A 60,948-nucleotide genomic window follows, 5' to 3' on the forward strand; every position below is an offset into this window, starting at 1 on the left:
GCAGACTTTGTGCGCGCTGTGGCGGTTTACGTGACACTAACGTGAAACCAGACTTCTCCCCAATGGAAAGCATATTTACCCAATCGTTGAATCGTTCCCCATCCCCTAGTGCACTACAGTGTATGTGCCATTCACTGTAGAAATAGTAAATGTGTGAATAAGTGACCGATTTTAGTGTCTATTTATAATGTAGAGAGCGGGACGCTTCAGATTCCAGAGAGCATTTGATTGGACAGAAAATATGATGAGAATCTGAAGTGCAGAGTGATATCATCATCCATATTGGCGGAAATGAGAGACTATAAAATTTTAATGCTTATATCTTCTAAATGTGAATTTAGTCATTGTTAACTAAAAAAAACTTTCATGGGGACTTTAAAGAACCAAGAAGACTCACAGGGACATAAATATAGGTTAGTTAAATATGACTTCGATAATCACCAAATGACAAAACTGAAACAAAAAAATACACTACAGCATAAATAAAACCAATACACAGTGATCTGCAAGTAATTGTGCTTTGCTGGGAAGATCTATTACTGAATTGCTATCCACAGATTCCACGCACTCTCCTCAAAAGTGTGCACGTTCGTCAGAAACGCAGAAAACGTCTCAGGTTACGACCGTAACCTATGTTCCCTGAGAACAGGGAACGAGACAATACTTCATCATGACGCTATGGGGAACGCCTCAGGCGTGACAGGTGTCTGAAATCAAGTATCAACTCACAGCAATCATACTGACCGGCGACAGCCCGTGCATCATCAGCTTGAATGATGAGTGCGCGACCTGGATGTATAAAAAGGGCGCCTTGAAACCGTGACAACAACCTATCGTCTGAAGGGACTGTTGCAGGCCCCGAGGCATGGCAGGGAGACGTATTGTCTCGTTCCCTGTTCTCAGAGAACATAGGTTACAGTCGTAACCTGAGATGTTCCCTTTAGAAGGGAACTCGACAATACGTCATCATGACACTATGGGGAATGAAATAGCCACTCCACCATGCTGAGGGGAGTGCATGCCCAAAGGCAGTGACAACTGTCAGAACCAGTAATTCAGAGAACACTGGAACCACTCACCCTTAGGTCACATCGGGCTGTCAGTGACAGCACTCCCTACCGGTCATAGCCCAAGCTAATGAACCAAGAAAACTGCCAGAACATAGTTAATGGGGGGGTATATCTGGGCCAGCTCAAAGGTTTAGGACCACAACTTCCAATAGAAGGGGTCACTTCTAGGGAGTGTGGCTAGGGGACCCAAGGGACTCCCAGCCAGTCACTATTCAGGGGAGCATGCCTCCTGAAATGCCACCAGGCTGGCCTGGTGATCTATACTAAGACACACAGTCTGGCCATTGCCTGTCTGTCCGAGACAGAGCCTCTGGAAGTTGCCTTGGATAAGGCATCCAAAAACCGAAGGCCTGCGAAGCTGGCAGAAAACCATTCAGTTCCGGATCACAGAGACGGGATCTCCCGGAGAGTGTGACTCAACCTCAAGAAACGACGGAAGTTGTCCACTCAATCCACGGGTCTACCCAGTGCTCACTCCGAACACTGGGGAAGAGAGGGTTCAAAACCAGGAAGGTCTACTGAGGCCTAAGACCTGATGACCCCCTCATGTGGGGAGCTCCAGTACGTGAGAGCTCATATCAGGAAGGCCGGTGAGGCCTGTAACCTGGCGACCACAGCATGTGGGAGCTCATACTCAGGAAGGCCTGTGAGGCCTGAAACCTGGCGACCACAGTAAGTGGGAGCTCGTATTCAGAAAGGTCGGAGAGGCCTGTAACCTGACAGCCACACAATGTGGGGCTACCTTCAGAAAGGTCTAATGAGGCCTGTAACCACAGAATGTGGGAGATAGCTTGAAAGGGAGGCGCCTGTCGTAATACATTGCAACAGAAGACGCATCTAGAGTGGGACCCAAGGTGAAGAACCAGAGTCTGAGCCACGCAAAAAAGGGAACGAAGCGGACAGCGCATAACCCTTACCATAAATATGGATTTTAGAAAGTACATGAAACGAAAGTGCGTGTGCTTAGCCATTCCGAATCCAGGAAGGCCTGGTGAGGCCTCTAACCTGGCGACCACAGCATGTGGGAGCTCATACTCAGGAAGGCCGGTGAGGCCTGTAACCTGGCAACCACAGCATGTGGGAGCTCATACTCAGGAAGGTCGGTGAGGCCTGAAACCTGGTGACCACAACCTGTGGGAGCTTACTTTCAGGAAGGCCTGGTAAGGCCTGTAACCTGACAACAACACCATGTGGGGGCTACTTTCAGAAAGGCCTAATGAAGCCTGTAGCCTGATAACCACCGAATGTGGGAGATAGCTCGAGAGGGAGGCGTCTGTCGTAATACATTGCGACAGCAAGACGCATCTAGAGTGGGACCCAGGGTGAAGAACCGGAGTCTGAGCCACGTAAAAAAGGGAACGAAGCGTACAGCGCATAACCCCTGCCATAAATATGGATTTTTAGAAAGTACACGAAACGAAAGTGCGTGTATTTAGCCATTCCAAATCCAGGAAGGCCTGGTGAGGCCTCTAACCTGGCGACCACAGCATGTGGGAGCTCATACTCAGGAAGGCCTGTGAGGCCTGTAACCTGGTGACCACAGTGTGCGGGAGCTCATACTCAGGAAGGCCTGGAGAGTCTTACCTGATTACCACAGAATGTGGAAGTTAGCTAGAGAAAGGCGTCTGTCGTAGCATACTTCGACGACAGGACGCATCTAGAGTGGGACCCGAGGTGAAAGATCGGGGTCTGAGCCACATAGGAAGGGACCGAAGCGTACAGCGCATGACCCTTACCATAAAAAATGGATTTTAGAAAGTACACAAGTATGTGGGAGCTCATAACCAGGAAGGCCGGCTGGGGCCTGTCACCTGGCGACCACAGTATGTGGGAGCTCATAACCAGGAAGGCCGGATGAGGCCTGTACCCTGATAACCACAGTATGTGGGAGCTCACATCCGGGAAGGCCGGGTGAGGCCTGTAACCTGACATGTGGAGGCTCATAACCAGGAAGGCCTGGTGAGGCCTGTAACCTGGCGACCACAGTGTGTGGGAGCTCAGCTCACTTTTACAATACATTACCTGCTTACCAAACATGTCCCAGGCTCTGTACAGGAGACGAGTTCTGAAAAAACATTTTCACTCAACATAAAACTTGCAGCGTGCGGAATGAAGCACGCCAGGACTCAGAAACTCAGTAGCCTCTTTTGTCTTTTTTTTTCTTTTTTTTTCTGTTTCACAAGCCTAGGGAAGGTCCTCCTATCAACCAAGCTGAAGCAGGCCATCAGAGAATTTCCTGAACTCATCATGGGCCCCGCCCCAGGCCTGATGTAGGAGGAGCCTGGGAGCGATGGTGGTTAGGAGACAAGATCCAGGGAGGTGGTGTCTAACGTTCGGTCTGAGAACGTTTCCTCTGGATCACCTCCCTGAGATACTCCCTCCCGCCCTGCTCCCTCTTTTAGGAGGAGGGGGTGCACGGGAAGCGACACTGGTCTTCTGGGTCTGTCTGTGATCCTCAGACCACGACGGACCAGGCCCTCCCGCCTGCCTGGGCTGGGCCGAGGACCTCCGCGGTATGCAGCTCTTAAACGCCGCAGAGCGCGCCCTCACCTCCCTGAACTTATCGACCACTGTCTCGACAGAAGGTCCGAAAAGCTCGGAAGGCGAAACCGGCGAATCGAGGAGAAAGGTATTTTCTTTCTCCCCGATGTCAGCCTGGTTGAGCCACAGATGCCTCTCCATGGCCACCATAGCACGACCGATGGAAACAGCGGACTGTTTGGTGGCCCAGAGAGCCAAATCCGTGGTGCGTCGCAGCTCTGCGACCGCGTCAGGGGGCAGGCCAGCCCCCTGATCGAGGTCCCGCAGCAGGTCGGCCTGGTAGGCCTGAAGGGCCGTGAGGATGTGCAGAACCGCACCTGCCTGACCTGCTGCCGTGTACGCTCTGCCATTCAAGCGTGATGTTGTCTTAAGCGGCTTGGATGGCAGGGTCGGAGCTCCCAGTGATGATGGCCGACCAGAGGCGAGATAGTTGGCCAACATCTCGTCCACTGGCGGCATCGACACGTACCCGTGCTCCGCGGCCCCCTCCACAGCAGCAAAACTAGCCCGCTGATGTAGATAAAGGCGCGCAGAGAACGGGTTCTTCCATGCCTTCTCGATCTCAGAGTGGAGATCGGGAAGGAATGGAAGACTCGTCCGAGCCAGTGGCTTACGGGTGGGGAGGAACCGATCGTCCAAAATACCACGAGCAGGTTCCTCCCGGACGCGCCTCCACAGCAGCTGCAATCTGTTGGTAGCACGCCCCATAACGTCCACCAACTCAGCGTACACTGGGCAGGAGGGCTGAGATGGTTCAGTCTCAACCAGACTGACATCATCAGCAGCCGACTCCTGCCCGGCCCGAAGAGAACCAGTTGCAGATCCATCTGAAAGAGAAAGAACATCCTCCTCTACATCGACCTGCAACTCACCCTCGTCAGCTGGCAGATCATCCGCGAGGTTAACGCCCCTCTCCAGCTGATCTGCCAGCTCCAGCTGATCTGCCAGCTCCATCTGAGAGCCCCACGATCTCAAGCGTTGCTGAGCCTCAGCCCGAGCGGGACCGAAACCGCGGGGTTCAGATGCCGCACCCACTTCCCTCGAGAAGTGGGACAGACGAGAGCGGAGCGTTCTCAAAGAAAAACGCTCACAGTTTGCGCGGGAAGCTTCTCCCAGGCAGAAAACGCACAGATCGTGTGAGTCCTCCGGTGTCAAATATCTGGGACACGGGTCGGCACACTTGCGGAAAGAATCCCTCTTCTTTGCACGTTTCAATGTTGATTGCTCTCAAAAGACACTCTCTGACAGACAAACAGTCCCTGAAGACGAAAAGATGTTGTCACGGTTTCAAGGCGCCCTTTTTATACATCCAGGTCGCGCACTCATCATTCAAGCTGATGATGCACGGGCTGTCGCCGGTCAGTATGACTGCTGTGAGTTGATACTTGATTTCAGACACCTGTCACGCCTGAGGCGTTCCCCATAGCGTCATGATGACGTATTGTCGAGTTCCCTTCGAAAGGGAACAAGTAACGAAAACATTGATTTGCAGTTATTTGAGATGCTTACTGTGTTCAACGAACTTTAAATGGCAGAAACAGCACTTTAACCTATAATCTATCGGGGTTGTGCCGAATTCTTATGTAAACGTTTTTTAACGTTGTGCAAGTTAGCGCGTTTTGTATAAACGGCGTGTCAGGTTTTCTCAAGACAAGTCTATGCAACGATGTGATAATAAGGGCAATGAGTCTGCACATCAAACAAAATTTCTACAAGGATCTGCTCCTCATGAGGTATGTGTTGCATACCCACTTATATTTATATTTGTTTATTTTTGATTTTGTTTTCATTTCCCCATGTTGCTGGACTGTACCGCCTGCTTTTCTGTTAACTTTTGCATTGCATTTGTCCCACTTTTTCATATGATGCACTATACATGTTTAATTTTTTTTTATTGCCCTCATATTAATAACTACAGCAGTTGTTTGTAAGAAATTTGTTTAATAAATTAACAGATTAATATGATTCTCAAATTCAAATCACTAACTCAGTGATCCAGTTTAGTGTAGGGGAAGATTATCAATGAATAACTACTTTTGGTCTGTTTCATAACATAAAGCTATTGTATGGCTTCAGAATAGCTATATAGCACATTAACCATATGGGCTATACTTTTAAGATATTTTTAGGGTGCATCTGCATTTTATAAGCCGTAGTTCTCCATTGCATTGAAAATAGTGGCCAGATTATTCTTCCATAGTGTTCCGTGAAAGAAAGAAATCCATTACTTGGTTTGTCGCTGAATAAGCAAGTGTACATATTATTTTACAATGTCAGACAGAGACCGTTTAGTCAATATTTGTCACTATTCTGTCAGAGTTACTGATGCTGTATAAACATGAAATTGACATTAGCAAATTAACTGTTTACAGGAAAAGTTATAAATGTGTTAACAGTTTCTGGCAGCCACAAATTGGGTTATGAAGGCCTACAGTTATTTTATTGCTCACAACACATAATTCACACGGATGCCTTTTGTATTCAGCTCGATTGGAACAAAATTCCTCCTGACTCTAACAAAACGATTGCAATATATCAGAATTGAGGATGCTGTTACGCTGTTCCACAATGCTCAATGAGACAACCAACCATGCAATGCTTTCCTCCTTTTCTTTCCATAAACTCCAAAACAACACACAGTTCCTTGTTTTAGCCCCATTTATATCAGTGAATTATGTATGAGGGTTTTGTGATTTCAGTTGTTAGCTCATGTGGTACATCTTTAGTATTTCACTCATTGGAGTGTGGAGGTGGACAGCAAGTGTACAAGGCGTTTTAGGGGTGTGAATGTGAGATAATTAATCTCTCTCACCACATGAATGTTTAGAATGCAGACCCAGTCGCTGGCGCTCATTTACATCTGAGAATATCATCTGCACGGCCTCTCGCCAGAGAAGTGGACACAGGATTTAAGCTAATGCACTGGCATTATGACCACTGTTGTGTAATGGGTTGATGCATCATTACAAGCAGAGCTGTCTGTGATCTCACCCGCAGTAATAGCTCTGTGAGAATGTATTTAACACTGAACCGCGAGCGCCGGTAAATGGTGTGGAATTGCTCCAATTTCTGTAAAGCACAATGGTTGAAAATATGAAAGTTACACAATCAGAGTATGTGCATCCTTGTCAAGTGAAGTATATTTGTGTTTGTATTTTGTATTTAACTCATATTTTGCGAGTTGCCCAATTCGTATGAATTACTAAACCTATACCCATCACTGGGGTTTAGACAAATCGCACAAATTCGCATGAGTGAGGTTGTACGAATTCGTACAAATTAGCCACCTTTTACTCACTCGTACGAATTGGTCGTGAGATATCGTTGGAATTACTTCCAGTACTCTGATCCCCTAACACACCTTACTTGCAACGTTTCACCCCCAGCTCTGCTCTTTGAGTTGAATACAGCCAGACCTTCAGTTTAGTGTCTAGTTTAGTGATTGTTGCAGAGCCAGTGACAGAAAACATTCCCAACCTCATTCATCAAGCAGTTTTTTTGCTCAGAGCATCTCAAAATCCTCTCTCCTTTCCTGTCATATAAATTTTCTAACTTACCACGGATGTTCCTGAGGGATTTTATGTTGCATTGACTACAAGAGAATGCAAATGGCATACACAGGCATGAATCTGGGACAAGATGGCCATGACCTGCAGAGGTCTCCTCTCTCTCTCTCTGAGCCGGGCGTCTGGGGATTCAGAATTCTCCACTGTTGGAGCTTAATTAGACCAACTCTGTTGCCTGGAGAAGTGTTCAGCGCTTGACCTTTCTTAAAGGTAAGCGACCGGTGCGTGTTCAACAGGCCACAGGAAAATGAGCAGCACCAAGGAGGTTTCTGACAAGCCCAACTAGGAGAGGAGGTGGAGATGGCGAAGGCATTCGAGTCTGCGCCCAGACAGTGTCTCGTCTAAAGATACCTTGAGAAAGACGTGTCGCTAAATGGGAGTTTTATCAGTACTCCTGCTGTTAATCATTAAAGAGAGACTGTGCCAGGTTTTGCATTCATAATAAATGGGTTTAAAAACAGGCAAAATTAAAACATACAGTAAGTATTATTTTAGAAGATAGCTATGTTTAAATGCATCCTTAAGAATATGACTGAAAGAAAAAGTCTTCATGTAAGCAACTCAGGGTACATTTACACGACAGCGATATGCTTAAAATAGAGACGTTTTTCATTTGAGTTTTCCGCGTACTGACGACACCATTGTCAAAACGATCTCCATCTACACGGATCCACGAAACCGATTAAAAACGCTGTATTCTGCTGCCACGCCATTAGATGGCGATGAAACACTATAGATTGAACACGTAACGTAATACTCGGTAATACACATGTGCATGACTTCATCGTCTTCAGAGATTCGCGTTTTTGTTGTTTACACAGAGACAGTTTTCAAAAACTTGCACTTTGAAACCCGTTTTCAAAAGTTTGCGTTTTCAGGCACCCAAAACGCTGTTTTGTCGTGTAAATGAACGGCTAAAACGCATAAAGAAGTTGGTAACATTTTATTTTGATGGTCCCTTTTGAACATTCTGTTGACCATATAAGTAACTTTGCAACTACATTTCAATTAACTCTCATCAGAGTATTAGTAGACTCTCTGCTTAATATCTGCTAACTCTTTATTGTGATGGTCCCCCAACAGACATTCTACTGACTTTAAGTAACTTTGCAACTACATATCAACTTATTCTAACCCAAACCCTACCAGTCTACAAATACTCTACTGACACTAATGATAGTTAGTAGACATGTAGGTGCAACTTATAGTCAACAGAATATGTTAAAGGGGCCATCAAAATAAAGTGAAACCAAAAAGTTTTACGTTTTTAGTGGGAAATGGTGTCGTGTAAACAGCCCCTCAATCAATGTTCCCTGCCCTTTATATATATATATATATATATATATATATATATATATATATATATAAATAATAGAAAGTGTTTTTCTATAGAAAGATATAATATAATAGAAAGTCTAATTTACTCTCCCCTCAAATACAGAAATTACAGAACTGAAAATATTTTTTAAGAATGTTGCATATGTGTTGTGAAATTAAGTTTTATAGTCCCCTTTTTTGGTGCAGGATAACAAAGCATGGCCTTCATTCATGAAACATGAGAACCAATTTCATTTTTTTTTTTTTTATCATGTATGCGTGGGCTTGTGCGTGTGGTTTTTCATTGTCTTTTCTCTGCATGGATGTGTCGAGACCTTGACTTCATCAAAGTTGCTAACTGTGTGTGCTGTGGCTCTAATAGCTCGCTCTTCATTAGTGTGGCACAAGAGATGTCAGATTGAGTATGTCAAGCATAAAGAATCAGAGGAGCCGCTTCCAGGTCTCCCAATTACACACCCTCATCAGCCACTGTTACCACTGCTTTTTAAACCAAACCACTTCTTTATGTCATACAATGCCTATTTTAGGAAAAGGGTGCAGTAGTGCTGATGACTGTTGCAAATTCAAAGCTGGAGCAGGAAAAGGTTTGCTCACATGATCGTCCTGTACATAATAAGTAATCCTTTGAAGGTGGGACATGCCTGTCATCCTATAAATCATCCATAGGCAAGTATTCCTCTCTGGCAAACGTAGCCAGGCACCGTTCTCATTATCCGGTGTGGGCTTGCCGCTTGGAGAAGAGCAGTGAGGTGAAATGCTTTGATAAAAATACTTCACAAATTCGCCGTCGCTATTAACGGCTCTCGCTCTCATGAGAATGTGATGAGGAGAGGGATGAGGAAAAACACACTGTGGTTTTAGCACCGATAAAATTGATTTAAAGCCGTATCAAAACACGACGAGCTTTTTACAAGTGTCATGTACTTTTACGGAGAGGGAACCATTTTCCAGCTCTGTGCTTTGCTCATCAGTTTCACAGCGCACGCAGCAGAGCAGAGGTGATTACTTTAGAGAATTAGATTTAATCACTTAAAATGCTGAGGGAACCTTTCTTGGGCCATTATACTGCTCTTAAAGTTTGCTTTGTTTATTCCCCATTGAACTTTATTTAATGAGTTTTAATGTTAGCCTGGAAGACTTCGTGTTTAAAATGTTTTATATATATATATATATATATATATATATATATATATATATATATATATATTATAAAAGCATTTACTTAAATATAATTTTTTACTTATAAATAAAGTAAAATAATATCTATTTTATTATTTAAAAGTACTTTCAAGAAAATGGAGGAAAAAGTTCACTTATTCAGCTCTGCACATTATAACACAATTATGTAGCCTATTCTTAATGAAAATGAAAAGAGGCATGCTAAATTTGGCACATTCAGAGAATGCAGTACACACTTTGGTGTCCCATGACCTTTTTGTAAGAATTAGAGAGACAAATCCCATGTTTTGTATGTTTTGAGAACTATTAGATCTATTAAATGAACTATTATCTAACAGAAAATTAACCTAGCATAAAAAGTAGCTAGTTTTAAACGGATCAAATGTCTCCCTGCCCTTTAAAATATGAATTTTTGACCTGTCACACCTCAAAGGATTTGACCAATTTTTTTTGACTGTACTACAGCATAATAATAATAATACCATAATATGTTTAGGAAACATGCTAGGTTCAAGTACTTGTTTCTCAGAAAAAAAAAAAACAATGTCTCAGAAAAAAACAATGTTACAGCCAGTTATTCTACATTGAAAAGATCGTTCCGTTTCGGAATGTCCATTTTTGCTTTGGAATGTGAGATCCCGCCCACTGCCAATTTACCTAGTAATATTTCGACACCCCGGGTTGCCATTTGGTGGAAAACGTCTAGGTTACGACTGTAACCTCTGTCCCCTGAGAACAGAGAATGAGACACTGCGTTGAAAAGCTATCCAATCACAGCAATCGAATTTGACAGGCGACAGCCTATGACGTCACTTCTAGTGCGACCCGGAAGTATAAAAGGGGCGCCTAGAGAACATGTCATCCACTTTCGTCTGATGGTACTGTTCAGCAGACATCCCCGAGACATGGCTAACGATGCAGTGTCTCGTTCCCTGTCCTCCAGACAAGGAAAAGCCTACCAAGGCCACTCAAGGGCTTGAAACCAACAGCTTTCATGGAAGGGGTTCCTTTAAGGGAATATGGCCAGGGGGTTTCGAAAGGAGTCCCGTCCAGTCACTTTCTGAGAGTCAGCGCCACAGGGAGGCTGACCTGATCAAATCTACTGACCTAGTCTTGCCAACAACTTGTCTGTTTTCCTAAACGGAATCTCTCACAAAACCAATAGTGAAACCGTATCATAGAGATGGGCATCCTGGAGAGTAGAACTCAGCAAAGAGCTTTATAACCCTTGCAAACGAGGGGATTAACTCTAGTCAATCCTACACAGTGCTTTGAAAGATTTTGGAGGCTGGGCACTCTAACAGGGGACCCTAAATAAGGGGAGCGCCTCCAGCTCTAGGGCTGATCTAGCAGGGAGGCCTCATGAGAGTCCTTCAACCTTCTAACTAGACTTAGGGTTAGCTAGGAAAATAATTATATATACTGTATATGACCAGGCTCTGGTCTGGAATCAGGGAGGCTCAAAGGGAGCCTACAACGTGATGATCTTAATTATTGCTAAAATCCACAACATAGTGGAGCCACCTTCAAGGATGCCTGTGAAGGCCTGCTTACTTGATAGCGATACTTGTTAGCAGAACTAGCCTCAGATATCATAGGTGTACTCACAGAAATACTGTGGGCCCGGTTTTTTCTACTTTACATTGCCAATGGACATTGTACTCAGCTAGAGCACTATCAACCCTTTAAACAAGGGGAGCAGAATCTTATGCTACCTGACTATCGAGGAGGCCTAAAGGCCCACAACTTCAATTATCAAAAGCGTCAGCCCATGGCCTGTCTCACAAAAGTGAGTACACCCCTCACATTTCAGCAAACATTTTAGTATATCTTCTCAAGGGACAACAATACTAAAGAAATGAAACTTGGATACACTGTAAAAAAAAACCCATCCCCAAGTCAAAATTTTCTAGTGACTGGTCACATCTAAATTTTTCAATTAGTCTGACGTATTATTTCTCATTGAGACAATGTTAACAGACTATTGCAACAAGAATTGCACTTGGGCCAATTAAAAAATTTAGATGTGACCAGTCACTAGAAAATTTTGACTTGGAGAGGCTAGAATTTTTTTACAGTGTAGATTTTAGAGTAGTCAATGTGCTGCATGTATAGCTACTGTCCTCTGAAAATAACTCAACATACAGCCTATTGTCAAAATAGCTGGCAGCAAAAGTGAGTACACCCTAAGTGAACATGTCAAATATTGTGTGTCAGTGCAAAGTGTCAATATTTTGTGTGAGCACTATTGTTATCTAGCACTGCCTTAATCCTCATGGGCATGGAGTTCACCAGAGCTGCACAGGTTGTTGCTGGGATCCTCTTCCATTCCTCCATAATGACATCATGGAGCTACTGGATGTTAGACACATGGTGCTTCTCCACCTTCCACTTGAGGACGCCCCACAGGTGATCAATAGGGTTCAGGTCTGGAGACATACTTGGCCACTCCATCACCTTCAGTTTCCTCAGCAAGGCAGTCGTCATCTTGGCGGTGTGTTTGGGGTTGTTATCATGCCGTTCGGCCCAGTTTCTGAAGGGAACAGTACATGTTGGAATCCATGTTTCCCTCAATGCAGCGCAGCTCCCCAGTACCAGCAGCACTCATGCAGCCCCAGACCATGATGCTACCACCACCATGATTGACTGTAGGCAAGACACAATTTTCTTGGTACTCTTCACCAGGGCGTTGCCATACATTGCCAAACAAGTTTATCTTAGTCTCATCAGGTCACAGGACATGGTTCCAGTAATTCATGCTCTTGGACAGGTTGCTTTCAGCAAACTGTTTGCGGGCTTTCTTGTGAGCCAGCTTCAGAAGAGGCTTCCTTCTGGGACGACGGCCATGCAAACTGACTTGTTGCAGTGTGTGGCGTATGGTCTGAGCACTGACCAAGCTTCTGCACCTGACGCACAGCATGAGGACTCAACTTCTTTGATTGACCCTTGCGAGGCCTGTTCCAAGTGGAACCCGTCTTGGAAAACCTCTGTGTGACCCTGGCCTATACTGTAACTCAGTTTCAGGGTGTTACCAATCTTCTTATAGCCTAGGCCATCTTTGTGAAGAGTAACAATTCTAATTCTCAAATCCTTAGAGAGTTCTTTGCCATGAGGTGCCATGTTGAACATCCAGTGGTCAGTATGAGAGAATTGTATTCAAATCACAAATTGTAACTGCTCTAATACAAGATACACAAATTTGTATGGCCCTGTCAAGCAGACAAAAACATGAAGGTGATGAACAGGACATACGTACATGACGTACAGCTATTATCACTTACTCACTTTTGTTGCCAGCTATTTTGACAATAATGCCTGTATGTTGAGTTATTTTCAGAGGACAGTAAACATATACTGCTATGCAAGCAGCACACTGACTGCTCTAAAACATATACAAGTTTCATTTCTATAGTATTATCCCTTGAGAAGATATACTCAAATGTTTGCTGAAATGTGAGGGGTGTACTCACTTTCATGAGATGACGTGTTTTAGGGGGGGTGAGTGTAATGGAGGCCAGCTAGTAGTTGCTGTGCGAGTAAACCTCACTCCTCTGATCTCAACAGCCCTCTAAGGGCTGCAGTCTTTAGCCTCTTTGTTAGAGTGCTTGACTCCCATGCCGGAGTCCGGAGACCCGGAACCCGGGTTCTCATATATATACAGTGAGGAAAATAAGTATTTGAACACCCTGCTATTTTGCAAGTTCTCCCACTTAGAAATCATGGACGGGTCTGAAATTGTCATTGTAGGTGCATGTCCACTGTGAGAGACATAATCAAAAAAAAAAAAAATCCAGAAATCACAATGTATGATTTTTTAACTATTTATTTGTATGATACAGCTGTAAATAAGTATTTGAACACCTGAGAAAATCAATGTTAATATTTGGTACAGTTGCAATTACAGAGGTCAAACGTTTCCTGTAGTTTTTCACCAGGTTTGCACACACTGCAGGAGGGATTTTGGCCCACTCCTCCACACAGATCTTCTCTAGATCAGTCAGGTTTCTGGGCTGTCGCTGAGAAACACAGAGTTTGAGCTCCCTCCAAAGATTCTCAATTGGGTTTAGGTCTGGAGACTGGCTAGGCCACGCCAGAACCTTGATATGCTTCTTACAGAGCCACTCCTTGGTTATCCTGGCTGTGTGCTTCGGGTCATTGTCATGTTGGAAGACCCAGCCTCGACCCATCTTCAATGCTCTAACTGAGGGAAGGAGGTTGTTCCCCAAAATCTCGCAATACATGGCCCCGGTCATCCTCTCCTTAATACAGTGCAGTCGCCCTGTCCCATGTGCAGAAAAACACCCCCAAAGCATGATGCTACCACCCCCATGCTTCACAGTAGGGATGGTGTTCTTGGGATGGTACTCATCATTCTTCTTCCTCCAAACACTTTTGGTGGAATTATGACCAAAAAGTTCTATTTTGGTCTTATCTGACCACATGACTTTCTCCCATGACTCCTCTGGATCATCCAAATGGTCATTGGCAAACTTAAGACGGGCCTTGACATGTGCTGGTTTAAGCAGGGGAACCTTCCGTGCCATGCATGATTTCAAACCATGACGTCTTAGTGTATTACTGTAACGAGGTATGTTGTTACGGGAAGAAGGAGGCAGGAACCGGCGAACATTTAAAGACTTTTAATGACAAAAATAAAACAAATACAAAAATGAAAGTAAAAGCCAGCAGTCGTCCGTGAGGGACACAGAATGATGTTCAACACAGAACATCAAATAAAACACAGGCCTGTTCCTCTCTCGCTCTTCACTGTCGTCGCTCCCCCTTTATGCTTCCGCTCCTCCGTGAGAGATGCGAGACCGGTGCGTCGCGCACGTGTCGCTCATTATCAATCACGCCACCGGCCTCGCGCCGTCCTCCCACGGCCCTCGACCTCGTCGTGCTCGCCACAATTACCAACAGTAACCTTGGAAACGGTGGTCCCAGCTCTTTTCAGGTCATTGACCAGCTCCTCCCGTGTAGTTCTGGGATTTTTCACCTTTCTTAGGATCATTGAGACCCCACGAGGTGAGATCTTGCATGGAGCCCCAGTCCGAGGGAGATTGACAGTCATGTTTAGCTTCTTCCATTTTCTAATGATTGCTCCAACAGTGGACCTTTTTTCACCAAGCTGCTTGGCAATTTCCCCGTAGCCCTTTCCAGCCTTATGGAGGTGTACAATTTTGTCTCTAGTGTCTTTGGACAGCTCTTTGGTCTTGGCCATGTTAGTAGTTGGATTCTTACTGATTGTATGGGGTGGACAGGTGTCTTTATGCAGCTAACGACCTCAAACAGGTGCATCTAAGATAATAAATGGAGTGGAGGTGGACATTTTAAAGGCAGACTAACAGGTCTTTGAGGGTTAGAATTCTAGCTGATAGACAGGTGTTCAAATACTTATTTGCAACTGTATCATACAAATAAATAGTTAAAAAATCATATATTGTGATTTCTGGATTTTTTTTTTTTTATTATGTCTCTCACAGTGGACATGCACCTACGATGACAATTTCAGACCCCTCCATGATTTCCAAGTGGGAGAACTTGCAAAATAGCAGGGTGTTCAAATACTTATTTTCCTCACTGTATATTTCTTATTATTGAAAACAGTTGTGTCCTGATAAATAAAAGTGTTTTTTTATTTATTTTAATTGCACTGACCCAAAACTTTTGAACGGTGGTGTATTTTCAGGTTGTTATGCACCTCGTTTCACTGACTATTATTGAAAAAGGAAAAAACAAACAAACCCAAAACTCATATTTTATTAATGAAAATTACCATTTGCATGGCTTATTAAAGGACCCAAATAAAGTGCTTACCTTTGCCACTTGAATCAGGTGTCATACATCCACAGTCTTGTGGCCTAAATAAATGTGACCAAGTTCAGTGCAGAAACAGCCTTTTTTTCTTTCTTTCTCTCTAACAAGAATTAACCAATACTGCATGAAGACAGACATTTCTGACATGCTGTTCATTAACTGAGACAGTGTTGTTACACTCATGGCCCTCTGATGGCCCTGCTCATTCTACATGCCAGTCTGAGCTCTAAATGCTGAAACCGCTGCAGGACACAAAACCGTCTCGGACTTGACAGCCGTGACAAGGGGTTGGCCTTATCAATTTGAGATGGAATGCTAATTGTGAGGCATTTCGCAGAAAACTTGTAGTGCTTTTGTGCAGACATTTTAAACAACCTACTTTGCTGTATAGAAGATTGCATCTCTTATGATTGATGCACAAACTCAGCTTCAGCAAACCCTGCTTTCCCTTGGTACTCTCACTTTTGAACAGTTCTCAGCAGGTATTTCCGCCCTTTGCCAATCCCATCTGTGGGATTTTGGGTACTTTTGACTTGGGAGATGTGTTTTTTTTTTTTTTTTTTTCATAGCATGACACAATGCTTTTCAAAATTATATGGCCAACCCGGGCAAGTTCTGTATAGTTGTATTGTAATATTGATGTATGTTGTGTGAGCATATGAAGGGCAACATTTTTTTACCATGGGCACTGTTTTGTTGAATTGTAATGAATTTCAGCAGATGGATGTTGACTCTTCAGCACCTCAAATGATGTTTCAAGTGTGGAGCAGTATGCTTCCTTTTGCTCATTAGCACGTCTATTTTTAATGTTGGTAATGGTGCAACATATTGTTGCTGTGCACATCCTAACCCTTAAGACTATATGAGTATATATCAGCTTAAGATGTTAAGTCCAAGTTTTTTAGAGGTTAAACTGATCAATTACAACTATTTGATGTTTAAGTTTGGTCTTTTTTGGAATAGCACACAATGGCTGACATGTCCTGAGAAATCACACCTGTTTCTTTGACAACCGTATGTTCATTAAATAGCCTTTTAGCCTTTGGAAAACAAGCCAATCAGAAATGTTTCAGACTTGTGGACATTTGTGCGTCCAAAACCACATATATAGTAGGTACTACATTTGGTTTAAAACTTGCTTTACAACCATTAATAAAGAAAGTTCTATATAGTATGAACGTGTGTAGTATGAATGCAATTCGGATGTATCATCCGTCATGTTGTCACTGTCATGTGACCAATTGTGTCGCTGGACTACCATTCACAAATTCTCTCCCGTGGCCTCATGGGATGGGTAACGTGACCATGGAACGCACACTTCAGTCATCCGGGTACTTTTCATGTACTGTTTTTTTTAATACTATGAATTCAGACATCCTATTCTCTCACATTCTGTTTTTTTGTGTACTATATAGTATGGATGTAGGCATATTTGAATGCAGGGCTTTGGTTGGCTGCAGTGTTCCCTCTAAGCTGCGCACCTGCATATATTTTTATATATAAAAAAAAATATATATATATATATTAAAGGGGTGGTATAATGCCCTTTTCACAAGATATAAAATAAGTCTTCGATGTCCCCAGAGTGTGTATGTGAAGTTTTAGCTCAAAATACCAGATATTTTCATATAGCATGTTAAAATTGTCAATGACCGTTTTGTGTCTGTTCCTTTAAATACAAATGAGCTGCTGCTCCCAGCACAGAGGGCGGAGCTTCAACAGCTTGTGTCCTTTTACCTCACACAGACATGCACTAAAAATTCCAAAAACTTTTAGCCTTTTATGTTCAAACCGGATTCAGACAATGATGGAGAGACTCAAGAAGAAGTGACAACATGTAGAATGCAATAGGAGGTTTCTGAATGGTTGGCTGATGAATTTATGTAGCTTATGTGTAGTTATCTTCTAGTCATTGATTAGCATATTCTGTCTTGATCATCTATAAATCGTGTTCCAGGGGTGGGGTTTATGTAAATTCTAGGGTTGGTGATGTCACTAACCCGGGAGGAATGTTGTGTAGTCCGATATGGTCGCACCAGCCGTTTGTTGTAGTCCTTAAAAAGCGATTTCTTTAAAATCAAATATCTCCCTTTGCTCTGAACTTTGAGCATTGTAACTTTGCAGATGATGTTTATGCTCAAACAGCAACATTACACACTAACTAAAGTTAAAATAGTGAAATCATAATCAACCACCCCTTTAATGGCAAATGTGAAGGCCCTTTTACACAAAAAGTGAAATGAAAATTCACACCTGCACAGTAAAGGGTGCAGCTCAGTAGGGATGGGTATCGAGAACCATTCCAAATTTCCCAGAACCGGTGATTCGATAAGAAACACTTATTTCGATTCCGCTTATCAGTGTGTGCATTTTAATGCGATTTTAAACCGGAAATATAAGACATTTTTCAAATTCGATTCTGCCAAACGATTCTGGTTCTGATTCCGGTTCCATTAAAATGATTAAACAATTAATAAAAAAAATAGTGGTAAGGAAAACTGCACAATACTAGGGTTGCGTATCATTTGAATCTGAATAATTCCGATTCTGCTTATCGATTCCTAATTTCGATTATTCTAAGTCTTATTGCAAAACATTTCGTTGTAGCTGAAAACCATGAACAAAAATCAACAGGCTAGGAACTTTTGCCTATGTTTTAAAAATACCATAACAAAAACAACTAGCCTAACTAATGCGCACACAGGAACCGATTAGCGGAATCGAAATGCATGTTTCTTATTGAATCACCGGTTCTGGGAAATTTGGAACCTGTTGTAAAATGGAATCGGTTCTCGACACCCATTCCTAGTTAAATGCCTTAAATAGGTTTTGTGTGTGTGTTTCAGGGGTTTAGATGACTATTAAATGTTTCCTGAAATTATTTAATAGATCGATCAAATAAAATAGAAATAGGACTTTAATGTTGAAACTGCATGATGTAAGCGGTTTTTGTGTGTACGCTGTACAGGCCTTTTATAAGGGATGTTTTTGCTCAGGTGGTTGAACTGTCCACCCAACAGAGACAATTAAGGGAACTTTAATTGGTTTGCTGATGTGCCATTATGGGCTGTGTTAGAAAAATGGCTGAAATTGCGCATCTTACCTTTAACATCCAGCACATCTAAATTAAAATCACAATTAAATTAATCTTATTTATCCTTGTATAAGGATAATAAAATATGGATTCTTCAGTGCTAGTTTGAGATGCATCAGCCACTGCATCTCTAGATATTACTATCTGCATCAGCCATTAAAAACTCCATATTGGTTGATCATTATGTGGGATGCTTTCATATGTCATTTAAAAGCACTAGACTAGAATAACATCCTAATGGACTTTCACACTCTCCAACCATCTCTGACAGGCAGACGAGGCATACCTGACTTTGTTGACATTACTTATTAAGGCCAGGGTACAAGATGCTTCTGAAAAGCTCAAAGTTCATGACATTTTCAGCACTGTCTGTTTATTTCTCGGTATTTACTTTGAAGGTTAAACTGGCCTCTACCAGTAATTGCGCTGTTTCCTCCTTCATGATCATAGCAAATCAATGGTAGACCTTTTCAGAGCTCACAGATGTGTTTTAAAGGACGAGCTAATGCTTGATTCATCTCTCTGAAAGATGGACTGAGGCCTTGCTTCATTCAAAATGCTGCAAATATACTGCATTTATAATAAAGGACATCACATAAAAGATGAAAGATAAACACCCATTAGATGAGTAAACCCACTATATTGTTTTCTCATTTATGGATTTTAACCAAAGCACTGTATAGCTGAAACCACTTTTTTTTTTTAAGTGAGGAGGAGCCATACCAGAACACTTTTGCACCGTTTTCTTTCTTCTGAAGTCTACTTATGTTTCTTGTACCAAAACCACTGTAATTTGAGGGGTTGTTTACACAACATGGTTTTCAACTAAAAACTGAAAATTTGTTATGCATTTTGGCCGTTCATATGCCAAATCCTAAGATCGGCAACTAATTATAATTCTGAGCTTGCATAATAAAGCGTTTAAAGTCATTTTCATTGATCCGGATTTCGCCTGTACACAAACCTTTTCAAAAACGTGAAGGGGAAACGTTTCTGTTTTTAAGTACAGTGTTGTTGTGTAAATTTATGCACCTTGAGTTGCTTCTGGTTTTAAGTTATACTGTTACGTATAGAATCAAAATGAAACACAAAAGCATGTTGAATTGCACTAACTGAAAAAACAAAAAAACCAAATCATTGCATTAACAGTTCTTGCATTTTAATGCATTGTATTTTCATTGCATTGTCACAAATTCAGTGGCTCAAATTCGGTTGGATGTTCAGCATTGCACGTCCAGGAATTTTTCTTTTTTCTTTTTCAATTTCAATTCAACATGCTTTTTTGTTTGAAAGACCTTTACTTTCATAGAAGTTTTACCGTTATCCACCGTGTATGAACTTGGACTTTTTTTTCTTACAGTACATATACTGTAATACTTGTTGTAATGTATGTAAACGACACCTGACATAGTTCACACTGTTCTTCATCAAGCTCATTATTCATTTAAATCTAAACATTATATTTACATTTATGATTTTGCTCATGGTTCACAGTGCATTCAAGCTATGCATTTAATCAGTTTCATCAGAGAATCAAAGAATCAAACCTCTGACCTGGCTGTTGCTAACACCATGAACGGCTGCTGTGATGATTACTGAATGACTGGGGAGAGAGCTGAGCGTTGAATGTTAGAGTATGTTTACATAGTGCATCAAAAAAGCAAGAAAATCCTAGTTTTACTTTTTACCATAGACAGTCATGCGCTGAATTACCTCTTCCTACTGTTTGAATTGTGCATCAAAATGACCAGTGAAAAGATATTTAAAGGGGTCATGACATGAGAAATCAAATTTGCCTTGATCTTTCGACATTTAATAGGTCGTTGTAACATTAAAACACCCTTCAAGTTTCATAGCTTAAAACGTCCTCCTCATTATCAACCGTATTTATTTAAAGATGGGGTATGTGATTCGCTTTTTTTCAAAATCACTTGAAATCCTATTCCTTTCCCACTTACAGCCACTGAGTTAGAAGCACTGAAATGAAAATGAAGCAATTTAATCATCTGTGGAACGGGCAGGACTTGAAAAACTCCAGCCAATCATTTCCAAGACCACCTAGAATCATTGGACAGTAAGTTCGTCAATCAAACGAATCTAACTAATTACTTTTCCCGTCGTTACAACGCCGTAAATTCGGTGCGTTACTATGCATTGATTGAATAAACTGTGTAATCTGTGAAGAAAATTTCAGATGGCACTTAGAGGCTTTTGCATCTGAACTCTTCATATATATATATATATATATATATATATACTTGATATTATTATTTTTGTGCAAAAAAAACTTTTATTAACATTATAAGCGAACCTCAAGGGACATATTAAAATAATAAAACAAATCATGTCATGACCCCTTAAATCTGTTGAACCAGTTTCTCTATTGGCCTTAAGAAATATCCATAAATAAATAAATTAAATTAAATTAAATTAAACACAGAGGTAGTTGTTCTCATTGCATGTACAGAACTTGAAGCAACTTCACGTATTGCAGTGAGGATGAAAGTGAATTTGGTTCTTTAGGATTTGTTTAATTTGTTTGTTTTTTTTGTATTACATTTCGTGAGATAAACGTAATGACACACCTCAGCAGTCATTGTATGCTTTATGGGTTTCTATTTCATATCAAGATGATTGACTTGGTTGATTGTTTTAAACAGTAACAGGATGGTGATGAATGAAACAAATGCTGTGCATACCAAACGCTGTGACACTGAACAACAGCTTCTCACTTAATCTGTTCGTTTAATGAGCTTGTGTGAGTTCTAAATGTATTAAAGCATTTCATGTCAAAGGCAAAGTCTCTTGAGCTACAGTACATACAACTTTGTTGTTTGCCCATATTTTGTCTTTTTAATATATTAAGAGCACTGGGTCTTAATCAGTTTGAGGTGTTCTGTTTCCTTTTGTCCCACAAACTGATTTAAGTGTATAGTTCAACCAAAAATGAAATGTCATCATTTATTCACCGTCCAAACCTGTTTAAAACTGTACCACCATTCAAAAGTTTGTGGTCAGTACAATTTTTTTTTTTTTCGTTTTTGAAAGATGACTTTTATGCCCACCAAGGCTGCTTTTTTTTCAAATCTGAAATAGAGAAAAATAGTAATTTTGTGAAATATTATTACAATTTAAAATAACTGTTTCCATAATGATGTATAGTGATGTCAAAGCTGAATTTTCAGCATCATTACTCCAGTCATCAGTGTCACTTGATCAGTCAGACATCATTCTAATATGATGATTTGCTGCTCAAGAAACATTTATTGTTATCAATGTTGAAAACAGTTGGGCTGCTTAATATTTTTGTGGAAACTTCAGGATTCTTAGATGAATAGAAAGTTCAAAAGAACAACATTTATTTGAAATAGAAATCTTTTGTAACATTGTAAATGTCTTTACTGTCACTTTTGATCAATTGAATGCATCCTTGCTAAATAAAAGTATTAATTTATAAAATAAAATAAAAACATACTGACCCCAAACTTTTGAATTGGTAGTGTATGTATATATATATATATATATATATATATATATACAAGTTATATAGTGTATAGAGATTTCAAACTTTAAAAAGGGTGCAGAAACACCATAAAACTATTATAAAAGTTGTTCATATGACTTTATATGAAATGACAAAACAGTACCCAGCACATTCTTCTTCAATATTTTCTTTTTTGCTCCACTCAAGAAAGAAAGTAATACAGGTTTGGAACGACATTAGGGTGAGTAAATGGTGACCGAATTTTAATTTTTGGGTGAAAAATCCCTTCAAGGTGGACTCATCAGCAGAAGAGAGAGGCTGGTTTCACCAAGGTCCTCCTCAGTCCCATCTGAAGTCATGACCCACCATTTCATAAAATTTCACATTGAATGGCCTATAAAATTCTCTAAGCTGCTCAATAACTTCCCGGTCAATCTGAACGTGAGTTCTGCCCTTGGACTTGCCCAGACAGCGGGGCTGGCTGCTGCTTTCCGGCTTCTTCAGGCACGGGAAGCCTTTCGTTCGGTTGAAGTAGAAGTGCTTGTCTGTGATGATGCGTTTGAGCCCCAGGAAGTCTTGCACCCGGCCCAGCTCTCCGGCCGGATCCGTGATGAGCCGCTCCCCGCTGACGAAATGAATCTGTGACAGACGGAAGTATTGCAGCCAGTTCTCCAGGTGTAGGATGTACATGCCTATGCGGATGGCATTCCAGGAGGTGTCCACGATGCCTTCACTCCTGTTCATGAATGCTAGGTCCTCAAAAGAGGGGATGTCAGGCTTCTTCGACAGGGTCTGTGTGTAGTCGGAGATCGCCCTTGTTACCGGGTTTCGCACTACAACAATCAGCTTCGTTTCACGAGACATGTTTGAGATGCGTCGCGGTGCCTCCCGTGTTACAAAGTAACTCGGTGTTTTCTCCATGGTGATTTGGCTGTCCAGAGTCCGTGGCATAAGGCCCCTGTGAAAACAGAAATATTAATCAAAATGAATGAAAAGCATAGGAAAGGTTCACAATGGTGGCTTTTCACTTAAGCCACCTACTCTAATATTGGCACACTTGGTAAATATGTGCAAAACAACAGTAAAAAAAAAGTGTTAAAATTCAGCACGCAACTCCCTAATGTCCCTACAGACATGAATGATACATCGAATTGTTGGGGTGTGCTATTGCTTTTCCAAGCAGTCTGACATTTGACAAACAATAAAATAAGGAAAACAAATTCTATAGACATGCATTGAAGGATGAACCACTCTTTTGACTTGATTAAGCAACCATCTTGCAATCAGCTTGCAATCACACACACATTTCCTCAGAGAACATGTTCAAATGTATTATATTTAATTGATGAAACTATAGCACTGCTATTTTCTTTTCACAGCCTTGTGAGGAAAAAGTGAGATAGCTTGTGGAATGTGGTCACCCCTCAAATTAGTGTAGACTTCAGCATGACAAATAGGAATTCAGTTACAGAAAGTGACAAAATAATCAGAGCACACACAAGAGGTTTTAATTCTCGCAGCCAATATTTCCAGTCTCTTATCTCCCCGGTGAGTGTGATGCTGAAGGGTATGGGGAAATTATCAAATCTCAGGCACATCCTTTACTTCTGCTCATAAATCACCATCACCTGCATTACAGATGCACAATAGAGAGAAAGGCTTCGGCAAATCTGGGACATGCGAAATAGGTCGTTATTTTCACAAGTTTTCTTCAAGAAACCATCGAGTCCAGCTTTAGAGTTGTTCTTACTTGAACTGATGAACTACATAAGGTGATATCCACTTAGTCACAATTCTGTTGTTGTAGGAGTTAGCGTATTAATAGTGCCGTGAGCAGTTGTTTTGGAATGACACGAAGAAAACTTCCCTCTCACCTGACAGATATCACTGAAACAGGTGTCTTGAGAAATCACACTAGTTTCTGCGAGAGCCCTAGGCAGAAAAACTGCTATCTGAATGCAGGATTTTACCGTTTAGCTAGTCAGAACGCTCCAAAGTGCTAAGTCATTTTGAGAGCTAACATGTCAATCCAGGGTGGGATTTTTGAGGGAGGGGACAGCATAATTCAGTGGTGTAAGTTAGCAAAACGGCTAATATTTTAGAAATATTGTCCGACTTGAGACAGCGCCGACGCCATGTGACTGTGACGTATGGCATCAAAGTACCGCGAGAGCGATTCGAGAACAGCCGGCTGATTCATTCTGCGCTGCTTCTCCAGAGCGGCTGCACGAGCTCTGATGACGACACAACTGTTCCACGATTGGCCGAATCCACCGCATGACAACGATCACGAGTGTTTGTGTTTATTCAAACGCCTTCAGTTCCACTACTGCTCACAAATCAGCATTTTTATAACAGTAAAATCTCTTTTCATGTAGTCTTTTCATTATATTGTGCCATGTTTATCAAAATAAAACTGATTAAAAAAACGTAGACCCCACTACAGTGGTATTTAAATAGTACAGGCTTATGTTGAACTTTATTCTTGTACAAACATACGCTGTAATAAGCAGTACATAAAGTATTAAATGAAAATGTCTCTGAAATGTCTGTGTATTTGACAAATATTGCATTTATTTTACTTCAGCTGTGATAAAGTATGCAATCACAGCGCGAGTGTCACTACGCAAAGCAGAAACTGTCCGACTTCACATCTCTGTTTGCAGCTCCTCCCCGACTGCAAATGTTGTCTCTCCGATCGGTTACATCCAGCCGCAGCCGAAGTTGAACATACCTTTTGTCTGCTTTAACCCTCCCCTTTTTCCAATCATTTCGTCCACTTAAACCCCACCCCTTTCTCCAATCATTTTGTCCACTTTTGTCAGCTTAAACCCAATACTTTTGTCCACCTTTGTCAGCTTAAACCCGCCCCTTTCTCCAATCATGTTGTCCACTTAAACCCCACCCCTTTCTCCAATCATGTTGTCCACTTAAAGGAGAACTCCGGTCAATTTTAACATTGAGCTCATTTTTTGGTACATTTGGAGTGCTGTCAGTACAGAGAACAACTACAAAAATCGGTGTTGCCTACACCGTGTTATCCTGTTTTTAAAATTTGCACCCTGTGGACTTCAATGGGTCAAGTAAGTGCACAGGTCATGTGAGTGATTCCTTTGGAGTGAACGCGGGTGAATCTGACTGCAGTAGATGTGAAAGAAATATATAAAAAATTATGTTTATTCAGCCAGCGCTCATACCTGTATTTAAATCCTGTTTTCGGTCGAAGTCCACAGTAGTCGATTGTCGAGTTCACGCGCATGGGTTTAGTACCTATGATCACGCGCGTGAACTCGACAATCGACTACTGTGGACTTCGACCGAAAACAGGATGTAAATACAGGTATGTGCGCTGGCTGAATAAACATAATTTTTTATATATTTCTTTCACATCTACTGCAGTCAGATTCACCCGCGTTCACTCCGAAGGAATCACTCACATGACCTGTGCACTTGTAATGACACATCAAGGATGTTAAGAGGCTAACAGCAGGTTTAAAACTTGCCCCATTGAAGTCAACAGGGTGCAAATTTTAAAAAGAGGATAACACGGTGTAGGCAACACCGATTTTTGTTGTTGTTCTCTGTACTGACAGCACTCCAAATTTACAAAAAAATGAGCTCAATGTTAAAATTGACCGGAGTTCTCCTTTAAACCCCACCCCTTTCTCCAATACTTTTGTCCACTTTTGTCAGCTTAAACCCCGCCCCTTTCTCCAATAATTTTGTCCACTTAAACCCCACCCCTTTCTCCAATACTTTTGTCCACTTTTGTCAGCTTAAACCCCGCCCCTTTCTCCAATCATTTTGTCCACTTAAACCCCACCCCTTTCTCCAATAATTTTGTCATCTTAAACCGGTTCCTGTCTCCAGTCATTTTGTCATCTTAAACCAGCTCCTTTCTCCAGTAATTTTTTCAGCTTAAACCGCGGCCGTTCTTACAATAAACTGCAAGCTTGCATTCAGATCTGTCTTTTCTCTGTCCGTCACATCGCAACGTAAATTTGTAAATTTCGACTAATTTTAAAACACCATGTCTAAAGCTTGAGGCTGTCTACACTGGATGAGACAAAGCGACCATTGCAAATCCATTTGTTCTTTATGTCAGAAGTAGCACGAACGCTTGAAGTACGTCAGAAATAGAATGGGGCATCAGTTTACTGTTGGGAATTTGTTGTCGCATCGCGCCACATCCAGTACAGCATCACTGATTATAATGGGTTCTATTTGCTATTCGGGTCACACTGCTCTCATCTGGTGTAGATGTGGTGTAAATGTCCAACCTGATCTCACAAGAAAACACTGACTTTTTTTTACAATGTGTCAGTCTCAAATAAATTTGTATGAAAATGTATGATTTTTAGAAAAAAAGTAAGCATGAAGGCCCACCCCTAAGTATAAACATCACTGGGACGTAAGCAGATTGTATGAAAACCTTTGAATGAGATTGTAAGTAATGATAGGATTTAGCCAGCAATTTGCCAAAACGTAAAATAGTTACGGATTCCCATGAGATTGTGTTGAAATGCCCTACAAACAAAACAAAACAAAAATCACACAAACATATATAAATGAAACATATACTGTATGTTAAACATTTCACACACGCTCCCTGCTAATGTACTTTTCTATATAATTGATCAAGTAAACATGTAAAGATATCAGATATCCACATTAGTTAATAGAGATTTTTGCTACATTTACAAATCTCTTATATTTTTTTCCCTCAGATGGTATTTAAGCAGAGCTATAAATGAACTTTTCATGATTACATCAGCGTTCATCCATTAAATTGAGAATTACAGCTATAAGACAGGATTAGTGAGGGCTTAAGAATTTAAATCTTAGTTATAGACTGTAATAAATATGGAAATTTTATTGACCGTCTTATTGTATGGAACACAGGGGTCAGAGTATAACCTCGAATTTCCACCAGCTTCCTCGAGTTTCAGACTCATCCCCGATTCATAATGGTCTTTCCTAAAGCAGGAGTTGCCATACTTTACCTCCATAGTCCTGAAAATATCGATCCATTTAGCTTGATTTATAAATGGTGCGCTGCTGGCCAGGGTGTCTCTGTTAGCCTTAGCGGTTCAGGGCCAGAGTAAGCCATTAATCTTGCATACGGTGCAATAGAGCTTCACCCACTAAACAACTTTAATGTGTGTCTGAATGCATAGCACCAATCACAACCTGATGCAATGTTACATAATCAAACGTGTATTTCTTTCCAGACATCCATCAAAAATGCACTCACAAAAACAAAATTCTATTGAAGTTGACACCAGACTTCATTTTCGTTGCAAACTGTAATATTTCATGCATCACTAAGGGAGAATTTATGCTTTAACTGAAATGAAGTGCACTCTATAATTTTCCTCACTTAATGAACAGTTTTTTATTATGTGAATATTTTTGTGAAATTATTATTAAATTGCATGAAAAAGCAATTCTTTACAATTGCGTGTCCTCTTATACAGAATATTTATTAAAAGAAAGACTTCGGTCCAAACTCCAATTTATTTTGTCTTGGTGCCATTGCCTACCTCGGTACTCGCAGTTCTTTAATTAATTGCGTTTGCAAGAATCAAAAGATGCCATGAATTTGCCAGTCTGCCTGTTATCACATCACTGATGTGTCTCTCATCTGCTGTCTTCAGACGGGGCTGGCAGGTGCTCTGTTGCTTGCATAAGAGTCTGGTCTTTTTAGAAGAAAATTCATTTAGAGAGGAGAGTGAAGGCTAAGTTAGCTGAAAGCTGGAATAGAGAGGTGCTAATTGCAAAGTGGTGCACAGAAGCGTACTGTTGGGTCCACACTGAAGAATAGCCAGGGAAGTAGCCATAAGTAGAAGTTGTTCATGGCACTTTGAAGGTGTTTTTTTTTTTTTTTACTTTAATTTTTGTGGACAATGCAGAAATAAAACTAGATGGTAACAAGAAATAAACGTAAAACTGAATAATGGTAAAGGTTTGTTAGAGCTTCCCTTAATTTTCATCAAATAGTAATGTTTTATTGAAGGAGATCAAAATAAAACCTCTAGAAAGCTGTTTGTTAGTATTTTTATTAATCTCAATGGCAGTTACTCAGCTGGCGCAGGACCACCCGGAAGTATGTGATTTGAAATCAGCTCAGTTCTGGAATCCTGAACTGTTTTTGAGTCTTTCTCATCTGAACCTAAAGTGCTATGTGACTGAGGGTACGTATACACGACAACGATATGCTTAAAAAGGAGAAGTTTTTCCGTGTACAGAGGACACCATTGTCAAAACGATCCCCACTCACACGGATCCGCAAAAACGACTAAAATCGCTGTATTCTTCTGCCAGGCCATTAGATGGCGATGAAACACTATAGAACACGTAATACGCATGTGCATGACGTCATCGTCTTCAGAGATTTACGTTTTTGTTGTTTACACGGAGACCATTTTTCAAAACCTTGCACTTTAACCCATTTTCAAAAGTTTGTGTTTTCAGCCAACCAAAACGCCGCTGTTGTGTAAACGAGCGGCCAAAATGCATACAAAGTTTTACGTTTTTAGTTGAAAACGGTTTCGTGTAAACAGCCCCTAATTGTTCACAGGAACTACTATCCTGAGCTGTAACAGAAAGGTGGTGGGGATGTAAAAAGAGCCCTCAACAATTACTATAATAAATCTACTATACTATAATTAAATATTGCCTATATTTGCCTACACTGATGAGCCAAAACATTATGACCAGTCACAGGTGAAGCGAATATTGTTGATCATCTGCTAATATCATGTGAATAAAAGCCTAAATTAAATCTGTTCATCATATAAGAAGTCTCTTCAGAAAATTTGGACTAAAACACTCAATCTTTTGAGTCGACAAAGTGGTAGTTGCGTAGCAGTCAATGGAGGGACATAAAGCTCTCAGATTTCTTTATTCTATCTTTATTTGTGTTCCGAAGATAAACGAAAGTCTTACGGGTTTGGAACGACATGAGGGTGAGTTATTAATGACAGAATTTTCATTTCATTATCCCTTTAAGCTGCGAGTTACGTTGTTGTATTAGAAACACATGCTAATCAGTCATTAACCAACCCTTGCCCAATGTTTTTATTTTTATTATTCTATTTAGCATAAGAATAAAAAGACAATCTGAATGTAAATTGTGTACATAGAGTCCTGAAATTGCCAAGACCCTGTAATAGGAAAGATTTTAATAGCAACAGCAAGCATGCAAAAAATGTAAACATTTTAATCACTGGCATAATTCCTCTGCAATTACATAATTAATACGCTTATCATGGTACAGCAAAGGAAACAATTTTATCTTTTCCCATTGAATTAACTTTGAAGGCAGTCTCTTGCAGAATTAGAGAGAATTAATTCCTAATTGAATTTATATCACAAGCAAGTAAGACATAAAACAATTGCCGCCAGTTTAAAACTTAACGTTCCAAGGGAGACGTTTTCATCACAACATTTACTCCAGCTATCTTTCTGAGCCCTGGATTCATTATATCACTGTATCTGTAGACACAGGCCTACATAATTGAGGATATCCTGATGTCTGGTATCACTGGCTTTCACTTTTAATGCAGACTGACATTCTAATTCATCAGGGGGTTAAGTCACTACTTGCTGCCAACAGATCCACCACCTCAGAGAAATGAGAAATGGCATCAGGCAAAGGTCTGATATTACATCTGAAAGTTACAGTGCAGTTAATTGTCTGCCAGAGCACGATGTATTCCTGTTGTCTTTTCTGCTGAAGATAAGTTTTCAGAGAGCCAGGCAGCTCTTCTGACATGTCTGGGATCTGCTGACAAGGTCGTGAGAGCTCTGGAGAACAAGCTCTGTGAATTACATCAGCTTGTGTCATACTAATACCATCAACCTAAAGTTATCCTCTTAAATTAAAAGTCTCCTGCAGGCCTTTAGTCAGCCCAGGTATCTCTATTCTTGGGCCACATTTTGAACCGTACGATGAATGCAAAAAACACAACATCAGACAAAAAAATAAATAAATCTGAGTGCATGCCGTGCTAAGCGCAAACCAATGTGCCGTTCCTACTGAGGTCATTGATTCTGATGAAAAAAAAAAGGCTTCTGGCCAACCTGCATGCTGAGATGACTTTCTTCTGTGCCGCACCTTTGTGTTTCACACATTGCGGTTTCACACATTGCGGTATGTTTCTCTAATAGATGACAGTGCATATTTGCAGTAAAATGGACACAGAATGCAGTGACGCTAAAGTCCTTCTTGAATAAATCTCATTCTACTCTGGGCCAATTTAAGGATTTCTTGACAATGAGATGATGTGGCTTTGACAACTTTTGTAAATAAATAGCATTACATCTATGATTTTACACAGATGCAATATTCGGAGAGCGCTCAGATGAGAGATACTGTGCAAATGAAGCGTGTCTGTGACAGTGCCAAAATGATCTCATTAGTATTCATACATAAAATGTGGATCAAGTACAATTCCATATGTTTGCACAGACACACACACACACACACACACAAAAAAAGTTTAACATATTAACAGCATCTAAAGAGTAAGAATTTTACATAATCAACACATTTAGATATGTATGATTGTTTGTGAATCCTTTTAGATTCATTGAATATTGAAGTCAAGGAATTAATATGCTGATTTTATTGTATCAATGCTATCACATTTATTGAACATGTTTACCTGATTTGACATTATGACGGATAATTTTTTATTTTTATTTAACAGTATATTGTAATGAAATGTTGTCACCTGTATAGTTTTACACTATTACTTTTTTTACATTGTTCAGAAGTGGTTAGTTTGAGGATACATGTGGTAGAGTGTCTATTTACACCAAGTGCAAATAGCCCGTCTCGTTGGCAGAGGATAGTTACACTAACTCCGCCCAAAATTATCTGATTTTGCCAGACAAAAAAAAAAAAAAAATCCTGTTGACAAAATCAGTGGTGTGGCGAGCAAGGCAGGTGGCGTCAGCTTTTGATGCAACCGACCCGAGTTCAAATTAGAGTTCTCTTTTCCCATCACATATTTTAAATAAAAATGAAGACAATATTTAAACCGAAGAAAAGAAAATGCCATGGGTCTGCGGAATTTGCATAGCGTAAGTCCGCCCCACATCGTGGGTATATAAGGAAGTACGCTGGCAACATGCAGATATGTTTCTTCGCTGAGGAGCCGAGACTGAACTCCGCTGTTCCAGCGTTCCAGCAGAAGTGGCAGGGAGACGTAACATCTCCGTTCCCTACTCAAGGAACGAGGGTTACATACGTAACCGAGACGTTCCATTTCGTGGTCACTACGAGTTACGTCAGTGACGGCGAATGGGGTTCCCAGTCTAATCACGCCACCTCGGCTGTCTTCCAGTGCTCTGCGTAAGTCTGAGCTCCCTGTCGTGAGACTGGCACGGACGAAGGACTCCTACTTAACACAGGAATACCAAGGTACACTGGGAAGCATATCTCAGCGGAAATATGCAATCATGCCCAGCCCGAAGGGGGGGACTTGGAATACACATATGACCCGGAGGGGCTGCATATGGAGTATCACTGGGGTGTCCAGCCGCAGGTGGAATATTTCAACCCCAGGGGTGGCAAGGTGGCTTGCCAAGGGAAAGACACATGCTCAGAGAGGCTTACAGTGGAAATACACATGTGGGGGTCGCCCAGAGGGGGAACCATGCACACGGAGGCACCTAGCCAAGCGCGAAAGCTGCCGGTGGCATAACTCTGGAGTTGACGTTGACAGCGCTGGAGGAACTCCAGGGCCTGCGGGAGGCTCACCTGAGGAGAATAATCGCACGTATCCGGTCCGTAGAGAGGAATGGCGGGCAAGCAAAGACACTTGAGCAGAATCTAGTACCGGCTGGTTGAAGCGAGAACATGAGAAGAAACTGGCTCCACTCGGAGATTGTAGAACCACCTGTTCTCGAAAGGGTGTGGTGGGAACCTTGGGCACATATCCAGGCCGGGGTCTCAGGATCACGTGAGAGTTAGCCGGCCCGAAATCCAGGCACGCTTCGTCAACCGAAAATGCCTGCAGGTCCCCTACCCTCTTGATGGAGGCCAATGCAACCAGGAGCGCTGTCTTAATTGACAGGAACTTAAGCTCCACTGATTGCAGAGGCTCAAAGGAAGCACTTTGCAGGGCAGTTAAAACCACTGAGAGGTCCCAAGAGGGAACGAGAGGAGGGCGAGGAGGATTCAGTCTCCTCACTCCTCTCAGGAACCTGATGATCAGGTCGTGCCTTCCCAGATAGAGACTTACCTTCATCGTGATGTATCGTGGTGTGCGGCAATGGCGGCAACATACACTTTCAGGGTGGAGGGAGACAGCCTTCGCTCCAACCCTTGCTGCAGGAAGGAAAGCACGACACTGATCGGGCATTTCGTGGGGTCTTCACGACGGGAAGAACACCAGTTGACGAAGAGGTTCCACTTCAACGCATAGGCATGTCTTGTGGACGATGCTCTAGCGGAAGTGATGGTGGTAGGGTACTCAAACCTGCCTCCAGGAGCCACATGTGGAGGTTCCAAAGATCGGGACGAGGGTGCCATTGGGTGCCCCGTCCCTGAGAAAGCAGGTCCTTCCTCAGGGGAATTAGCCAGGCAGGTGCTGTCGCGAGGAGTACTAGTTCGGGGAACCAGGTCCGGTTGTGCCAATACGGGGCAACCAAAATGACCTGCTCCTCGTCCTCCCTGATCTTGCGCAAGGTCTGCGCAAGAAGGCTCACTGGGGGAAACGCATACTTGCGGAGGCCCCGCGGCCAGCTGTGGGCCAGTGCATCCGTGCCGAGCGTGCCCTCGGTCAGGTAATAAAACAGGTCGCAATGGGACGAGTCGTGGGAGGCAAACAGATCTACCTGTGCGTCCCCGAACTGATACCAAATCAGCTGAACCGTCGGCCACACGGTTCAAGTCTCCCGGGAGATAAATGGCTCGAAGCGACCTCAGATGCTTCTGACTCCATATGAGGAGGTGGCAGGCGAGTTGCGACATGCGGCGGGAGCGCAGACCACCTTGTCGGTTGATGTACGCTACTGTCACGGTATTGTCTGATCGGACTAGTACGTGCTGACCCCTGAGCAACGCAAGGAAGCGGTGCAGGGCAAGACGTACAGCCAGCAACTCAAGGCAATTGACATGTCAAAGGCATTGCACATGGCGCCCCAGCCTGTGGTGGAGGCATCTGTTGATACAACAACATGCCGAGAAACTCATTCTAAGGGCACTCCGGCCCGTAGAAAACTGAGGTTTGTCCACGGGGTGAAGGTCTGACGGCAGGTCAGAGTCACTGGGACTCGGAGCGTGCCGTGTTGCCATGCCCACCTCGGGACTCGATCGCGAAGCCAAAGCTGAAGCGGTCTCATATGAAGCAATCCGACCGGCGTTACTGTGGATGCCATATGCCCCATAAGCCTCTGAAATAGTTTCAGTGGAACCGCACTCTTGCCCTCGAACTGACGAAGGCAAGTCAGCAGTGACTGCGCGTGCTTGCTCGTATGCTGCGCGCACATGGCGACCGAGTCGATTTCCATACCGAGAAAAGAGATCCTCTGCACGGGGCAGAGTTTGCTCTTCTCCCAGTTGACCCGAAGGCCCAGACAAGCTAGGTGCCAGAGCACTAGGTCCCTGTGTTCGCAAACCTGGTCTCGAGAGTGAGCTAGGATCAGCCAGTCGTCGAGATAGTTCAGGATGCAAACCCCGTGTTCCCGGTGGGGAACAAGGGCTGCCTCGACGACTTCCGTGAAGACACGAGGAGACAAGACTACCCTCAGTGGTGTAGCGAGGCGGAATGACCGGCCTGGACGAGGGTGGCCTAGCGGCCCGGTGCGGGGGCACAGTCATTAGCCGCGTCCTGCCAGAGGAGGCCAGGGAAGGACCAGCGTTCCACGGGCGTGCTCTGGCAGGGGTCTGGCGACAGAGGGGGACGAGAGTGGCGAGGCTCATGAGGGTACAGTCCTCAACCACACCGCTGAGGAGCCCAGCCTGGGACATGGGGGATCTGAGAAAATGAATTCTCAGACCCCCTCACATCAACCTGGCTGAGCCCATTCCTGGACCACACCTGTGGACATCACCTGGCCCAGGGATCACACAGTAGTGTGCGTGGCGGAGTGACCAGCCCGGACATGGGAGGCATAGCGTCCCTGCGTGGGGGCGTGGTCGAGTTTCCGCGTTCTGTCAGTGTTGGCCAGGGAAGGACCAGCGTTCCACGGCGGCCTGGTCTGACAGAACTCCCGAGTCAGCACTGCCTCGAAGGCGACACATAGCACTGCATGCCTGTGCCACGATAGTGACAGAGAACATACAGCCCATGATCGCCACGCGATCGAGTGCAGCGGAGGATAAGTCACGGGGACTCTCGCGAGCCGGAGGCGTCCTGATGCACGTCCGGGAGAAAGGCATTGGGAGCGAGTGCTGTAGAGCAACACGCGCACAGGAACCAATCGTAAGCCTACAGCACTCGAGGGGGAGGACGGCGCCACTCCAACTGATGCTTTCAGCTGCCCGGGAAAGCATGGCCATCAGCTCTGAATCTGACTCGACTAACGCTGACACTCCCGAGGTAGGCAACGCAGTCGAATCCTCATTTCCAGAGGAATCAAGCCTACCTTGTGATGCTGTGAGTGACATGACACCATCTGCTGGAGCCCCAAAAGAAAACACTGGGTCCCCGAGAGGAACCAGGCACACACGGAAGCCCCACGGTTTGCGATGTGGAGGGGGGCGTGGCCCGAGGAATGCTCGTCGGTATTATGCCACACCGTAACCCTCAGATCACCCTGGCCACCAGCCAAAGTATCCCCTCTCGTGGAAGAGATAGATTGGGGTGTGACTGAGGGGACTTTACCCACACGGAGATCGTTGAGTCTCGATCTATAAACATTGCGATGGTCATGTTCCCACAATGAAAACATGACTCATCCACGAGCGCTGCCGAGCGTGATTAAGCCCAACACGCGAAACAGCGCTCATGACCGTTAGGCAGATGAATCACGCGCCCACATCCAGTAAATACACGGGCGAGCCGTCTTGAAAAAGACATGCCGCATGCAGCTCTTTTAGAGAGAGGAAAAAGCTCAGCAGAGTGCTGAAACGCCCAGGGAGAACACACACACTGTCGGCAGATCACTGCACAGATCAGCAGCAGGCAATGCGAACGCGCCGTCACACCAACACACTGAAGAGCCGCTCGTCTCGTAGAGTGAAGATGATTCAGAATGGCTTGTAGGAGTGAAGAGAACTCTTGGCTCCGAAGCGAAAACATATCTGCATGTTGCCAGCGTACTTCCTTATATACCCACGACGTGGGGCGGACTTACGCTATGCAAATTCCGCAGACCCATGGCATTTTCTTGCCATTGGCTCGTTTTGTATACTCGAAGGTGAGAGGCTTTGTAAGCGAAACCCCATTCGTCGTCACTGACGTAACTCGTAGTGATCACGAAAAGGAATGTGGAAATATTTGAACCAGCCTATATTGGCTGGTGAGGCAATGCACCATGCCAAAGACTGTCACCTATAAATGGGTCCACAGCTGAATAGATGTATAGCATCTCTTTCTTACACACACTCTTATAATACTTAATGGAACAAATGTTAAAGTATTTTAACGATTAGAAAGGGAAAAAACTTCAGACAGCTACATTACTGCAGCCAATGTTTTCAGAGATCATATACTGTAAATAGGGTCTAGCAGCTCCTGTGATTTTACTACATATGCTCTCATTAATCTGCCTTTCTTTTTCTCTTTCTGTAATAGTTTAGCTTGGAATTGCCAGTTTAGGTTATCTGTGAAACATTAGGAATTTGACTTTGACTGACTTTGCAGATCCCTATCATACACTGTTCTGATGTAACCTCTTGAGGGTTTTCTAAAAGTTCAGACGGACTGGGGAATACAGCGCAGCTATAGAAAAGTCATCTCTGTGCTTTGATTGCTGCAAGTCATAATGTTTTATAGCGCATTCTTTTAATTTTGTATTCCTGAACCTTTACCTCCTGATCCAGCATTTTGATCCATGGAAATGTACCAATGTCTGATGAAAAGGTCAGATTTGAATGTTCAGTCGATATGATGTACTAAACGCACTCCTGATGCTGTTTGAGCATGGCTGGGAATAACTCTGTTTTCCCCTACCGTGTGCTTGAAGCTTTCATGCACTTAAGCACTTCTGACCTGTCCAACAATCCTGTACATATAAAATCTCAGGATTAAATGTCTGAAGCTATTTGTGATTCAGGGCTGATTTTAGTCCATTTATGTGTGACGGCGTGCTGAGGTTTGTTTTCAGCTTATTCTTTCAAACATGCTGTCCATTCCATACACTGAACAGACCATAGAAATCGAATCACTCAATCTACGGGTATTAAGCGTAACCTGGGCATATTTAGATAATGCATGCTCAGACGCACTCCAATATTGCATTAGCTGAAGACTTGCTTAAACCTACATATGTGGTTATTAACTGGGCAGTTATGCTGCCATTTCTGTCTAATTAATCTGAGCCTCATTGTGCTAATTAAAGTGCTTATGGTGGGACAAAGGATTGGATCATCATATTCATGCTAGTGCTGGTCTGATTGGTATTTCAAATGAAAAAACATCCATCACTATGACAAAGCTGCGGGGATATACGCTCACAGCGTTTTAGACAGCGAGCCTCATTTCCTGTCTGAGTTCAAATGCTTGTCATCGCTGACACTCTTAATGAGCCAAGCCCCATTAACAATATCCTGTTCCTGAGCCTTCGTAGGGATCGGGCCAACATCTATGGCTTCATAGTTTACTCAGGAGTTTGGTTGGGTTTCTTTGCATCTTCATGCACTATGCTACGTACACTTTATTGGGCTCATACAGTATAAATGTCAAACTGTTTTATGATTCTTTTGGCATCAATGATTTTAATCCATGTGGCTTTTAATCAGTGGTTTATAGTAAAAAAAAAAAGTATCAGTTTGTTTCTTTTGTACATTTTTCAGCATTCTATTACATAAATATTGTGAACAGAGCATTTGCATGGTATCCAACATGTTAAGCATAAAAGTTACTGGAAACTACAGAGCATTAGTCTCGCATAGCCAGACACTTCACTACAACATAAGCTCTAGTCCAGTTTGCAGCTTTATCCATCCAAAAACCACCCACTTACACAGGAAGAGACCAACATAAAACAGCCAATCACAGTTAGATTTGTTTCATGTTCTGTTTAGGTGCGGGTTTATAATCTTGTAATCTGAATATTTGTCCATCCAAGAAGTACAGATTGTGGACACACCTATTTCCTATATCCACTAAAATATCAGTGCTTTTGCATAAAGGTGGATCGTATCAGTATTTGTTTAAAAAAACAAGCAAAAAACAAATTAGCACTACTAAGCTGGAAAATTCAGTGATTAGTTCTTCCTCAAAGAGATTAACAGTATTGACCCTGTACCTTGTAAACAACTTCATTTCAAGGTGAACTTAGCCCCTGACTCCAAAAAGTACCAGCCAATCAGATATGCGATTGCATCAGATGGTCAGGGTGGGCCTGACGTCTGAGACTGAGACTAGAAAGGCATGTGCTTCCTGATGTATAAAGAAGTGCATGGCTCATGGGGATGCAAGTTCGAATCCAGTGTGTATTGCACCTCTTGCTTAGTTTCCTGTCTCTCCAACTATGCTGTCATTTAAAGGTACACTATGTAACTTTTTTTGTTCAAAATGTAAATGTCAATACATCATCAATCCTTCTTCCAAAACCTGTTTTTGTCTTACCCTGATTCACTATGGCAGGGTTTCTCAAACTCGCTCCTGGAGGGCCACTGTCCTGCACAGTTTAGCTCCAAACCTGATCAAACACACCTGAGCAAGCTAATCAATGTCTTCAGGATCACTAGAAACTCACAGCTAGGTGTGTTTGATCAGGGTTGGAGCTAAACTGTGCAGGACAGTGGCCCTCCAGGACCGAGTTTGAGAAACCCTGCACTATGGTAAGTTTATTATAAGTGTTTATATTTTAGACCTATCGGGATGTTTTTTTTTGCGAGAAATTGCATACATACGTCACTCGCCTGTGTGTCTCGTCATGTCCATAAATAGAGAAAAGTTGCTCCAGCTACTTTGTGGTGTGTATAGTGTGGGAGTGACAGATGTTAGTTGTCATAATGAGTGAAAAAGATGGAGCAACTAAATCTTGAACTTCTGGGGAATCACTGGTTTAATAAAAAAACAGAGGAGAGTCTGCTGGCAAAAAAGAGAATGCGACAGAGCGCGTAATAAAACAAGCATGAACATCTGCTTGTTGTTTTGGTGATGGAGAGAACTGAGCAGTGGTGGGCCGTCAGGGCCAGCAAGGCCTTCTCTGCTGGCCTAAACACTATCAGAATCATTGACTTGCACTTTAATATATTTTTTCCATGAATGATCTTGGTTGCCTGCTTCCAGTAGCGTATATTATGTTAGAGCTTTTATCCAATAATATTTCAGCCATCATGTGTTGCCATGGCCAAATAAATCTGCCTTGAGGCCTTCAGAATCAATAGTGTGGGCGTTTGTAGCTTAAAATGAATGTCATCCATATCAGTAAATCTTAATCAGTAAGATTTAAACAGCCAATCAGATTTCGATTTGACTGCATTGGGGCCGTCTAGCAGGCGTACAATAACATTGGCATTTTCACGTCCTTTCATTGGATGGTCAGAGCGCGTACTATTACTGGTAGTCAGAGGCTGAGCTAACTAATCGCATCTGTAGCGAACTGCATAAACTAAAATATATTCCTGTAGATTTAATAGTTTTTCAACCCACAAATTAATGTTTCTTTCCCCCCTCGACCCCAGGTTCACATGTACTGGAAAAAAAATCCCTTATTCAGCCATCCAGCTTAACGCAGAGTCACGGAACTCTATTCGATCTGTCCAGGTAATAACACAACTGACTGACTGTAATGTATGCCATGACTGATTTTGAAGGCAAAAGTCCTGCTGATCTCATTGATTTCCTTCAAAAATCTGTGTGAGAGCATGACTGTCCCTGTGTCCACTGCTTCTGTCGAGCAGACAGTCTCAGCCCTAAAGCGAATTAAAACTTATGCCAGAAATACGACGGGACAGACTCGACTTTCAGCATTAGCCTCGATGGCGATAGAAAAGGTTGTTTTGACTGAAACGCACAGATAACCTGTACAACAGAGTGATTTGGATGGATTTTGTGTAAAAAAATAATCAGTAGGTTTGGTGAGTATAATGCTTTTTTGCCCCCGGGTTTCCCGGTGTGAATATGATTTTCTTCTTAATTTTTCTTGGAAATATATGATCAAAAGTGTTGTTTTTTTTACATTCAAACTATTGTAACGTCTGACAAGGGACTATTGTAACCCTTAAAGAACAATACAAGGGAGGCTCCGTTTCTGAACTTATAATAGGAACGCAAGAACCACTGTACACTATAACGCATAAGCCGAACTCACTCGCTCGTTTCTCTCTACCTGGCCTTTTCTGAACTCACCGCATTAACCCTATAACTGCCAGTGCAAAATAAAAACAGCAATTTCACAACAATTATAGAGAGTCTGTGTGCTGCTACACTATTAAAAGTTAATAATTCAGGTAGGACACCACTGAAGGCCTAGGTGTGAAATGCACTGCCCGCCACTGGAACTGAGGGATTTGAAATGTTGTAAAAGCAACGTGGAGATGGCGTTTTTACTACAACAGGTGAGTAAGGTATTTTATTGAACAGATAAATTGCTATATGTAGCTCTCTAACAGAGTTCATTGTAAAGCATTATTTATTGTGAAGGATTATTTCATTATGGTTGTTGTAGCGCTGTGCTGGAATTTCTTTTCCAGGAAGTACTGTGATTATTAATGGCTAAAGCTACAGTAATGTCTTCAGCTAGCTTGAGATCCTTTCAATCTAAACTGATTACATTTCTTAAGCCTAGTAGTGAATGTTTTATTAGCAGTAGGAAAACCACATTCATCCACACAGTCAAGCAGAGCCGAAGCACAACCAAAACAATGTTCTTCCATCATGCAAAAAGATAAAAGAAAAAATACCTTACATTGTATTTTGCATCTGGTTATGGCACGGTGTCATGCTCTGTGTCACTGCCAGGAGAAAGTTAATTGAAAGTGTTTATTTAGTTTACCATAACTGCAGAAGCTGTGAAATGTTTTTCAGTCACATCATCATGTGCAGTAATAACAAAGTCACATAATCCCTGAACAATGAACAGATTTTAGTCAGTATTACTAATATTCCTCATTTCCTGGCCTGGAAAGAGCAAATGGCTTAATTTTTCCATCACCGTAATACAGATCATGAATATTTCAACTGCTCAGATTTTCTTCTGGGAGGATGTCAGACCATTAATGACCAGTCAGCAACAGGAACTCGCCTCAGAGAAAGTCTATTAAGAGTTAACCATGAACCATCCACACATACATCATACCGTGGGTGTAGGCTGACATTGCTGGCAGTAGTAATGCGACTAAAAGCAGCACTTGAATGAATTATAACTCCTTCAATATGACACCTAAAAAATGTGTTATCATTTAAGCCAGACAGTCATCTTCAAGCCCTTCACTTCTAATGAATGATTTATAAAAGCTAAAGCGCTGCTATACATTTGTCAACACAACATGTTCAGTGTGCATTTACAAATGACTCACTTGCCCTCATAGATTCATCATGCAACGTCTTTGCCGTAATTGCAACATATGAAATTAAACAATAACGATCTGTTGGTATTATTGATCTAGCTAGAAAAAACGGGAACAATTAGACCATCGACTACCCCAAAATAGACTGCAAGGCTGCTGCACGATGATAAATTAACTTTACCGTACACCTTGCCGGGAAAGAGTGTATTTTGATTCAGAACAGCGCGTTGGCAGACTTCATGTGTTGTTGCTCAAAGAGCTCCTCAACAGAGACTATAAAAAGATGAAAGGACCTAGACTTGTCAATCTCCAAACTCATTTGTGTTGGAACTGAAACATCTTTTGCATCTCAGCAGTGCCACAGTATTTTTGGTCTCATTTACTTCAGATACATCCCCGAGAGGAGGAGGAGGAGGAGAGCTCAAAGAGGTGATGTCTCCTGGATACTGGCTTCACTTCAGAGCACGGTGGTCCAACCCTCACATTTCAACGTGATATGCGCAACATCACACGCATTTGAAGTAAAATACGACCATCATATTCTATAGGTGTGTCCCAATTAGCATACTTATGCACTATTCTTCACACTTTTTTTTTGTAGTCGAAGTATGTTCACACTGAAAATTCCAAAAAAGAACACATGCATTTCAAATGCCTGAATGATGCACTTAATTAACTGAAAAAAAACAAAGTTTGGAATTTTGGACACTTCACGCATTCAACACTCACAGCTTTGAGGCTATCAGACTGTGATGCTTGATGGCAAAATAACCGTATAAGTTCATACACTAGATTATAGAGTACATAGTGCATAGTGTAAGTGCATGGTGTATATTACATAATTTGGGACACAACATATGTCTAAAAATATTGTTGTATTCTCAATCATACTCACAAGCACTTTAAATCGCTTTATACTACGGGGCAGTTGAATGCTTGAAACTGATTGGTTGATGAACGTTCTCAGGTGTGCAATTATTTTCAGGCAAACGCATGATTAAAATAGTTCCAGCCAGGTCTTGACCACATTACAGTTCTATATCACTACGCCAAATGATTTCAGTATTTCAAAGGTCTAATACAGCAGAAAAAGAACCAACATCCACAACAACTATTATTCAAATTATTCCTTACTTAAATCGCTTCTAATTTCACACAGCCGAGAACTGTGTTGGATGGTTCTGTAAAAAAAAAAAAAAAAAAAAAAACATTTATGACAATGATTAAAAAAAATTGGTGCAAAATGTTATGGTATTGTTGCTTCATTATCCCAAATCATTTCAGCCTTGTATCAGTGGCATTGTCAAAACACAATATGTTATCATTCATTTCAAAGCCACAGACAGAGTACTGCGCACTTCAGAAGGTTGTGGAAGTGAAAAAGTGAGGCGAGCCAAAGCTTTCATTGTCCAGCGGGGAATGGGCCTGATTCACCCACAAAGAAAATGCTTCATATTTTTCTCTCCTGGTTTAAAGGGTTCATTGCAAAGCTGCAGGATATAATGGGAACATTATCATGGAATAATAAGAAGCAGGCTTACTCAGTATGTGGCAGAAATGCAAATGGCTGAAGGGACACCTGAACGCAAAACACAGAATGCCTGCACTTCATCTTATACGCGATCCATTGAAGCACAAGTAAAGTGTGATCTTAACAGAATTTCATTGCAAATTGTCACATTAATGACTTCACACTATGGACAAAAATGATATGTTATTGTCTATTAGCATTAAAATAGAAGCCTTAAATAACACGGTGCTACTGTGCTCATAAGTATTTATTTATCATTATTATTTTTTATTTTTTTATTTTTTTTATTGATGTAGCTACTTAAAGGTAATCATCATAGATGATGCCGTTCAATGGCAGACATGGTAGCCATTCCCAATAAAGTCATGCATCCATACAGTAGCTACAAATAACTTCACTCCACACCATCTCCCACCACTATCTTCTCCCATAAGGTGCACTTGTGAATATGCATTGGCGTGTGAATTGATTTTAAAATGGGAAATGGTTATGTTTATGCACTGGAGCCTGAAAAAAAAGTGATAAATGATATCTATAGCTCTCTCTGCTGGTGCTCGTATATGTACTATACAATCTTTTGGATTTTTTCCCACATTGATAGAGAGTACTGTATCATTAAAGGGAAAAATACACACATTTTACTGAACTACAGATAATAAGAAAAATTGATAATTGAATACATTAGCTAGGGGTGCAGCGGATCACAAAACTCACGGTTCGGATCATATTGCGGTTTTTGAATCACTGATCGGATCATTTTCAGATCAGCCAAACAGTATTCAGGTACAGAGAGTGAAAAATCGAATGTAAAATAACACTGCTTAGTCTTCACTGTATAAATTAAATAATTAATCTTTGTTAAAGCTTCATGATACTTTGTTAAAAGGATTTTTTTGTTGTTGTTTGATTAACATTAATGACTCAGACAGCAGCAGGCATATTAGCCTGCTGTCACTTTAAGAGCTAATGCACGGATCCAATATAATGATACGCATCCATTTTCTTTCTCAATTGTTTACGTTTATTTAAGACATAACCAACTGCGTTTACGAGGATATTAGTCAAGATGGGCAGTTTGAGATAATTCTGGCCCACTAGGACCCGTTACACCCCTAACATTAGCATTCCTCTCCCTCACCCCAGCTGTTATTTTCTTCGGTCGAGACAGGTGATGCAAAACATGCCTTCCCACCATAACAAAACTGCTGATGCTTCAAGTTTGATGGGGACAATTTATGAATAGCAAGTCATTTTTCAGATGCATATAATTAATCTGGAGTGACTTTGATTTTCTCTCTCTCTCTCTCTCTCTCTCTCTCTCTCTCTCTCTCTCTCTCTCTCTCTCTCTCTCTCTCTCTCTCTCTCTCTCTTTTATTTTTAGTTAATGCCACTCCAGTATAACTATTACATTTTTGGTATATTTTTGGGTCATTGTCCTGCTGGAAGATTAATCATCTCCCAAGTTTCAGTATTTCAGCAGACTGCAGCACGTTTTTCTCCAGATTTTTTCTGGATTCTGCATCTCCCCTGTCTTTATGAACTGAGAAGCATCCACAGAAAACGTGCCATATTAAAATATTAGAATAATATGACCCTAATTGTTGACCCTAAGTTGCCTTCATCTGAAATCTCTGCAGTTGTTGACGCTGTCTGCAAACATAGCAAAAGCTGGATACAATTAGACTTTATGCAAAAGCATATCAACATGGCGAATACCAATGGAGTGAAGCTACTAGATTCACTGAATTGAAATCTAGAAATCTACAAAAATCAGGGTTGTGTGGTCTCTTAAGGCGAATATACTTAAGGCGAAATCAAAGAACGAACTGATGTGATGTAATTTCGAACAAAATCAGACTAGAAACGAACTTCGACTGGAGTTCGTTTTGGGAGTTCGAAACAGCTTGCTCTGGCTAGGTAGAAAATCTAAATTCTGGTTACTTTGGCCTGTGCAGATGGTCGAGGTCAGACGTCTGTGAGTGAAAACATGAACACACTGGAGAGTAGAAAAATTGTAGAAAAATGCAGTTGTACTGACACTGTTTTTATGTTGTACTGTTCACTGTTTAATATGGTCGTTTTACCCCTAAACTAAGAACGAAAAAGAACTTCGCCATGAGTATATCAGGGCCTTTATCCTCACCAAGGCTGCATTTATTTGATCAAAAATACAGTAAAACATCAATACTGTGAAATGTTGCCATTTTTTTTCTTAATATCTCTATATAAATTATTCCTGTGATGGCAAAGCTGAATTTTGAGTATCATTACTCGCATCATTATACGCTCAGATGCTCACGCTCATAGCGGTTGACCAATCACGACACACTAATCCAGCCGACCAATCAGAGCACATTGTGCTTTTCAGAAGGAGTGGATTCACAGAGACAGGAACTAAACATAGCGTTACTGACAGACTGAGTAGAGAGGTGCTGCAGCAATGTAGAATATGTGAAAAAAGAATGCGTTTTTGGAACATTCAAGCATGAAAACCTGTACTTCACTGTGGGGAACTTGTTCTAATATGCAATGCTTGGTGCAAATACAAAACACAGCCCTATAGAGTTAAAGGTTCATGGGGCTTTATTTTTCCAACAAAAGATTTCTACTTGAATTGTATGAAGTGTGTCCTTGGTCTTTATGGTGTACACTTTTCCTAGAAATGTACTACATTGAAGCAGATTCTCCAACACGCATATGTGTAAAAACACCTCAGCTGCACTAGTGGTCTCAGATTATATTATTGTGCATAGAAGAAAACTTTAGGGGTGATTTACATGCGTAAAAGCAAGTGAAAGATTTTTCATGAAATTCATTTAGTTCCACGTTTTTTCTAATTTATTTAGTAAATTGTCTGGCTTTTTTTACTTTGCATTTCAGAGTAACTCAATAAAATGTGCTAAATTCTAAAGGGGTGAAAGCATTTTATAGGCCCGGTATATGCACGATTTAATTTGCACAGCAGAGGGCCAGTGGAATGCCATAATGTATGATAATATATGATGACTGCTTCTCTTCAAGTATTCTAAGTGAATCCGAGCGCTCACCTTCAGCTTCTCAGCGGTTCTGTGGTTTGTCTCTAGAGTGACTCGGAGCATTCAACATTCATCCTTAATCCAGTCAGTCCCATAATGGACTCCCATCAGTAGACGCACTTTCTCGGAGTAGCTCATATTTACTCGCCGCTCTTGCTAGTGGCACTCATGTCTAATGAGTAATTTACACTAAAATCACCAAATCAAAACATCTCGGTAGCTTGCCGTTCTCTGGGGCACATCCAAGAAAGAAGTGTGTAGGTAATTAATGCTACAGGAAGATCTACAACTCTCTGAACCATACTGGGATTAGCCATTCCCGTTAGTGATGCAGGGGAATAGAAAGGTCTCTCATGTGCATGGAGAAATGTTTGGTTTTCCCAGTTAAATAAGCTCTGTCCAACTTTCTGTCCTTGTCAACCTTTCTGAATGCTCCTTTCCCTTTCGAGCCAATTAATGGAGGACCAGGAGGAATTTCTTGGCTCCAGCAAATGTTAAAAGACGTCTCGTACAATCTGAGGATTTCTTAGGGAATCTGCTTGAAGAACTTCCAACTATAGTAAAATCAATAGAATTCAGATGCCCTTTTAAGTTTAGATGGTGTGTAGTGCAGAATATTTGTTTGATTTGATGAACCCAATGAATATGAAACCTACATCAGCAGGCTCACAAGTGTCCACTCATAATGGGAAAACAGGTTTGCCTACAACAAATGAGGCCATAAGGATCCTTGTCCATTCTAAAAATAAAGTAATGAGCATCCACATATGTATTACATGTCTCTCGTAGGCTTCGGAGGAGTGGTAGAGCACACAAAACTCAACAATTTATGAAATTGTCCAGGAACCTTGCTTGCACTTTTTTAAGGTAAAAGAAGAGATCTTATTATTTCAAGCAAGGACTTTGTTGCTGCTCCATCTAGGACAACTTTTAGTAAAAACCCAGGGGTAATCTCAAAAACACTACGTGAATTAAATGAATGGGCCCTGTCAAGACAAAGACTGAAGTAAAATGAAAAACAAGACTCTAAAACACATTATTAAAGGGCTTTATAAGAAACTTTTGACTTAATCAGCCAATTCATCTTTCTCATTACTTCTGCCCTTTATTGCAGCCCTTATTGGTCCTCTCATTGCAAGAAGTCAGTGGCTAAAATAAAATGGCTTTCAGTGAGGATTAGGGGGACTATTTCAGTGTCTTAGTGTGAGAATAAGAGGCCTATTTTATAGGCATGGCACTGTATATATGTGTGTATGTATATATATATATATATGCTCGAGATTAACGCTTGTCCGCTTGGCAGGATAAATTATTTTTTGAAGCGGCAAGTGAAAGAGAATCTTACTTTCCCGACCAGACAAGTATCATTTTTTAAAACATCAATAACAAAACATAATTGGACTAGATCTGCTACACTGTCGAAGGTGCTAAGGTTACTGCTGCTGCAGAGCAAGTACAACTTGCTTCTGCTAAATGCGCAGATCATGAAATTAATGGAAACAAGCTTCTGCTGCTAGACAGAGGAAGATCCCTGTACCAGATCTAAGCAGGTGGTGCTGGGGAGGTGAAGGGCTAGAATAAGAATATGCATAATGCGCAGAGTTAGTGAATTCATTTGGATGCGTCATGGTTATAAAGGGAAGTGGTAATGAATACGTGAATTTGATTGGATTGTGTACGTTACGTTGAAACTACCTATCAGAGCACAAATAGAGTTTCATGGATCAACTATCAATATATTACATCATCACATGACCAATAAGTGCTGTTTTCCCAAATATCAGCACGGTTGCAAATGTGACATTGATTTTATACAACAGTTCAACAAACAAGTAGTTAATATTAAATGACTTGCATTTTAGACACAATATTGACTATTTTGCTCTATTTCGCCAATGAACATAGCTCCAAACAAAGCCGGAGCAGAACTGTGCTGCATATCCGAGCAACACACAGCGGAGTTTCATTACAGAATGTTTCACTGTTTTTGAAAGAATTGGGTGAGTCAATATTAGCCCCTTTCACACACACAGCCTTTACTGGTAATTTACCAGTAAATTAGTGTTAACAGATCATGTGTGAACAGGACCTTTTAAAAAATACCGATAAATTGGTTCAGGCAATTTACCAGTAAGGTAAGTTGTAACATTACCACCGGTAGAGTGCTCTATGTGAATACGGAATGAAGATTACTGGCATTTGCACGTACGAAGCCAAAACTCGATGACGAAAGAAGTCTGCTTTTGGCCAATAATAACGTGATTACTCAGCACTGTTTACAGTATGCTTTTTAATAGTTTTTCTATTGAAACATCTGCGCTAAATTATAATTTTTAACTGTCTTGCAGCTTTTTCAACGTGTCCATTCATCAGCGCTGCAGTTGGTTACTATTATGTGCATCTCGTGTTTTTAAGGGCAACAATGCATTATATTTGATAACCCGTTATGCCTTTCACTCAAAATTTTGTCAAATTGAACAGATAGTGAAACTAGCGCTTCTCCTCATACGGGTGAATGAACACAACGGCGTGGCGTTAAAAGATCATTTTCCGATGACTGACATCACAGAATTTAACGGTATTTTGCTGCTGATGTGTGAATGGTCTTTTACTGGTAAAAAGGCAAAACGCCGTTGCTTGTGTGAACAGCATGTGAATTTCAGTGAATTTCATTCTGGAAATTTTACGGTAATTTACCAGGAATGATGTGTTAAAGGGGCTAATGACACATTGACCCATTCAGCCATTTCAACAAATCAGTTGAATCAATGACTCAATGACTTAAGACAGTCACTTGCCGCCGCCTACTGGTGGTTTAGTTTCATATTTAAAAGTATCATTGCATTTTTCACAACGTGTTATATTAATGTATATTTAAAAAAAAATTACGATCTCTTTATGACCTTTTTGAAGCGTCAAAGTGGTAGTTGCGTAGCTGTCAATGGAGAGTACAGAAATCTCTCAGATTTCATCAAAAAGATCTTCATTTGTGTTCCGAAGATGAACGGAAGTCTTACGGGTTTGGAACGACATGAGGGTGAGTTATTAATGACAGAATTTTCATTTTTGGGTGAACTAACCCTTTAAACAGTCTAAATACATCTAGATGCCACTTCAGATGCAGCTTCCGTGTTTCCTCTGCAGTGGAAATTTTGTTGATAGTGATTTAATTTGCTAATAGCCCTATAGTGTCTTATTATTCTAATCAAATGTATTGATAAAACTTAAAGGGATAGCTCACCCAAAAATTTGTCGTGAACGCACCCATGATCGATTGCTGTGGCTGTAGATTACCGGTAATAATGTTGTAAATGACAACATCTTTGAATTCCTTTCTTTTTCCCCCGCATCTTTTTCTCCCCATGTCCAAATACAAGGGACTAGCATCGATCCGCACATCTCACAAACACATCTGCTTCAATTGATTTAAGCCCAGAAGACTGTGGGTGAGTGGAGTTGCCCCTGAACGAACGTAAATAGAGGAGAAGTGTGTTTTATGGTGGTTTCCAGACAACGAGCAGACTGAACAAGCAGCAACACCTGCTAATGGCTGAAGGGCTGCTCTCACACAAGTATGTACTGTTGGCTTCTATGGCTTTTCCCCCTCACGTTTGGACATGACCCATGGGGAGTCCTCTCTGTCCTGTCTGAGCTGGGATGTGATGTGTGTGTGTAATAACTGAAGCTGTGCTGCAGGCAGATGCCGTGCTGAAACAGGGAGGGCTGATATTGTCTCCCAGAGACCCCTGCATCACGGCCCTACACGCCACACAGAATCGACACCGACTTCTTGCACAGTCGAACGGCTCCCCGATGGGTATTTGAATGGCAGCCCATCAGTAGAAAGGGAAGAAGGAAAGGAAGGAGTTGATTTTAATCTGCCCACTGATCAATATGATCCATGCCTTTCTCTGGCAGGGTTTATGGAAGGTTTACTCTTGAAAGAGATCCATTGGCCTTTATCTGCATATTTTCCCCCTGAAACCGAACACTGCAATCACTCTGTGTCATTCCGCTCTGGGTCTCTGGCCAAAACGCTATCATTCCTGCTCTCTCGGTATGACTTACTGCTAACATCTCCTTGTCAGCAGTTTGAGTTTTCAGCTCTTGTCTTACTGCCACCACAAAAAAAGGCAGTTTTCATCATTTTTGCACTCTGCTGATATTACCTTTATGACATTTCACCCATTAGGCAGTTCCTTTTCTTTTTCAGATTTGTGCAATTTTGAAGAATGATTTGCTTAAAATTGACATTTTGGCTATTCTATTAATATTATTTGATTAAATCAGTTCTCTTACGAGAGTTCTCTCGTACTGCGTCTTAGCTAAGACGCTGCGGGAAAAGTCTCTTTTCACGAATATTGAAGCAAAAAATTATCCTTAATTTTAATATTTGTAAAACGCATTTGCCACAGTATGCAGCCATAGGCAAGACGGCTCGTTTGCTCATTGGCTGTTGTACTAGCAAATGCATAAGCCTATCGAGCGCAGGCTGATGCAACATCAGACCAATGAGGCCACTTCCCGCCGACGCGGGCGTGGCCTCGCCCTATAAAGGTAGCTCGAAAAGGCTGACTCACTTGATTTTTTTTTCACCTCTTCAGCGAACCTCTCACATCGCTGGATCTCGGATAGGAAGCAAGCGTCGTCTGAGTGCAAGCACATCAGCGGGACGAGCCATCTGAAGTCGCTGGCCTTCGCCGCCTTCCACTGCCGTACCTGCTGCGCTTTCCGGCGCTCATATCCTTTTCTGTTTCTCTGTGTGTGTGTGTGTTCGCCCTGCGACACACACTCGTAAAAGAGCTCGCGTCTTTTTAAAGATGCCTTCCTGCGGCTCGTGCCGAGCCCCACTCAGCGAGGGAGACCGTCATGTCATCTGTGTCTCCTGCCTGGGTGAAGATCATGCAGCGCTCGCACTCGCTGACGGCGGCTGCCCTCACTGCGAGCTTATGCCTCTGGCGACTCTGCGGACTCGCCTGGCACTTTTCTCCGAGCCTGCACTCCCCGCCGCGTTGCCGCGCCGTAAAAAGCGCCGCTCCCAGCGGATTCCGGAGTCCTCTACAGCCCGACCGAGCTCGCCGGAGCGCCCGCTCGCTTCGCCGGCTTCGCCTGTATCACTTCCTGATGCTCAGCGCCCGCAGTCTGCCGCCGCTTCATCAGAGGAAGTCGATTTCAAAGCCGCGTCGGGGGATGAGGACACGTGCTCTCTGTTAGCTTCGGGCAGCGGCGATTGGTCGAGCTCTGAGGATCTCGCGCTCGCTGCTCGTAAGCCTAGCAGACGAGCCAACATCGAGAAAGAGTTGATGCGGGTGCTCTCGCTGGCCGCGACGAGTCTCGGCCTCGAGTGGTCTGCACCAGCACCTCCCTCTCGTACCCGGCTGGATGGTAGCTTCCTTCCCGGTGAGCATGCTTCTCCTGAGTCTAAGCCTGCCCCCTTTCTTCCTGAGCTTCACGAAGAAGTGGCAAAGGCCTGGAACGCTCCCTTCTCAGCACGAACTCGTTCGTCTGTTTCTCCAGCATTCTCCGCCCTGGACGATGCTAAAAACAGAGGCTACCAGTCACTTCCGCCGGTTGAACAGGCGATAGCGACGCACCTTTGCCCGCCCTCTGCTGGACGGCGGACGAAACCAGTGTTGCCATCCAAAGCCTGCCGCACGACGTCATCGCTGCTCGCGCGAATCTTTTCCGCTGCTGGGCAGGCTGCGTCTGCACTACACACCATGGCCACGCTGCAGATTTTCCAGGGAGATCTCCTCCGTAAGTTGGACGAGATGGGACCTGATGCAATCTGCCTCGCGGATTTGAGAAGCGCTTCGGATCTCACCCTTCGCGCTACTAAGTCTGCCGCTCAAGCTATGGGACGTGTTATGGCTTCCGCCACTGTGGCTGTAAGACATCTGTGGCTGACGTTTTCAGACATGGCCGAGTCTGAGCGCACCGCGTTCCTCGACGCCCCGCTGAATCCCACTGGCCTCTTCGGATCCTCTGTCAATGAGTTCATAGAGAGATTCGCAGAGGACCAGAAAGCGTCACAAGCCTTCAAGCACTTCCTGCCGAAGCGCTCCAGTTCTGCAGCGAGTCGTGCTAAGCCGACCCAGCGGAGCTCTCAGCCACAGCCCCCTCCTCCTGCTGCGTCATCACGACAGCAACGCAGCGCGAGACCCCGCTCTCGCTCTACCAGCCGTCGCCCCGCGCCGCGTGGTCCACGGCAGAGGATTGTGGTGAAACCGGAAGCCCCGAACACATCCTAGCACGCCTAGGAAAGCGCCGGTGTACAAGTCCCGCTGCGGCCGGACTCACACCCAAGCGCGCCGCTGTTTCAGTTCCAGGTATTGCGACTGTCTCAGCGTCTTATGCAACGCGCAAGCCCGTACAGTTGCCCGCTTGCCTGCACACAAAAGCCGTTTTCACGGCTACCCAGATATATCCCATAAAGAGTGTATTTTCTGGTGTCCCGGCCACGGCCGATGGTGCTATAAATGTAACGCTGATGCCCACTTCTCAGTGCCCATCCGTACACACAAGCACAGCCCTTCACACAGGGCTCGCGCCCATAAAATCGACTCAAGTCGATCGCGCGCACTGCATAGTAGACGTGTCCACTCCTCAGTGCACACGATCACTATGTCACGCACGTCTGACGGTTTCTGTAAAAACGAAACCCGTGCACGTTCGCTCTGCTCAGGCAGACAACGCGCCAGAAGTAGTAAAGGTGCGCGCTTCCAGCCCACACTTACTCACAGACGATATGAGTCCCACGGGACCCGTTCAGCCCTCCCTCACTCAGCTAAGAGCCATAGTGGGGTCGAGGACGAGCGCTCTGCCCGCTGTCATCAGCGCGCCCCACGCCTCGAATGCCACAGACATAACGCCTGTGTTACAGCACACCGAAGCGCTTTCGTTGCTCAGCCAACAGAGTGCGCTTCGCATCCAACCCTTAGCCATCCATGCAGATGCATGGGCAGCGCTTCCAGGGGTTTCGGAATGGGTGCTAAGCATTATAAAGAGAGGCTACTCGCTACAGTTTTATCGACGCCCTCCCCGCTTTACGGCGCGTGTCGAAACTACGGTGAATTCGGAAGTAGCACACCTACTCCGAGCCGAAATTTCAAAACTGATGAGCAAAGGGGCTATAGAGCCTGTATCTCATGCTCAAAGCGAACGGGGGCTGTACAGCAGATACTTTCTGGTTCCCAAAAAAGACGGGGGCTGCAGACCCATACTGGATCTGAGACAGCTGAACAAAGCATTAGTGAAACGCAGTTTCAGAATGCTTACGACCAGGAAAATCCTCGCGCATATTCGCGAAGGAGACTGGTTCATGTCAATAGATCTGAAGGACGCGTATTTTCAAATACAGATAGCGTCACGTCACAGGCAATACTTGAGATTCGCCTTCGACGGTCAGACATACCAGTATACAGTCCTGCCATTCGGTCTGTCCCTAGCACCTCGCACATTTACGAAGTGCATGGACGCAGCGCTCGCCCCTCTCAGACTCAGAGGCATGCGAGTGCTGAACTATTTGGACGACTGGCTGATTCTGGCTCATTCACGATCAGAGCTCGTGGAGCACAGGACCATGTTACTCGATCACCTCGAGAAACTCGGTCTCAGAGTCAATTGGACGAAGAGTTCACTGAACCCCAGTCAAACGATTTCGTTTTTGGGCATAGTTCTGGACTCACAGTCTATGACGGCGCGGCTGTCACCACAGCGCGCGCTCGGCATTCAGCGCGCAGCGAGATCTCTCCGCTGCGACGCGTCCTTCCCGCTCAAGACGTTTCAGAAGATGCTAGGTCTCATGGCTTCAGCATCGCCAGTTCTTCAGCTGGGCCTGCTCCGCATGCGCCCCCTGCAGTTCTGGCTGAAAGCGCGGGTACCACGCAGAGCGTGGACTTCTGGTCGATTGCGTCTCAAAGTCAATCAGAGCTGCGTTACAGCTCTAGAACCTTGGACGGTGAACGACTGGTACCAAACAGGTGCAAGCCTGGGGACTTCCTCGAGAGTGAGAGTGGTGTCCACGGACGCCTCCACCTCGGGATGGGGAGCGCTGCTCGAGGGCAGACCGTTATATGGCCTGTGGTCAGAACGGGAAAAGCTCCGACACATCAACTGTCTGGAAATGCTGGCAGTAGAAAACGCGCTGACACGTTTTCGTCCCCAAATCAAGGGCCACCACGTCTTAGTCCGTTCGGACAACATGTCGGTGGTGTCCTACATAAATCGCCAGGGCGGTCTCAGATCCCGAGATCTATACAGGTTGGCGGAACGCCTCCTGGTATGGGCTCAGCACAACTTGCGCTCGCTAAAAGCAGCTCACGTGCCTGGGATACAGAATGTGGGTCCAGACAGGCTGTCCAGGAACAACATTCCCGCGGGCGAATGGTCTCTACACCCACAAACAGTCCAGCTGCTGTGGGAGAGATTTGGCAGAGCGGAAGTGGACCTCTTCGCGTCCAGCGAAAACGCTCACTGCCCCGCGTTCTTTTCCAAGAGCGAAAGCGCGCTGTCCCAGAGGTGGCCGCGCCGCCCGCTCTATGCTTTTCCCCCCGTCTCCCTCCTTCCAGAGGTGGTAGAACGAGTGAGGGAAACGAAATGCTCAGTGCTGCTTGTAGCACCACTCTGGAGGAACCAACCTTGGTTTCCAGAGCTGATGCAGTTGGCAGACACTGCCCCATGGCCGGTGCCATTGAGAAGGGACCTTCTCTCGCAGGCCAGGGGCTCGATTTGGCACCCTCAACCGAAGTTGTGGGCCTTACACGTGTGGGCTCTCAACGGTTACCCGCTGATTTCTCAGTGGGAGTGCTAAATACTATCACTCAGGCTAGAGCACCGTCGACTCGACGGCTCTATGCCTCAAAGTGGTCGGTATTCTCCAGTTGGTGTGTGGCTCGGGGATGCTCACCCTTCGACTGTGAGGTAACGGAGGTTCTCTCCTTCCTTCAAGAGCTGTTGGATAAGGGCAGAGCCCCATCCACGCTCAAAGTATATGTGGCGGCTATCGCAGCGTTCGCTGAGACAACGCTCGGTCAGTCGATAGGAAGGAACGATTTGGTCATCCGCTTCCTCAAGGGAGCTAGGAGACTGAACCCTCCCAGACCCCCGTCGGTCCCTGTTTGGGACCTCTCTACGGTCCTGGAGGCCATGAAAGGTTCCCCTTTCGAGCCCATCCAGTCGATCAGTCTCAAACACCTGTCATTTAAGACAGTGTTTTTGCTGGCCCTTGCTTCAGTGAAGCGCATAGGGGACTTGCACGCGCTCTCAGTGAGCCCGTCGTGTCTGGAGTTTGGGCCTAGTGACTCGAGAGTCATACTCAAACCTAGGCACGGCTATGTGCCGAAATCCCTCAACACACCGTTTCGGGCTCAGGTTATATCCCTGTCCGCCCTGCCGGTGTTAGAAGAGGAAGGAGACTTGGGCTCTCTCTGCCCTGTCAGGGTTTTAAGAGCCTATGTGTCTCGCTCTGCTGCCTTTAGACAGACTGAGCAACTTTTTGTCTCGTTCAGTGGACGTTCCAAGGGAACGGCTGTTTCGAAACAAGGCCTATCCAGATGGATAGTTGACGCCATAGCGTTGGCATACACCTCCAGGGGTCTTCAGTGCCCGCTGGGTGTCAGAGCGCACTCCACGAGAGGCGTTGCCTCTTCGTGGGCCTGGTCTAGTGGAATATCTCTACAGGATATTTGTATGGCGGCAGGCTGGGCCTCGCCGTCTACATTTATCAGGTTTTATAACCTCGAGGTTCCCGCTTTGCAGGCCAAGCTGTTATCGGTGTAATTGAACACTGAGAATGCAAGCACAGTGCGTTACTACTATCTTACGGGCAGTTCTACGTAAGACCCATATTCCCACTTTAGTCAAGGGTGTCTTGTCTAAGTGATGTCTTATATTATGTCTGCAGACGCAGCCACATATCAGAACGGAGAGTTCCTCCTCTTGTTCTAGGACTCTATGTCAGTCCCTCTGGTGATTGTGCACTGTAAATCCTGGGTCATACTCCAGGTTTATGGTTGTTAATCCCTGCACGCACGGCGTCTTACATTGGGTTCCCGCAGCGTCTTAGCTAAGACGCAGTACGAGAGAACTCTCGTAAGAGAACGTACTCGGTTACTAACGTAACCTCGGTTCTCTCTAGAAGAGGGAACGAGTACTGCGTTCCCTGCCGTGCGTACGATTCACTTTGGTTCGCTTCTTCGTTGAAATAAATCAAGTGAGTCAGCCTTTTCGAGCTACCTTTATAGGGCGAGGCCACGCCCGCGTCGGCGGGAAGTGGCCTCATTGGTCTGATGTTGCATCAGCCTGCGCTCGATAGGCTTATGCATTTGCTAGTACAACAGCCAATGAGCAAACGAGCCGTCTTGCCTATGGCTGCATACTGTGGCAAATGCGTTTTACAAATATTAAAATTAAGGATAATTTTTTGCTTCAATATTCGTGAAAAGAGACTTTTCCCGCAGCGTCTTAGCTAAGACGCAGTACTCGTTCCCTCTTCTAGAGAGAACCGAGGTTACGTTAGTAACCGAGTACGTTTTTTGTTTGTTTATATTTATTATATTGGACCATGATGGATGCTATCCAAGGAATAACTTTCCTTTTTAAAGCAAAACCTAATATAAACAATTGAATATATATATATATATATATATATATATATATATATGTACACATATAGATAGATATATACACATATAGATAGATAGATAGATAGATAGATAGATACAATTTTATTTTATTTTTTAGTTATTTTTTTCTAAACCAGCTCTGTTTTCTCTGATATATATATATATATATATATATATATATATATATATATATATATTAATCTCTCTCCACGATCAGGTTTCCCTCACTAGTAACGGAATGTAAAACCCATAGTGTGCTGGAGTGATTAAAGTCAAAAATTGACAATGATTTTTTTTTTTTTTTTATGGAATATTGCAGTATTTATTATGATTTATACATGCGCATCATCATTATTACTTTTTTCTATTTTATGTGCTCTTGTAATCTTTAATCAAAATAACTTCCCCTCCGTCTTGCAACATCTCTTCTCTTCTCTGATGATGTGTCTACTGGTGGGAGGGCGGGACAACCTGTCACTCATATGAGATCATAGCAATAACAAATCATTCAATCAATTCCCAATAGACAAAATCAAGCCCGCCCCTAAATTTTATCTTGTTCGAGAAGCCATTTTACTCAGATATATAGTACGTCAAAATAGGGAAGAAGAGAACACCGCAACTTCTGTTTCATGCCGATTGTAAAGAGATTTTTGAGAAGGGAAGATAAATCTGTGCCACCCCCCCCCACCCCCCCACTACACTTATATTATCAATTCCATTCTGGCTTTTAGTCAGTGCACTGCTTGATGACACAGTAAAGCTTGATGCTTGACTTTTGGAAGTTGGAAGTATTTTCATTGGTGGAAAATAAACAGCCTACTAACATGCAATTTTTTTTATTTACTTTTTTTTTTACTTTTTTTGTTTGAACTGCAAGTTACTCAATATTGACTTTATTAGGCCTAATATTAATATAATTCTTGCAATTGTGCTGTAGTATTGAATATTCGCATGGCTGTGATTACCTGCTGCCAATTTTCAGTACAGCATCACTTGTGTGATATTGCGTTCATTTAATAAAGACATTTGTAAAAATATATATATATATATATATATTTTTTTTTTTTTTTGGGGGGGGGGGGGGGGGGGGGTATTATACAATTGCCTTTGGTTATTGAATTTACTAACTAGAATGCCAATGCAAAAAAGCCAGAAAAAAAAACCTACCTGTACCATTCCAATCCTTTGTCATAATTTCTATCAAAGAAATGTGGTTCGGTCCCAAGAGCTCGAACATCTGGATGAATCCGGATGAACTCCAGAACTGCCCTGGTGCCTCCTTTCTTAACGCCAACTATAAGTGCATTGGGCAACTTCTTATTCCCGTATTTTGGCGAATTACTGTTATTACTCTGCTTGTGATCTACCACATCTTGTGTTTTCTGGAAGGCTGAATGCTTGCTTTGGTTGCCAGTAAGGTTCAAGAGACCCACAGCCCTCGTCTCATCCGAGAGAACTCTCGCTTTCGCTGATATAGTGCAATAATGTGACTTCTGTAAAAGTTTTTTACTTCCCATGTTCTTCAGATGGACGCAGCGGTGATCCTCCAATCTCTGGCTAGGCATGATTGTACCGGAACAGAAGAGGATGCTGTAGCATAGATACATGAAACACAAAGAGATAGTGAATATAAAAATAAATCTTCTGCTTAATCTGTTTGAGGATGGCACGATTCGGCTGGACAGGAACCTATATGCCATGTCTCCATGGATGAAAACAAGGCATGTTTTTCCCCGTAAGTTTCTCTGTGAGATTTGCTGGTTGTCTCGAGCTCCCCATCAACTCCGACTGCGCGAACTTACATCTCATTTGGGAAAATGATAGTTAGTATTTCCGAGCGGACATCTAAGATGACAGGAAGTATGAGAAGAACAAGGTAAAGTTTCCAAATTAGCAAAAAAACAAATGTAATTCCACTGCCCTTTAGTTTCGACGTCGCGTCACTTTTGTAGGCTACGTGAAATCACCTCATATAGCTGGACTCCGGCAACTTGACTTGACTTGATTCTGTGCTGATATAGTGTTGAAAATGTTTAAAGTAATTCCTTTGTTAGACCTGGTAATGTGACACAGCATCTTACTAAATGTAATCCGTTTTGGAAATCGCATATTCCAGGTCTAAAAGGCACATTTTGCTTCCAAGTTCCCAACGCGAAGCCGCGCAGCGCTCGCCTGGTCACCGTTCAGCTCATGTTTGTGTCTTTCTGAAGTTCTCAAGAGCGGCTTTGCGGCAGTCAAGCGCTCGAGATCAATATTTAAAGACGACGCCTGACGTCACGTCATATTTTCATATTCCTCGTGCGTTTGTCTTTTTAAAGGAGTACTGCACGGCTGCGTGTACCATTACACTAAGTGCCATTCTTCTGCTTAAATTCTCATTTGCCCCGCGTCTAAACGAATTGCTTGCGACCAGGGAGTGGAATCTTAATCGATTCTTCAATTATACTAAATTATATGTTTATAGTTTTACAAAATTACTTCTCTTAGACCCGAAAGCAAACAACTCTCTGCTTAAAACTATAATTTATGAGATTATCACACCAGAGGTGTTAAGATGATGCTATGTGCACAATCAATTATGTCATTCACAGTAATATTGCACTGAAAACTTCAGTTTTGATTCCTGCTTCAAAAACCCAAGTAAAAGGTGTTTTTGTTTAGACATTTGAGCCTCAAATCCTATATTGACTTTACTGTTGGTCAGAAAGAGATATTCACGTTATTTCAACTTATTCCAGTTAAATTGATATACCCTAATACATAAATAAATAAATAAATCCCAAACAGTGATTACAGTGTGCATATTTTTCATTAAAACAAAAAGAGGCATACTAAATATTGAGCAATTCTTTAATTCATGTTAATCATACTTTTTACACTACTTTGCACTATTTACACTATTTTAAGGTGTCCTTGTTACAGTGTAATTATACAATTAAGTAGTGAGTAACAGTAATTAACATCGTGTACATAGGGTACTAAAGGGTTAGGGATATGAGTAGAGTTTGGTTTAGGGTTAGTTGCTTGTAATTATACATAATTTATTTACTGTTATTGCTTTGGTAAGTAATAAGGACACTGTAAAATAAAGTGTTACCGATTGTCCAATCTAAATTTTCACTCAAATTGCTATGCTGATAATATAATTTGACATTTGGTATTAAATTAGAAAATTGTGAAATAGAAGTATTTTCACTGGTGGTCTCAGACTTTTGGACCCTAATGTATGTGTTAATGTACTGAATCCAGTGATGTAAGCATCTGTAAATAACGTTTTGATTGAAATCCTCTCTTTCTCTCTCCCTGTCTTGTTGTTATTTGAAGATACCAACCTGTTTAACTAACCTGGAAGGTTAAATAATATTTAATATTTCCTAAAAACAATTATCAAGACAAACAGGCCCTTAATCCTCATTCCTATAATCTGCTACACAGAGCTTTATTTCAGTGTGTCTGTCTAGAGGAACATTAATGTTGACAGGTCTAATTTCTCTTGTAGAGAGAGAGAGAGAGAGAGAGAGAGAGAGAGAGAGAGAGAGAGAGAGAGAGAGAGAGATTCAAACAGGCTTTGGTTTGCCCAGGTGATATCCGTACGAATACAATCCTCCTCTCAGAGCGGAGGATTTTAATGTCCAGATGTCTTAGGGTGTGGTGTAGGAGGCTTAAGGTGATAAACATATTCTCATTATGAATGTTGCCTGCATGTATTGGATATAATCCTACGTGGCCTGTACTTCTGCTTACAGGCAATCAAATCATTTCTAACCTCTGTCATCGCCAAAGGCTTGGAAGTTGTAGACATGGATTGCTCAAGAGAACAAGAGCATTTCAGTCAGCAAATGTCACTATCTTGTTGAGTGTCAGTTTGACATTTCCCACCAAATACTGAATGTGCAGATTATATTTATACAAATGTTGACACCATGAAATGAGCACTGTACCCCAAAATAACATGAACACATTGGGATTATCAGTTGCTCAGTGAAAAATGTGCCTTGCAATAGTGTTTTAAAAGGTGTTTGTACTTTTATTTGACATCAAATATAGCTTTGCCTCAGAGGGCTTAGCATGTAAATATAATAATGCAAGCTGTGACTATTCTCTTCAGTGAAAGCATGGGGTTTACAGAGAGATTGTCTCTCTGTAGACAATTTTCCCAATTAGCGGGGCACCAGAGAGTCTGTCTTGCTAATCAGCCACCCTTGCTGAGACTCTGAATCCGCTTTTAGTGAAATGTGATCAGAGACCATGGATCAATTGGGTCAACAGCATTGGCCCAGATGACATTGATACAATTAAGCATGGGGCTTCATTAACCTTTTCATTTCGCCAAGCTCTGAGTCTCATTCTCCTGATATCTCTGAACGCGATCTCTACAATATATAGAAATGTTATTGGCTGCAGAGGTTAGTGCTGCGAGATATCATTTGAAATAACCCAGGTCAAAGTGCGGTCAGCCTATAAGGAGTTGTTTAATTTTTAGTGGAACAATTTCAAACTCTGCTGGATGTAATATTTCCGGAGGAGTGGAGTGCCATTTCAAAATGATTTTCAATTACCTGGTTATATCCTGGAAAGATTCGTCCGGGGGTTGTTTTATCCTACCTATTTAATATGTTTTTTGTATTTTCCAATACATGTGTCAATGCAACTATACCTCCTTCTTAGTTCCTTCTTCAGTGATTAAATTGACAATAATTTACTTGTGCATTTAAAGGAATAGTTCACCCAAAAAGGAAGATTCTGTCATGATTCACTCATCCTCATGTTGTTTTGTCATACATTTTGAAGGATTTTGGTAACCAAAGGGTTTTAGTTGCCATTGACTTCCATTAAATGGACAAAAGTACTGAAATATTTGTCAAAATACTTTATTTTGTGTTCCGCCGATGAGGGATAGTTTGCTTAAAATTATTCTGTCTAAATAATTTACTCACCCTCGTGTTATTCCAAACCTGTTTTGCGTTATTTCTTCTGTTGAACATAGAAGATACTCTCAGTGTGTGTGTTTTCTTTTTTTTTGTC

At 42.6% G+C, this 60,948-nt stretch overlaps 1 protein-coding gene across 1 annotated transcript; it reads right to left on the bottom strand.

Annotated features, from left to right (window-relative positions):
* Window positions 1-22,291: 22,291 nt before the first annotated feature.
* hs3st2 (heparan sulfate (glucosamine) 3-O-sulfotransferase 2) lies at window positions 22,292-58,113 on the bottom strand. Its single transcript, XM_084421133.1, has 2 exons — window positions 57,091-58,113; window positions 22,292-23,047 (listed from the first exon to the last, which is right to left on the bottom strand). The coding sequence occupies exons 1-2, from the start codon at window positions 57,621-57,623 to the stop codon at window positions 22,429-22,431; spliced, it is 1,152 nt and encodes a 383-aa protein (XP_084277259.1). The 5' UTR covers window positions 57,624-58,113; the 3' UTR covers window positions 22,292-22,428.
* Window positions 58,114-60,948: the final 2,835 nt, after the last annotated feature.

The sequence above is a fragment of the Rutilus rutilus genome (genome assembly GCF_951802725.1).
Source record: "Rutilus rutilus genome assembly, chromosome: 1".
NCBI classification, from domain to species: Eukaryota; Metazoa; Chordata; class Actinopteri; order Cypriniformes; family Leuciscidae; genus Rutilus; species Rutilus rutilus.

Excerpts from the sequence above, each read along its gene's own strand:
- hs3st2 (XM_084421133.1), bottom strand. The coding sequence starts at position 57,623 with ATGGCATATAGGTTCCTGTCCAGCCGAATCGTGCCATCCTCAAACAGA. Across the intron at positions 23,048-57,090 it reads AAAGGATTGGAATGGTACAG|GGGCCTTATGCCACGGACTC; the intron begins GTAGGTTTTTTT and ends CTGTTTTCACAG.